This window comes from Eschrichtius robustus, chromosome 12 (assembly GCF_028021215.1).
Source record: "Eschrichtius robustus isolate mEscRob2 chromosome 12, mEscRob2.pri, whole genome shotgun sequence".
Taxonomy (NCBI): domain Eukaryota; kingdom Metazoa; phylum Chordata; class Mammalia; order Artiodactyla; family Eschrichtiidae; genus Eschrichtius; species Eschrichtius robustus.
Window position 1 is genome coordinate 18907621 of NC_090835.1, and position 72089 is coordinate 18979709.

A 72089-nucleotide genomic window follows, 5' to 3' on the forward strand; every position below is an offset into this window, starting at 1 on the left:
GCCTGGAATTGGGCCTTTGTGACTTAAAGCAAGCTGAATGCCCCTGGTGTATAAATTCCTCATTTTGGCAGCAGTCTTCCCTAGCACGTGGCTTAAGCCAACACAGAGTATCTCACTGTCTGTGCTAAAGTGTTGAAACGTCCCATAATCCTGTCCATAACAAAGAGCTGTCATGAGAAAAAACTAAAATCTGTGCCCTCTAGGGTCAGATGCTTTTGGGCTGAAGGGGAACGTAAGAATCTGGGAAATCTTCTCTCACAGGGATAATCTGGCTTCAAAGGCTGTTTTTCCCTTCAAAATCTGATTTTTCATACTAGAGACCAGCATTACTGCAGTGCTTCTCTGTCTGTTCTAAGCGGACTAGCACAGAGGTCTCAGGGCTGCATTCCAGGGGATTAAATAAGGCCTCCATGTTCTCTGGGTCAGAGCCTGTTACAAGGCCAGCACAGATTCAAAAGGTGGGGAAGTCAATTTGATAGGAAGAGCTTCAGAGACTTTTTGGACATGTTTCAGCTACCACAAGGTAAGTGCTGTGAAGACAAGGAGCAGGGTTTTATGCAAGTGTCAGAGGAATCAGCAGAATCTCATTTGACTGAAGGCTGAGCTCTACCTGCCCACCCACCCCCAAACTGATGTCTGAGGTGAGATCTCAAGAGTGAAGAGGCATTAACTAGGAGGAGGATAGAGTGTAGACAGCAGGACCATTGTGTATAAAGACCTGTGGCAGGTGATACATTCCATCAATGTGAAGAATGCAAAAAAACCTTCATTTGCAAGGGGATGAGTCTGGAAATCTCATGGAATTGTGAAAGGATAATTCTTTGTCAAAAAGTGTGGTGAAAAGAGCCCTGAACTCAACCTTCAGGCAACCAGGAGTCCCTTCCAAATCAGGAACTCAGTGGCTGCATCCTCTAATGGGAAAATGGTAGACTAAAAGGGCAGCAGAATCATCTAGTGCTACGTTTCCAAAAAGTTTTCTGAACACTGTCAATGAAGTGATCCTTTGGTCTAAAATGTTTGGGAAACACACAATTAAATGAGTTGATTGCTGGACTTCTTGGAGACTTTAGTAAGCTCATAGGTATTAGGACCAGCGTGTGCTGATACATGTTTGACAACAAGCTCTCTGAGAAAAAAATACAGCCCTGATTTTGAGCATTTGCCAATTTCTGGAGTATAAATACTCCTGCTCTGACTGATGTGATGCTACCACCATGACGTCACTGAATGCATAGCTGGCTCACAGAATTCCTGAAAATTTAACCATCAGCTAGCCCAAGCCAGCTCCAGTACACCTCTGCTGGGACTCTCAGAGGCAGAGAGGATGGAGGTTTGCCCAAGACTTCATGGCTACAACACCCTTTTCATGGGATATCTAAAAGGATGAATACTTTGTAGACACATGTTAGGAAATTCTGGTTTGGTTATTTTCTAAGGAGGGAAACTGAGAAGCTAAGTGTCTTGCCCAAGAACTCAGATCCAAACACAAATTAAGCTCTTCTGAGCCTCAGTTCTGTAGCAAAAGTTTAATGTTCCTCCTTCTTTAAAAGCTGTTCTAGGTTCAAAACTGCCGTTTTCTCACCATGTACCGTGGCAGGTACTCTGTTAAGCAATTAACAAGCGTCATCACATCTGACGCTTCCAACACCCTGTGAGATGTGTAATTTTATTATCCCCATTTTACAGATGAAACAACTGGGGTGCAGAGATGTTAGATAACTCTACCAAATGAAGCAAAGACATGGTTTGCTGCGAGATACCTTGCTCCCATTTAGAGACCTTGGTGCCATACTGCTCTATACCATGGTCAGGTACAATAGAGCAAGAATAAGGCTTGTGATCTTCCTTTTCAACAAGAACAGTGTCAGTCAGCCCTTCCTTGTTCTGATCCTTAAGCCAAAACATCTCCATGGGCCAGCTTTAGGTAGCGTGCAAGCCAGCAGCCCAATCACCCCACCGCCATTTACTGATGGGTGATGTTATAAACTCAATGTACGTGTTCCCACAAAATTAATACGCTGAAGCCCTAACCCCCAATGTGATGGTATCGGGGGATAAGACTTTGGGAAGTAATTAGGTATAGATGATGTCATGAGGGTGGGGCTATCATGATGGGATTAGTGCCCTTCTCAGAAAAGACACCAGAAAGCTCACTCACTCTGTGCACGCATGAAGAGGAGGTCACGTAAGCACATGGCAAGATGATGGCTGAGTACAAGTCAAGAGAAGAAGCCTCGGAATGAAACGTCCCTTGCCAGGACCTTGACGTTGGACGTCACAGCCTCCAGAAGTATAAGAAATAAATTTCCATTGCTTAAGCCACCCAATCTATGGTATTCTGTTATAGCAGCCTGGGCAGACAAATGCAGGTCAGATGTTGAGTCTGAGGGCTGGAGGAGGGAGAAAATTAGTTCAGTGGTCATAGAATTCATGACCCCACTTCTCAGGACTCCACTTGGTAGGGGTAGTAATAATAGCTTTCTACTTAAAATCTTTCACATCCATAATGCCATCTGATCCTTAAAGGACTCTGTTAATGTTTCCTGTTTCAGAGAGGTTTGACTTTGTCCAAGGTCAGTTAGCACTGAATCATCTTCTGTCCCTGTGTCCTTCCCAGTATATCAAGCTGCTTTTTGCTAAACTATAGGGTACAGATTAGGTATGGTTCTCCCTGAAAGCAAATGGGAATGACGTTTGAGAGGCCTGTTCAGGATTTCAGGAAATGTGGCGTGCGTACCTTCAAATGCAAGTTTGAGTAAAGGAATAACATTCAGTCATATGGCACACTTGCAGGAGCTGAGAATTAAGGCCAACCTGGCAATTCATACAGTTCACCGTTGTAGAGCGCTTCCTAGATGTTGGTCACTATTGCAGAGTTTTACATGTATTAACTCGCTTAATCCGCACAATAATAACCCTAAGACGTGGCTACTATTTTTTGGTTTTTGGTCTTTTGGTTTTTGAATTAATTAATTAATTAATTGTATTTTTGGCTGCATTGGGTCTTCGTTGCTGTGTGCAGGCTTTCTGTAGTTGCGGCGAGCGGGGGCTACTGTTCGTTGTGGTGCGCAGGCTTCTCACTGTTGTGGCTTCTCTTGTTGTGGAGCACGGGCTCTAGGCCCACGGGCTTCAGTAGCTGTGGCACTCAGTCTCAGTAGTTGTGGCTCGCGGGCTCTAGAGCGCAGGCTCAGTAGTTGTGGCGCACGGGCTTAGTTGCTCCGCGGCATGTGGGATCTTCCCGGACCAGGGCTCGAACCCGTGTCCCCTGCATTGGCAGGCGGAGTCTTAACCACTGTGCCACCAGGGAAGTCCAGGACATAGCTACTATTGATATTATTGTTATCATGTCATTTTATACCTTAGGAGATAAAGGTATAGAGAAAGAAAATACAGCTCTGACTTCAGATGTCTCTAGATATTTGATGTGTGTGTTTATATAAAAGGTACAGGAGAGGAGTGAGGGATTCCAGATCACAACGTGTCATAGCCTCTTTCCCAGTTTCCCTTAGGATCAGGACCACAATACTCCTTTGCTGTACATTTACACCAGCCGCCTGCTTTCTACTTGAAACCCCCTCCATTCATCACTCTTTCAACTCAAGGTGTTGAAACATTTTTTTAAAATGCAAATCTTACCCGGAAGGGAGAAACACATTAAACCACTCTTTTCGATTTCAACTTTTTTCTGAATTCATCTCATCTTCTTGATTGGTTTTTGAGTCTTTGAAAAAGCCCACCCAGGGTGCAGAACTAAAGGATTTCTGTTGCTGTTGCTGTTGTTTGGGGGGATTGGAAAGCGCCAGGCATGAGGCTGTGTCCTGAGGAAGCATGACCGTAGCTAATAGCATTCACTGAGTGTGAACCCCAGGTCAGGCGCTGTACTGTGGTCGCTAAAGTTCACAAGAGCCATACTCTTCAAGCCGTACTCTGTCATTATCTCCCATTTTACAGATGGGAAAACTGAGGCTTGGGGAGGTTAACTGGAGGCTTACACTCATAAATGCCGAGGAGAGCCCAGACACAGCATGACAGCTCTGAGCACTCTGGCAAGCTGGAAAACACCAGGAAAGCCCTGACCATTTAGTGTGTGTGTGAGTGTGAGGCAGGAAAGGCGGAAGGGAGTTACTGTGAGACGAGGACGTTCAAAGACGCGTAAGCAGACTAGAAATGGAATATTTCCTGCCACATCAGTAAACAAAGCATGTCACGGTCATCGGCAGTTGCAGCCACCACCAGTGGTGAGCTGGTGAGCCCTGAGGGAACTCAGGAAGGAAAGAATACCTGCCATCTAGCAGCCATCAGACTGCAGCCAGTCCCTCCGGTGAGCTCTGAAGAAACTCAGGATGTGAAAACACAGGATACAGGCCCCAGATAGCTGAGGTGCATGGCAAAGGAGTGATTTCGGTGAGCCCAGACTCTTGCATCTTCCCATACATAGAAAAGCCCTAAATTCCTTAACTTGAGATTTCTAGTTTTCTTTAATTAACATAGTCTTTTGGCGTTCAGATGACCTGCCCTTTGTTGCCAAACTCGTATATATATCCCAGCTTCCCCCTCGCCTCCTCGGAGCAGTTCTCTCAGGGTTTCTTGAGATGCTGCCTCCCAGGCTTGAAGTCCTAAAAACTCCCGCCAAATAAAACATAACTCTCAACTTTTAGGTTGTGAGTATTTTTTTAGTCGACTCGGAGATCGACAGGAAGGGGAGGAGCTCTGGCCGCCCTTTCCCTCTGGCTCTGAGTCCGCACTCTGTTCCGCGAGGGGCCTGGCAGAGCTGACAGGCATCCACCCGTCTCCCAGTTGTCTGTGCAGCTGCCCTAGAGACGCCCCGGCCTCCGTGGCGTCCCCGCAGTTCACTGGGATCGGTGTCTCCCAGGAGGCCACAGCTGGTCTCTGACCCCGCTTCCCACAGTGCTACTGGTCTAGGCCTGTGTCTCTTTCAGTGTCATTATGTCACCTTCCTCCTGAGCATGCAGACAGGTGGAAGGCTGGCAGCAGGCCGGGTGGGGAGGAAGCAACCTCTCTAAGCCCTGGCAGGCTTGCATCCTGGCTCCTCGCCATCTGAGGGGGGCTTTCTCTCTAGCCTCCCCTGGGGTGGCCCCTGGACAAGACAAGACCCCTCTCTTGATCACCTTCCTTCTCAAAGCCAAGGAAGGATTGAGGTTCTGCCTCTGACGGCTCAGTGATGCTGAGCAAATTGCTCAGAGCCCTTGTGCGAAATGGGGATGATGAGTATACTTGCCTGGGCAGGTGGCTGTGAGGATTAAGTGAGTTAATCCACAGAAGGTGCTGAGCCCAGGGCCTGGCATATAGTAAATGTCCATCGATGTTCTCTGCTCTTGCCGGGGGTGTTATTATCCACAAAGGAGGAGTAATACCAGTCACAGTAATCTCGGGCTACACGTAGTATTTTAACCACTTTGCTTTTCTTCACACACACACACACACACACACACACACACACACACACACACTTCAGGGCAATGGGTGCACAGGCAGAGCCAACAGGTAGGAGCTCTGTTCAGCTCTGGGCTGTGCTCAGCTCTCTGGGGCAGCCCTGGGCAAGTTCCTCCTCCTCTCTGGGCGCTGGGGAGGACTTGGAATTTATGTGGAAATCGCTACTGTGAACTGTCAGGGGTCACCACCTGGAGGCCAAATCCAGGTAGCAGACAAGTTCTTGGGGCAGCACTGTGCTTTGAAAAGCAGGTGGTGTCATGTCAAAGTCAGGAGAGCTGGCTTGTCCCAGCCGTTGGGGTGAGTACGCCGCTGATCTCTGGAAGCCAGGAAGGGCTTTGGAAGGTGTGTACTACCGCCCGGCCCGGGAGGCTTTTGACCTTGCAAACCTCTGAGCCCATGAGTTCTCAAGTCTCTTCCAGCTCTAAAATGCAGCAGCTGAAACCTCAGGTTTGTCTTGCAGGGCTAGAAGGATTGTCTCCCTGCCGCAGGGGGTTAAGTGGCTGCTTTTGAAAGGACAGAGCAAGAGATGATGCGATAAGATAAGGGGCTCTGTTTTCAGAGACACTCCTCAGAAAGAACAGGCTTTCATTGTGATCCAGAGGATAAGAGTCTGAGCCTCACATCCATCAGTCCCTCCCTCCTCCCCTCGTCCACGCGCTCAGGCCACCGTGGGATGTGTCTGCCGCTGCTGCCATCTGCTGGAGCACCAAGGCTCTGCAGCCTGCCCACCTGAGGATGGCATTGAGGGCGTTTGCAAAGACTCCAAGCCCTGAATTACAGCTCTTGTCCCAGTGGACACAGTGGGTTTCACCCCTGCAATGACTAGTATTTATTGAGCACCTGCTAAGAGCCTAAACTATGCTTAGTACTTCCATGAGTTGTCTCCCTGAATCCATTCACTAGAAGAAGCCCATGTGAGCAGGAATTTTTGTCTCTTTTCTTCATGGTAGTATCTCCAGTGCCTAGGACAGTGCCTGGAACAGAGTAGGGACTTGGTAAATAGGGGTTGCTTGAGAACATCTGTAAAGATGGATTCTATCATCACCCCAGTGTTAGGAATAAGGAAGCTGTCGCTCAGAGAGACAAAGACTCAAAAGTATTGCGGGTAAACCTGTGAGGGAAGCTGGAAAGATTCTTGACACAGGCAGTTTGTGTATTACCCCCAGTGGTTCCGAAGGCGGCAAAGTCAGACAACACATAGGAATGAACGCATCCGGCCGCTAGGGTCCCTTGGAGCTCAGGAAATTCAGGGCTACAAACCATTAGGGAAATAAACGAAGTCAGCAAAATGTTGCAGGGGGGCCCTGGGAGTTCAAGGAGAGTGCGGGGCTCTGGTCACGGTAAGAGGTCCCTGACACATGATTTGTACGTTTTAAAAAATTGTTATTATTATTACTAAACTTAGTTTTTTGAGCAGTTTTAGGTTTACAGAACAATTGAGCAGAAAGTACAGAGAGTTCCCACATACTCTCTCACACCCATACCCCCTCCTCCATTTTCCCCTATTATTAATATCTTGCATTAGTGTGGTACAGTTGTTACAATGGATGGGCCGATATTGACAGGTTATTACTAACCTATCCATAGTTTATTGATAAACCTATCAAAACCTGTCAAAAGTCCATAGTTTCCGTTAGAGTTCTCTCTCGGTGTCATGTGTTCTAAGACACGTATCCAACATTATAGAATCATACAGAATAGTTTTACTGCCCTAAAAAATCCCTGATGCTCTATCTACTCATCCCTCCCCCACCTCCCCTGACTCCCTGAACCCCTGGTAATCACTCATCTTTTTTCTGTCTCCATAGTTTTGTCTTTTCCAGAATGTTCTATAGTTGGAATCATAGAGTATGTAGCCTTTTCAGGTTGGCTTCTTTCCTTAGCAGTAAGCATTTAAGGCTCCCCTATGTCTTCTCAACGCTTGAGAGCTCATTTCTTTTGTCACTGAATAATGTTCTGTTGAATGGATATACCACAATTTGTTTATCCATTCACCTATTGAAGGGCATTTTGGTTGCTTCAGAGTTTTGGCAATTGTGAATAAAGCTGGTGTAAACATTTGTGTGCATGCTTTTGTGTGGACATAACTTATCAACTTCTTGGGTAAATACCAAGGAATGCAACTGCTAGATCGTGTGGCAAGTTTTGTAAGAAACTACCAAACTTTGCCTTCCAAAGTGGCCATTCCTGTTTTGTACTTTTGAGCATCACTTTCAGTAACAGCCTTGCTGGCCTGGACCCATTCTTTAGGTTGCCGGCTGAGAGAGAACAGGCCTGCGATTCCTCCCTTCCTGTCTGTGTCTGGCTCCCTTGCTGAGGGAATGAAAACAGAGGATCTTCCACTTCCCCTGCTGAAAGAATGAAAACAGAGGATCTTTTCTTCCCACCGAAGCTGTGATGGTGGGGCAACTCTGGTCATTTGAAATCCCCAAGTCACCTCCTTGGGTAGGGGGAATGGGCCCACCACCCTGGAAGGTCAACCTGTACCTTGTGGTTCAAAATTCTTGGCTTGGGCTCGGGCACATGGGCTGGAGAAAGCAGCCACTGTTTTGATGTGTGGAGCTGTCGGGTCCTACGTCCTTGAAGCCCTCGTGAAAGTGATGCCACTGGGATTCGAACACCCAGCTCCTCTTCACGTCCCACTCTTGTCAAATGTTGACAAGTGAGATAGCACCTTAGTTTGCATCATTCCCAAACGGAGGACACGTCACATGTTCTGGAGATACTGGCACCACATATAAGCAAGTGAGGAGTTTATTTCACTTATGTTCTTTTTGTTCTTTTCTCTTTTTAAAAACGTCATGAAAAATGAGATACGGCCCTTCACAATGACTTTTCAAAACAAACTTTTTAAAGTTAAGCTAACATCAAACTCCAACTGGAGGAAAAAGAGAGGGACCTTTTTAGTTGTGTTTTTGACATTATTTCCCAGAATCCAAAACGCCCCATTTGGTTGCGTTTATGCATTTATTTGCATCTCCTCTCCCTGCCAAAAACAAGCAAACAAACAAAAATCTTCACGTTCCACCAAAAACTTTTGCAGCAAGTCGTTTCATGGCGGGTTCATTTCTTAAAGCTCTTGCTCTTTGGTGACTGTGTAGGAAAACTCAAGAGAATCTCACGCGAATGGCTTCAATCTAGGAAGAGGGAAAAAGGCTTTAGTTCTGATGGTAGGAGGAGGGTTTATTTATGTGTCTCAATTTACAAGCCTAAGCACTGCAAATGTAAACTCTCGGAAGGAAAATTTTGTCCTAATTACTTAACTGAATCCAGAAACATCTGTTTTGAGTTACTGGAGCAAGTCCAGTTTGCTCTTCATATGACATTTTAAAGCAGGCAGAGGTAACTTCGCGACTCGTACCTTTTCTGGTCCAGCCAAGTATTTCTCAGAGTGGGGACGAGGCAAGGTCCAGAATAAACAATGTTGACAAATCCTCCAGATGATTCTTATAGAGACTTAACTTTGAGAATCACTGCTCAAGCCAAAACTTACTTTTCTTTTTTAGCTGTTTTTTGTTTTTTTCCTCCTTGTCATCTTTACCTACAAAACAGCACATCTGAATAACTGGCTTCTTCCTATTATGTTTGGTTGGCTCATTGAAAACATTTTAACTCGTTTTTAGAATTTCTTAAAATTTTACTTTTTAAATGAACACACAGTAAAACTGACCTTTTGCATATGTGTACATTTCAATGAACTTTGACCCTTGTATAGATTCATGTAAACCACAACTACCATCAGAATACACCCTCTCCTACAACCCTAATCTCCGGCAACCACAGATCTATTTTCTACCCCCAAGGTTTGGTCTTTCCTGGAAGGTCCCATAAATGGATTCAAACAGTGTATCACCTTTCGTGACTGGCTTCTTTCACTCAGCCTAATACCTTTGAGATTCGTCCAAGTTGTTGCCTGTATCCACAGTCCATTTCTTATTGCTGAGCATAATTCCATTGTATGGATGGAACGCAGTTTGTTTGTTTGTTCACCTGTTGAAGAACATTTGGTTGTTTCCAATTTGGGGCATTAAATCCAGTTTTCTGATGATATTGTTTAGTCTTTTATATTCTTTTTTTCTGTCTACTAGTCTATCAATTACTGAGAGAAGAGTGTTGAATTCTCAAGCTATAATTTTGGATTTATCTGTTTTTAGTTCTCTCAGTTTTTGCTTTGTGTGTTTTTAAAACTCTATGTTAGATGTATACGCATTTATCATTGTTATTTCTTCTTGTTGTATTAATCTTTTTACCGTATGTAATATTCCTTTTTATCCTTGGTAATTTCCTTTGCTTCGATGTGTACTTTATCTGGCATTACTGTAGCCACTCAAGGTTACTTTTCTTTAGTTTTTACATGGTGTATCTTTTTCATCTTTCTTACTTTAACCTACTTGTTTCACTATATTTAAGATGAGTTTCATATAAGCAGCATACAGTTGGGTCATGTTTTTTAATCCGTTCTGATAATCTCTGTCTTTGAAAATTGGTGTGTTTGAATCATGTACATTTTAATGCAGTTTTTGATATGCTTGAATTTAGTCAACCATTTTATTTGCTTTCTGTTTGTTTCCTCTATTTTCATTCCTGTTTCCCCTTTCCTACCGTTTTGGGGGGTTATTTGAACATATTTTTTAATATTCCCATTTTTATTTACCTATTCTGTTCTTCTGAGATTTTTCAGCTACTTCTCTGTTATTGATTTCTAATTTAACTCCATTGTGGTCTGAGAGCATACTTTGTATGTATGTATTCTGTTTTTGTGTCTAGATCTCTTTATATAGTATTTTTAGCAATTGCTGTAGGGATTACAATTTACATAATTTTTCACTTTTCACTTTTAAATATTTTAGCATTTCAGGTTGAATATTGAAACCTTACCAGTAGATGTACCAGGTGTTTTTGTACATCGACAGGGAAAACTCCAGGCAGTGTTACAATTTTTGCTTTCAACCATCAATCATATTTTAAGAAACTCAGTAGGAGAAGAGTAGCCTATTATATTTACTTAGAAATTTGCCACTTTGGTTTCTCTTTCCTCATACTTGACATTCTGAGTTTCCTTCTGGTATATTTTCCCTCTGCCCGGAGAACATCTTTGGAAATTCTTTTAGAGCAGGTCTGCTGGTAATTCTCTTAATTTTCCTTCACCTGAGAATGTCCTTACTTCAACTCATCCCTGAAGGATATTTTCATTAGACTAGAATTCTGGCTTGACACTGTTTTCTTCCTACACTTTAAGTATATGGTTATACTTCATACCAGATCTGTGGTTTCTCATGAGAAATCTGCAGTCACTTCAGTTGTCGTCCTCCTGTAAATAATGTGTCGATTGTTCCTAGGTGCTTTCAAGTTTTTTTTTCTTTTCCTTTAGTGTTCAGCAGTTTTATTATTATGTTATTGGACATGGACTTGTTTAGGTTTTTATTATCTGGGGCTTGCTAAGCTTCTTGACTCCTCAGGTTTACGCCTTTTGCCAAATTTGGGAGGTTCTCAAATTGTTATCTCTTCAAATATGTTTTCTGTGCTTTTCTCTACCCCTTCTCAAACTCCAAGATAAGAATGTTAAACCTTCTGGTATTGTCTCCCAGATCTTGAAGGATCTTTTAATCTTTCTTTTCTGTGTTGCTCAGGTTGTGTTCTTCCTATTAATCTATCTTCAAGTTCACTGACTCTTTCCTCTTTCATCTCCGTTCTGCTGATGAGCCCATCCAGTGAGTTTTTCCATTTCGGTTATTGTATTTTTCTGTTCTGAAATGTTTATTTGATTCTTTATATCTTCTTTTCCTTTGCTGAGACTTTCTATTTTTCCATTTATGTCAAGAGTCTTCCAGATTTCTTATTGGAGTATTTCTTTAATAGCTGCTTTAAAGCCTTTGTCAGGTAATTGCAATATCTGTGTTATCTCAGCGTTGGCATCTTTTACTATGTGAGCTGAGATTTCCCTGGTTCTTCACGTGCTGGATAATTTTGATTTATATCCTGGACGTTTTAAATATTACATTATGAGACTCTGAGTCTTACTGAAATCCCATGGAGAACATTGATATTTTTGTTTTAGTGGTTAATTAGCCCAAGGGGGGTTCAGTGCTCAATTTCTAACCAGCTTTCTGTGGTCTGTGGTTTCAGGGTCAGTTCAGTTTTCAAATCCTGTGTGGTGCTGTTTAGATCTGTTCCAGATCTTCACCACCCAGGGCCCTGCCAGGAAGTTGGGCATAGTCTATTCGGTACTCAGTTCTAAGGGCTGTGTATGTTGTTTAGAGCCAGCTCCAGGAATGAGTAACTCACAGGTGAGCCCCTGTGGAGAGAAGAGAAGAGAAGAAAGCCAGAGAAACTGGCTTTCCCAAAAGATGGAATGTTTAACTCCTTGAGTAACTGAAAGTTTCAGTGTCTTTGTTTTGGCTTGTCTGTACTTTCTCCTTTTTGAAATAACAGTTCTGTTTTAATGTTGTCGTGGGCATCTGTTGGGCTTCTCTGGGTAATATCCCTTGTCCTTCTAACCCTGAAGTTCCTTCAGGGAACCACTGCTGACGCACTTCCAGGCTGTACAGTGTGCATATTCTGTATGCCCTGACTGTAGTTGTCACTTCAGGAACGAAAGCCAAGCCCAAGATTTTGCATGGAAATCTTGGGAAAGAGCATCTCTCTTTCTGCTGTTGTTACTAAGTGAGGGGAATGTAAATCTGAAGGTGCATCTTCCCATTGCTTTCAAAGAGCTTACTGAATAGTAACAACAGTCAAGAGAAAAGCATAGCTGAACAACGGAGGTAAACAGATTTTTGATAATATTGATATGGGTCCACCACTGCCTGGAGACCTTCCACTTCTTGTAGGACTTCAGTTACACAAACCAGTCAATTTCTATTTTTCTCAAGCCACTCTATGTTAGTTTTCTGTCCCTTGCAGCCAAAAGTGTCCTCACTAATGCATAAATGAACCCTTTGTCTATTATACTTTATCGTGGCCTGAATCTTGAGTTGATTATCTTTAATCAACAGCCATGGCAATTTGTATTGGAGTCATTTGTCAAAACCCATTGGAAGGAATTGTAACTCGCGGGGTGAGTTTTATCCATCTGTACCCTCTTCTTGTTACTGTTTTTGTCAGTAATATCTGTTCTGTGTTTTTAGGGTACCGCTCATTTTGAGTTTTTCTCAGAAGCGGACCCTGGGTAGAGAATTTGAGTACTAATGGCTTATTTCAAAGGTGATCCCATGAGTATTAGCAAGAGATTGGGGGAATAAAAGTGGGAAAAGAAGGGTGAGTTATTGAGAAGTTTTCCATATAGAGCCCCTTGGGCTCATTCCTGCTGGGGTATTCTGGTGGACAAGTGTAGAAAGAGCCCCAGAATTACCCAGCCAAGAAGTGAGGAAGTGGGGGACATTCATCATCCAACTCACATCCATCATTGCTAAGGGCTGTTTCCATGGTTTTAGTTCCCCGGCACTTCTGGCCTGTGCTGCTTGGGAGCTGAGAGCAAGCCTTTAGGGGAAGTTGTAGGTACCTGTAACAGGACATAGTAGGCATGTGCTTGGGAGACCCCAGGAATTCACAGGGACATGGGAGGGGCACAGCCAGCATCTGCCACCAGACCTGTGAATATTCTTGTGTTCAATTCCTAGAGTTTCAGCTTAGCCTCTTCACACAGAGTAAGAAGGTGTATTGATTGCATGTGTATCGATTCATAAGTAATGACTCTTCACAAACACAGTAGCTTTAAAACTTATGAAGCTTTCTCTGTGTTTGGGAAGATGAGATTGAGGTCAAAAATGTGATGCTTTCTAGGTGATTTCAATCATTCTTTCATTCGTTCATTTATTCATTCACACAGCAAATGCTTTGGGGGAATGGAAATCAATAAGCAAAAGTCCCTGTCCTTGGAAAGCCCACAAGCTGATGGCAGGCAGGCAGAAGTGTAATCACTGGTGGATTAAAATGATACTTGCTTTAATAGAGGTGGATATAAATTGTTATTAGTGCACAGGGCTAGAGTCACAAAGAAGACAGTACTTGTGTCTTAGAAGATGAGAAGGAAGGAAGAAAGGGAGGAAGGGTGTTTATTCTCCTTGCTATTACTGTGTAGCAAATTTCCACAAACTTACAGCATAAAATAGCAACCATTTTATTACGCTTATGATTTTGTGGGTCAGGAATTTGAAAGGGAGCACAGAGGGGTCAGCTTGTCTCTACACCATAATGTCTGGAACCCAGCTAGGAAGACTCGAAGGCTGGAGGTGACTCTGTGGGTGGGGTGTGGCATCATCTGAAGGCTCACTCACTTGCTTATCTGGCAGTCAGTGCTGACATTTGCAGAGACTTCAGGGAAATTGCCGACTAGTACATCTACACTTGGCCTCTTCATGTGGCTGCTTGGGCTTCCTCACAGCATGGTGGCTGGGTTCCAGGAACAAGTGCTCCAAGGCAACCAGGTAGAAGCTGTATTGCCTTTTATGGCCAAGCCTTGGAAGTCACCTTCACGGTGATCACAAGCCTGCCCAAACTCAACAGGAGGAGATTTGAACCCATCTATCAGTGAGGGGAGTGTCAGAGTCATACCACGAGTAGAAAGGGAGAGATTGTTACAAGCAGTCTTAGAAAATAGCATTGACCACAGCATTGAAGTGATAAAATCATTTTGTCCCTCTGGTATTTAGTAATATCTTTCCTGGCCTGCATTATTTTCTGGTAGATAGCCCTTTAAATTACTTGACTGTCAGTTTGACTCATAAAGGTATGGTAAGAGAGATATATTATTTGATGCATTTGTCACACCTCTTCTGTCCATACAGTCTTTCTCTCTGGCCCACACTTTGAGAATCAATGCCATAGAGCCTGGGCAGAATGGGGGAAGAGGGTGTCAGAATTAGCAGAGCAGATTCTCTTTGGAGGTCAGACAAAGGCAAAGACTGTGAATATTCTTATCTTCATATTAAAGTTGATTATAAATATACATATATATGCTAATTTATTTTCTCAGTGGATCTAATTCTTGGGTGTATTAAAAAAAAAACCTTGGATTCACGTGGTGTGTGGCATTATTACCCTCCAAAAGAACATGCTATTTATGCTACTTTTAGAGTAACTATCATAAGACTCAGGGCTGGTTGAGAAAGTCTCTTTTGTCCATTACTTGGGTTTTGTCTTTAAAGCTGAAACTTAATACAGATGGTCCCTGACTTACAATGGTTTGACTTAGGATTTTTCAACGTGACGATGGTGTGAAAGTGACGTGCATTTGGTTGAAACCATACTTCGAGTTTTGAATTCTGAATTTTGATCTTTCCCTGGACTAGAGATCTGTGGTACAGTACTCTCTGGTGATGCTGGGCAGAGGCGGGGGCCGCAGCTCCCAGTCAGCCACGTGACCAGCAGGGCAAACAACCCAAGTACTTACAACCATGCTGTACCCAGACAGTCATTATGTTTTTCACTTTCAGTACCGTCTTCGATAAACTACATGAGATATTCAACCCTGTATTGTAGAACAGATTTTGTGTTAGAAGGTTTTGCCCACCTGCAGGCTCGTGTGACCCTTCTGAGCACGTGTAAGGTGGACAAGGCTAAGCTATGGTGTTTGGTAAATTAAGTGTATTAAATGCATCTTCGACTTAAGATATTTTCAACTTAGGATGGGTTTAGCGAGATGTAATGCCATCATAAGTCAAGGAAGATCTGTTGTTTGCATTTTTAAAGCCATATTTTAAAAATCTTCACAATGGGTATCTCATAATCAGGCTGTGTAGCACATGGAGACATTTTGGCCCTTAGCTGCATGCAGGAGCTAGGAGGTAGTGTTGCACTGTAGTCTGACAGTTGAGGGATTGAATCCCAAATGTGCCACTTACTGTTCTGTGATATGGGGGCAACTTACTCAGCTTCTCGGAGTCTTGGTTTCTTGATCTGTAGATTAGGGATAATGATACCTAGGTTTTAGTATTGCACCGCAGATAAAATAAGACAATTAAAGTGCCTGATACCTGTGAGATAATAAATTGAATATTGGGGAATTCTAAGAGAAATTGAATGGCTTGCTCACTAAGTTGTCTCTGGAGTGAGATGGCAGGTCAGTAGCCACATAATCAGTCTTTAGATTTTTATGTCCTTTTCCTGCCTGTAAGGGCTGGAAAAAGGCATAGAACAGCTGAAGCCTTCTTATTATATGTATGTGTGCATGTGTGCATGTGTGTGCGTGTGTTGGAATCTTGGCTGTAAAGAGTATTTCCTTTATCAACCTCTTCCTCCCCCGTCACCTCCATTCCCCTCTCTGTTTCCATTTCGTGAGACTGGAAGCTTCACAAACGTTTCCCGATTATTTCTCGGTGACATATATTAATTGAGGAGAAAGCAAAGCCTCGTAGCGGAAAGGCAGCTCAAGGCCAAAGCCCCTACTTGGTGCAGCCTTCCAGCTCCTGAGTAGCCTCACTGCCCTTTCCTTGCAATCTGATTTGGAGCCAGGTCTGTGGTGTCACTCCAGGGCCGGCGATGGAGTTGTCACGAAGGACAGAGCCGTCATCTGCCCTGCCTTGTAATTAAAGACCTCCAGCACCTGGAGGAGGTCCTCCACCATCCCCCCTGACCATGTTGCCATCAGGCACCAGGTTTACTGGGTGCCCCTGGAAATGGCAAGAGAATCACAGTATGACCTGATATTCTTCTTGCTTTCTTTCTTTTTTTTTTGTTTTAAAGTTAGAAAGCCACAGAGCCACAGTGAAATCACTGAAAATGTCAACCCAGAACTGCCCGTTTTGTTTGGCCGTTGTGTAGATGTGCGGTGTTTTTTATCTTAATTATTACATTGATGCCACTCCACCTTTCTAATTAAATCCCTTTCCTCATTATCCTGGTTTGCCATGATTGTTGTCTGAGCTGAAATGGATTTCAGGACAGCTCTGAAAAAACAGAGTTGGCTAAATTTAGCTTTAATTAGGCAGCGTCGTAACCCCGTGATTATTTCCTCATTTCGTTTGGATTCCACTCACGGGAATGCTAAGCGAGGGTCTGGCACAGTGTTCGTGCCCTTCTCACAGAATTCTCTGCCATGTTTCTTGCGATCAGGGTGACTGTTTTGTGCCACAGTTGGTTGCTGCAGAGAGAACTTTAATCCTCTTGTATAACTCAGGGTTTGCTGGGGTTAGTCAGGCTATGCTCCACAGCTGGCACATACTGGGAGGAAAACCCCAAACACAATGTGAGGGCATCTCCACCTATTACCGAAGGGTGAGGGGTCAAATGGGATGGTGGGGCTGCCCAGTGGTTAGAACAGCACGCAATCTCTATGACACTTAAGGAGAAAAGGGGGGAGGGCAGTGCTGCTGGAGTCCAGGGCCATCTGGTGTGAGCTAGAGACATGGTGGGTCTGAGCAGGAGCTAGGACCGTAAAAGGAGGGGCCCCAGAGAGACGCCGCCACTGTCCTTGACACCCCCTGAAGCAGAGTGAGAGAAGGATAAATACCTTGGCCTCTTTTACTTCCTGTCCTTTAATCTTCTGTCAGTGCCTCCAATTGGCAGAATCTACCTGGGAACCAGCAGGCGATAGCATTCTCTGTGATGCAGAGCAGAAATCTGAGAGCCAATAGGCAAAGGACGGGTCCAGGAACCATCTCTCCCATAGGATTTGGATGGGGCTGACCTTGACCTTTGGCTCCAGGGGTGGGCATATGACCTAGTCGTGGCCAATGAGTGTTTTCTACCCTATGGACTATACTGATTAGTTCTACAATAAGAACGTGACCCAAGTTAATCCAATGAGAGTGAACCCTGGAAATTTTAGGAAACAGGAGACTTCTTTCTGGTAGAGTTGCCAGGCTTACAGAATATAAACGTGGAGTTGCTAACGATTGACTTGTTACCATAGAGAAAATAATGGCTTGGAATGAAGCCAGGGTAAAGGAAAGCAGAACAATGAGAATGGAAAAAGATTACCAACAACCATGTTTGAAGACCTGGATCCAGCCATCACTGTGCCTAGATTTCTCAGTTATGTGAGCCAGTAATGTCCTCCCCTTGTGTGTGTGTGTGTGTGTGTGTGTGTGTGTGTGTGTGTGTGTGTATTTCTGTCACTTGCAACCAAATGACTTCTAACACACAGCAAGCCTCAGAGAGAACTGGGCTACTAAGACACAACAATAAGAACTTGTGACCAGTGACTGAGAGGGAAGTCCGTCAGAGGGAGGCCAGTCATGAGGTGGACACCTTTATATGAGTCAGAATCTCAGAGATCAATAGAAAGACCCCCCATCCGGGTTGGGCTAGTGGTATCGGTGATCCCTCTGGTCCCTGCTTACCCAAAATGAATTCTGGACACTCTACTTCTTATGCGGATCTAGCTCTAATAAATTTCTTACCAATTCCTCAGCTTCATTTTTGCTCTCCTTGAGCTCCAGGCTGTCACACTTGCCATTCCTTCAATGTTGAGAAATATTTCTTACTCCCATCGTTAAAAATTATTCTCCTTACGAAGCCTTCTTATGTGTCAGTTACTCTGCTAGTGAACTTTATATATATCCTACTTAATCTTTACCTCTGAGGACAGTTACTTACGAGGTAAGAATTATTATTACTATTCCCATTTTTAAAATGTGGAAACTGAGGCTGAGATGGGTTAATCGACTTGCCTAGGATTTGAACCCTAGGCCATCAGATCCTAGATCCCACCATTCTAACCATTGTGACATGGAGCCGCCCTCTTCCCTGAGGGTCTTTATTCATCCTTCGGGTCTCAGCTCAGATCTACCCCCAAATTAGGTTCAGTCCCCCTGCTGTGCACTTCCCAAGCTGTGTGTAGTCTCTCCTCATAGTCGTCAACACACTGCGCTGCAGTCACTGGTTTAACTATCTGTGTTGCCCACCAGACTGTGGGCCCCCAAAATGTGTAGGTTGTATCTGCCTTGGGGTCCGTGCTCTCCTCAATGTCCAGCCCCTTTTTTAACTAAAAAAAAGAATGAATTTTGAACCATCGGTGGTTGGTTTTAAGGGATCCTGCCTTTCATTCAGGATTAACCTGAAAATAGAGTGAGAAGTGACTGTTTTCACTTAAGAATCAAGGAGCTGGGCTTTAAGGAGCCAAGGACTGCTTCAGATACAGCTTGATCCAGCCCCAGAGTCTGAGAGATTCCAAGCCCCATAGTCAGATAAGGAGGGACTGTTAGGCAAGGGGAGTCTTGCCACACCTCCAAGTCGTATCATAAACGTCCACCCTGCTTACCCCACAACCAAGATTCCCCCTTGATTTCTCCAGCAGGCTGTGAGCTTTCAGAAGCAAGAATTCTGTATCTCAGCTCTCTTTCCTGGCCCTCAACCTGGTGCCTCGTACTCTGTGGGCCTTTCCTGGATGCTGCTTGGCTAGTCATTGGTGGAATGCTTCCTCCCAAGACTACCTTCATTGCTCTCCTGGGCTGAAGTGTGATGGAGTAGGTCCACGCTAAGTCTTGAGTGGTTGTCTGCTCCCTGCAGCCTTACTATATACTACCTCCAAAATAAAGATGAAGTGGAAGGTGGCAGTGACCTTGAGATTTCAGACAAGTGCCGTAGAAGATCAGGGGGACTACTTTCAGCCATGGGACTGCTGACCACTTCTGGAAAGTGGAAGCCATGTGGGTCTCCATGTAGATCTCTCTAATACCCTACCCTGGGTGAAAACTGGATTCATTGCAACCTAAGGTGCTCATGAACCCCAGCATGAAATCATGAAGTATTTGGAATTAACTTTCCATTTGTATAAGATGGTCCATGTGTGGCAGTCACAGCCTTTGGGGCTTTGCCACTTTGCCTTGCCTGACACCAAGCATCTGTGTGGCTGTGTGTTCCATATGGAATGGAGTTCTAAGAGCTGGCAGAGGCAGAGGTTAAACTTTTTTTTTTTTAAGTTAAAAACTGTCAGTTTGGGACTTCCCTGGTGATGCAGTAGTTAGGAATCCGCCTGCCAATGCAGGGGACACGGGTTCGAGCCCTGGTCCGGGAAGATCCCACGTGCTGCAGAGCAACTAAGCCCATGCGCCACAACTACTGAGCCTGCACTCTAGAGCCCGCGAGCCACAGCTACTGAGCCCGCATGCCACACCTACTGAATCCCATGTGCCTAGAGCCCTTGCTCCGCAACAAGAGAAGCCACTGCTATGAGAAGCCCGCACACCGCGACGAAGAGTAGCTCCCACTCGCCGCAACTAGAGAAAGCCCACACGCAGCAACCGAAGACCAAACGCAGCCAAAAATAAGTAAATAAATAATAAATTTATTTTAAAAAAGAAACAACTGTCACTTTTAAGATTTCAAAATGTTTGCTCTCTAGGGTAGAGATTATCTTGGGACCAAAGTCAGCCTTTGTTCTAGGAGATCCCCTCTGGTGGGCAGTGCTAGAGACTTGTGAGTCAATATCTAAATCTGGGAAGTCACCCAAAGGCAGACATTGCAGCCGGTCTGTGTTTTGTTTAGTCCTATAAAGTGAGAGTGTGTCAGAACGGGGTGAGAAAATTTCTTTCTCTGAAAGCTAGACAGAAGCTATCCTACATCTGAAAAATTTATCAGAGCTATTTACATGTTTCTTATAGAGATTGTGTGGGTTGGCCAAGGCGGATTTCCTTCACATCAGGTTAGAGGAAAGACTAGATCGGGCGTGGTAGAGAGCTCCCCACTGACTGATGGCTTCACACACAGTGAGCAGCCCCAGCTGGGGAACTGGGACTGGTTCGCTGTGATGGTCGGGTCCTGGCCGTTTGGGTGGGTGTATGTTGGGTGAGGTAGTGAGGTGCTGGGCTTCCCTTTAAGCAAATGGACGTTACCACTGTTGGTCACCCTTGGGACCTCACAGGTACCCCGGGAACTATACTCAGCTAGGGAAAACTTTTCTCCCCCTTCAGGGAGACGTTGATTCCTTGGTGGGGGGCTTCAGTTGATCCCTGACTTATAGACGGTCTCCTGGGAAGCATTTAAGATAAGTTCTTAACCACTTAAGTCATCCTCAGAATGAGTTCAGGACTACAGACACTGGAAGTAACTACTCTTGGAGCAGATGTGAGTTCTCCTCTGTGGAGTATTTCTATAATTCCCAACATTTCAGTGAATTCTTATTAAAAGAGAAAAAAATTAGAATTTACAAGGGTAAATGTTGGCCTCATCCAGGTTTATATCCTTTCATTTCCGAGCTGTGTACTTGTCAGCTTACTTAACCTCTCTAAGCCTGTGATTCCTTATTTGTAAAATGGCTAAAAATTGTACCTAACCCATAGTATTATTGCGTACTGGCTGAAAATGTATAGAAGTAAATTAGAATCTTACTGCTGTTTTGGTGTCTCCATGACTAATTTCCCATAGGCAGGCTGGCTATAAACTAAAGAGAATTATCATTATCAAAGCAACATATTTATACTTTGTTTTAAAATGCCTTTCCCCAGAGAAGTTCTAATTAGATGTTGATGGGATAGAGTATTTTCATTTTTTTTTTTCCTTTTTCTTTCTTTAGCAAGGATGTAGAAAAAAAGCATTAGTGCCTGTTAATGAGATGATCATGACAAAGGTGCTGTGAAGGAATGGGGTGAAAACGAATCTTTAACGATAACATCACTTTGGTTAAACTTGCTTCTTATTAAGCATATTTAAAAAGAAAAATGGGTAGTAATTGAATTCAATTTATAACACTTTAATGGAATCATTTTAATTAAATGGTAAAGAGTGCATATTTTGACACATGCTGTTCATATTTGTCTGGGAGGGGAAATTGCATTGCGTCGGGAGCGAGAGAAAGATGAACAGAATTCCCCCTCAACCAACAAGGCATTTTCCTGGAAATCTGGTCTTCCTTATCCCATAGGTTCAGTCGTTCAGCTACTCTGCTAATTATTTCAACTAGCAGTTTTCAAAGAAATTAACATGAAGAATTCTGCAAAGTGAAATTGAGCATTCGATTATAAAATCTGGTGTGAAGTCATTATGGTACACTATTGGGAGGATATCAGCACAGCTTCTAACTTCATGAGCCGTTAACAAAGTGTAGATTCTAAATACACAGACATATTTCTTGACTAAGCGTAATGTTACAGGTGATTTTCTGGCTGCTTTCGATTAAGTGCCTATACTTTTAATTATATTTAAATCGCCAAGAATTTTTAAGCCATTTGGAGCTTGGATTCTGGACTCAAACTGCTAAGGTTGAAATTCCAGCACTACCACTCACTAACTCTGTGACCAGCTTACCTAGGCTCATTGAAGCCTTAGCTCCTTTTTAAGTCTTTAAAATGGGAGTAAGAATACTTATCTCAAGGCTTGAAGTGAGGATTTAGTGAAGTAATATGTAAAGTGCCTAGCACAATTCTCAAAAATCTTTGGTATTATTTTTTTGTTGTTAATATTGCACTTGCAAATGATAGAAACCTAGCTCAAATAAGTTTTCAAAAATAATAATGATAGCATATATTGGGACTTCTTGTGTGCCACTCACTAGGATAACCACTTCATGTTCATTGTTTTATTTCATTAAAGGGACTTCTAAAAATTATGTAAGTGAAAAAACCTAGGTTTGGTCTGGTTCCAGGTAAGGCTGGACCCAGGAGCCCAAATGAGGCCCTCAGATGTCTGTCCCTTTCTACCTTTCAATTCTCTCCTCCATGATGGCATCAGTCTCAGCCAGATTCTCTCCATGAGAGAGCCAGTAGCTTCTAGCAATTCCAGGCTTTTATTCGTTCAGCTCCTCTAGCTCAATCATTCCAGCATAAGTCCCAGATGGCTTTTGATTAGATAGAGTTGAGTTAGTGTCCTTTCCTGACCAAAACCCATGATCAGGAAGATGAACCTTCCGATTAACCTGAGCTGGATCACTTGCCCAACCCTTGTTTGGATTGAGGATTGAGTATAGGGATTGAAGGCAGCCCAGTTTGTAATCTTTCTGCTTCATTTTCTGAAAAGCAAGGAGAGCATCAGGGATAAGAAAAATCAAAACTCATTTACAACGTCTTCAGCAATACTAAGAGGCAGAGAAAACCCCAAACCCAGAGGTAGCAGAACTGGTGTGAAATCAACACTGGTGCAACAGGAAGGAAGGGAGATTCTGAAACGTGTTATAAGCTGCAAATCCGCCAGATGGTCGAACACAGAAGAGGGTTGCATCTTGAGTGAGAAGTGCTGTGAGCAGATTTGAGGACAAAGAACAAAAGTAGGGGTCGGAGAAAGGGAAGAGGACGTGTACGCTCAAATCACATCTCTGTAAATGGAATGGTGCAAGCATTGTCACCTCAGGATAGATTGTCACCCAGATTGTGCACATCAGTACATCGCCAGGACTTCTAAGAGATGTGGCTGGTTCTAGGTCTGGGGCAGGGAAGATGCAGGATGAACTTGAGATAGCTTATTCTGACAGAAGGAAAGGAAGCTTTCTCAGGTTAATAGACTTGTATCAAAATGACATAAAAGGTGGTCTGAAAGGGCTCCCAATGGCCCAAACTGGGACAATTGGGGCATCAAAAAGAATAATGATTATAGATATAGATAAAATGTGCTTAATATATAAAATTCATGACTTCATAAAGGCATTCGAAAAAGAGAAAGCCAGAAAAGCGTAGTGTGAGATGGCCATTAAACAGCTCCTTACTTTTTAATTGATAATTAAAGGGAAAAACCAAATCTTTATCCTGCCTTTCCAGGAGAAATTGTATGGCAGAATAGCCAATTGGCCCAATTGATGAAGAGAAGCTGTACTTTACAAAAGAATGCCAGTTAATAACTGCAGAAGGAATGATAGAAGTTGAAAACATAATTTTACGAAGCCTAATGAAATTATGGATTTAGGCAAGATTTATATATTAGGTGAGTGGCTAAACAAATTTAAAAATCTAGTGGCTAAAAATAATAATCATTTGTTATTCTTCATTACTCTGTGAGTCAGCTTGTTGGTTCTTATGTCTGGAGCAGCTTTACTGGTCTCTGTGTTCAGCTGATGGCTCACCTGGGGCCGATGGGTCTCAGGTGGCCTCACTCATGTGTCAGGCGGTTGACAGGGATGGCTGGATGGCTGAGGTCTCCCTCTGTACTGTCTCTCAAGATGGCCTAGGATGGCTTTATTCACATCTCTGGGACCTCAGCTGGAATAGCTCTGGTCACTGTCCGTGGGGTAAACTTATCCTGCAGTAGAAGAGTCCAAGCTTCTTTTTTTTTTAAAAGATAAACTTATTTATTTATTTATTTATTTATTCATTTATTTGGCTGTGTTGGGTCTTCGTCTCTGTGCGCGGGCTTTCTCTAGTTGCGGCGAGCGGGGGCCACTCCTCATCGCGGTGCGCGGGCCTCTCGCTGTCGCGGCCTCTCTCGTTGCGGAGCACAGGCTCCAGACGCGCAGGCTCGGTCGTTGTGGCTCACGGGCCCAGTTGCTCCGCGGCATGTGGGATCTTCCCAGACCAGGGCTCGAACCCGTGTCCCCTGCATTGGCAGGCGGACTCTCAACCACTGCGCCACCAGGGAAGCCCCCCAAGCTTCTTTACATGGCAGTCTCAAGGGTTCAGCAGCCAAAGGGGGCAACCGCTGGTACGCAGACAATCTCCAAGCCTCTGTTTGCATCACGTTTACTAGTATCTGATTGACCCAAGCCCAGGCTCAAGCAGTGAAGAAATAGACTCAATCTCTAGCTAGCAAGTCTGGTAGAACTTCCTGCAGTGAGGGAAGTTTTCCATATCTGCACTGTCCAAAGGGCAGTGCAACTGAGGAACTTAATTTTCAGTTTTAATTCATTGAAGCTAAAACGTAAATGACTACATATATGGCTGGAAGCTACCACATTGGACAGTGCAGTTCTAGATACAGAATCCCCTATGGTGTTTTCTAGCCAAAATATGAATCCAACCGTCCTTTAGATCTAACTTGCAGTCTGTAGGAGATAGAGGGGTATAGGAATCAGCTACATGGTACAAGGGAGCAATGAGACAAATCTAGAAGGGGAGACATTCCACAGGAAAACTGGCCCAATGTCTTCAAAAAGCCAGTGTCGTGAAAAGGGGATCCTGACAGACAGAAGAGAAATAAGGGCTATAACAGCCAGAGAGCTTTCTTCATAGGATTCCTGGATAGGATTAAACAGTTTTAAGAATTGTTTTAGCTTAAGTGGGGAAATTTGAATATGGTTTGGCTCTTCAGTGACATAGAAAATGTACTGAAGTGGAAAGGTCAAAATTCATTGACCAAAATAGGACTAAACAGTTGTAAGAATTGTTTTAGCTTAAGTGAGGAAATTTGAATATGGTTTGGATCTTCAGTGACATAGAAAATGTACTGAAGCGGAAAGGGCAAGATTCATTGACCAAAAAAGGTTAAGTGTTAGAACAGTATGTAGAATATAATCTCCTTCTGGGAAAGAAAAATGCGCATAAATGTGTGTGTATATATAGATACAAATATACATGCAAACACATAAAGATCCAGAAGCATATGCACTAAAAGGTAAGACATGGTGATTCTGGGTGACAGGAAGGTGAAGTTTTGTTTGCTTGATTGTCTGTGTTTTGTAATTTTTTATAAATGTAAATGTGCTGCCTCTGAAATAATAAAGGGGTTATTAAAAATACAAGAGAAAGTCGCTACTAAGTGGGAGGTGCCAAAGATAAGCAGCCATTATACTGTGTGTGTGTGCGTGTGCGTGTGTGTGTTTTCAGGAAACGCTTCATCACGATAAAGTATTGCAAATACTTCCTGCAGGCCAGGGAAGGTGACAGGGCTCTGCAGCTGCAGAAAGGACTTAGCTAATCTGAAGGATCGGGTAAATGGATCCCTTCCTTCTGACACCACAGCAGCTTCAGCCGTCAAGTTGGATTAGACGATCAGCCTTTCCCATTGAGTGGCATGTTCTAGAGTGTTCTAGTATGAATCATTTATGTAGGCTTCTCGTTATATTGCTCGGTTTCCCTCAGAAATAATGGCCCCAGGGACTGAATGTCGTGTAACAGAGAAAGTGAATAAATTGGTGCCGGCCCTGCCAGGTGTCAAACAAACAGGAATATATTGCAGGAAAAGTGCTCCATCTATAATTAATGACAACATTTTAAAGTTTTACCAGAAATTGATAATACAGTGCTTGCTTTTATTGAGGCTTTCCCTTTAGGGATGTGTACATATTTTAAAGTAGGTCTGCTATGAAATATACATTAAACTCTTCTTAGAAACATAATCGCCGAGTAGAAAAATATCTTTATAAATGTCTCATTGTCACCCCTTTTTGCAGTGATTCACTCTCAGTGTTCAATGTAGAAGTTCCAAGAACATAGTGTTTGTATCAGAAAGCGTATTCGAGAATACCAAGTAAAAAGCGAATTTGCCAAATTTTTTACAGCTTTTTATATAATTGCCAAATTGCCATTGTCATAATAAAAATCTAGATTGACACTAGTTTGTCTTGGAATTACATGAGTATCTTTTTAAATAAACACGTATTAACATTTCTGAGTTACAAGCCCGTTTGGGTAGATAAATCTTTCTAGCAGTCAACTGAATAATTAAATAGCAAGGCCAGAGCTTTTATTATCCCCCAAATCTGCAGTTGAACATTTATGATAGAACAAATGGGTACATTTCTCTTTGGGCCCCATTAGGGAGAAAGGAGAATTTTTAAGCTCCTATAGTTTAGCAACAGCGCTTGTTCAAGTGGTAAGTTCTATCAAATAAAATTAAGTGAAATCAAATTCTCTTCCCATCTGTATACTTTATGGCTTTGCTGAAATTACTTATTCTGAGACACAATAGGCTGTCACACCTCTCGCCTAAATTTCCAAAGCATTAAGTCACTGTCTGACTTCTGTTAGCGCTGCATGCATTTCCCCTTAAATTTGCGAGTAACCACAAGCTTTAACAAGTTCACAGATGGGACTTCCCTGGTGGCGCAGTGGTTAGGAATCCACCTGCCAATGCAGGGGACACGGGTTCGAGCCCAGGCCCGGGAAGATCCCACATGCCGCGGAGCAACTAAACCCCTACACCACAACTACTGAGCCTGCGCTCTAGAGCCCGTGAGCCATAACTACTGAAGCCTGCACGCCTAGAGCCCATGCTCCACAACAAGAGAAGCCACCACAATGAGCAGCCCGCACACTGCAATGAAGACCCAAAGCAGCCAAAAATAAATAAAAATAAATAAATAAATGTAAAAAAAGAAAAAGAAAAGATCTAGCAGTAATTTAAGAAAAAAACCAAGTTCACAGAATCATCTTATTTTCTGTAGTCTCCTACTGCCAGCATTGTTATCAAATCTCTGAGAATCTTACTGTTTCATTACATAGAATTTGCAAATGACACACAATATGATGTTTTGATTACAGATAAAGAATGATAATGATTTTGTAGCATTTTGTTCTTTATATTTACACAGAGCCCTCTCATAATTGCTTGTCCCGGGATCCATCCACAATGTTTGTTGAGCACAGTTGTTTACAAAGTATTTCATCTAAATGAAGAGGATGGAAGCCATCACGGGAGGAGAAATCAAAGCCTTCAGGGCTGGAAAGTGTAAGTTGTGTATATTCATTCTTTTATATGTATTGAGCGCTGGTAGTATGCTAAGCGTCATGCTAGGTGTCAGGGATACACAGGTGAGTAGTATAGTCACTCATGTAACATACAGCCTGCTGGGAGAAGCAGAAATTTAAAATGGAATTAATCAGTTAATGCAATTAATCAATAAATGACCTGAGATCATGAGAAGTGGTATGAAGGAGAAAAACAGGCTAGAAGAATATGTAACAGGGCACCTGACCTGTCAGGGCACAGGGAATGGAGGCTGGGTAAGGGGGAATCAGTTAGAAAGGGCTGAACTAAATGCCATTCCAACTGAGGGAGGAAGAGGAGTTAGTAAGTGAAGAACAGAGAGAAATATTACAGACAAAGGGGGGGAAACAGCACGTGCAAAAGCCCTGAGGTGGAAGGGACTTGACAAATTCAAGAACTCATAGAAGGCAAATATGGCTGACTTGGAGAGAACCCAGGGAGAATGGCATGGTATGGCCAGAAAGGGCCAGGGGCCAGCGAGATGGTACAGATACCACAGAAGGCATCAAGTAGGTTTACGTATCTGGGGTTAAGTTTGGGTAAAAAAGAAAGATTGGGCCAAATCTTTTGGCTTTAATATAATATACAGCAGTGCACCAGTTGAGCAAAAGAGAGAAATAACCTTCTGTCAGTGGTGTTTGAATGGTAGTACACAGCCAAGATGGCGCCAGGGTGGGACTGAGACAGGGCTCCCAGCACGGAGGATTCACGGAGCTCTGCCCATTGGACTCATGATTGTGGATGTGGGGGGAGAAAAGGACGTGTGTAGATGAGACACGGTAGAGGGGTAAGAACTCATCGGCTTTGGTGAGAGAATGGATGAGAAGACTGAAGGAGAAAGAAGAACTGAAAATAAGGCTCATGCTGATGGCATTGATTAACTGATACCTGGTGGGAGATTGTGGATAAATACTCCAGCTTTTGTGGGTGTGCTCTACACTGCCCCCCCAAGAGGTCCCCAGAGGGGATGAGCCACAGTTGCCCGCGTTGCTCACCTGCTTGATGACATACCTTTTATCAGCTTCCTTCCCTCCTCCATCTCACTTCCTGGTTCCCCCACTTCCTGAAACCATCTCCTGGATGAACTACTTGACCTCACATTTTTGTCTCAGGGAACAAAAACTAAGACAGTGTGAGTGCAGGGCAGAAGGTGAAACACACACACACAAGCACACACACACAGACACACACTTTGTTTCAAAGCTTCAACGAGGTCAAAATTTGGCATATAATTTTGGGTACAGTTTCCATGCGCCTGATAACTTAATTCCACAAGAGGCTGAGTTTCTTATTTATTTATTTATTTATTTATTTATTTATTTATTTTTATTTATCTATTTTTGGCTGTGTTGGGTCTTCGTTTCTGTGCAAGGGCTTTCTCTAGTTGCGGCAAGCGGGGGCCACTCTTCATCGCGGTGCGTGGGCCTCTCACTATCGCGGCCTCTCTTGTTGCGGAGCACAGGCTCCAGACGCGCAGGCTCAGTAGTTGTGGCTCACGGGCCCAGTTGCTCCGCGGCATGTGGGATCCTCCCAGACCAGGGCTCGAACCCGTGTCCCCTGCATTGGCAGGCGGATTCTCAACCACTGCACCACCAGGGAAGCCCGAGGCTGAGTTTCTTACAGAGAACATGGAGGCTCAGACACTGTCGGGGCTACGGGAAGACAAGCTTAATGTGGTGGGAAGGGTGTTGTTATGAGTAAGAGTGACAAAGTTTGCCTTGGTAGTCTTTAACATAGAAAGTTTTCAGTGTAGCCGCTCTGAAATTTGGAAGAGAGTTTACACATTTGAGAGAACTGTGCACAAGCAGCCCAAGCGGTATATGAAAAGCTTCTGGGTTTGTGTAATGTTTTGGTCATTAATTTATATAGTAATATGTTACTTCAGTAAGAGGTCACATAATTAATTTATTTAATGTAATAGGTTAAAAAAAACCCACCTCTAATTAGTATATATTTTATAAGATTCTCTTGAGGATACTTCTAGATGAATTTATTTCCAAAGTTTATTTTTTATAGGGATTAACTAAGCCAATAAGAAAAATGCTACATATAATATTGCCTTATACTTGCCTAGCCCATTGTTCTTCCAAATATTTCACAACTATTTTCATCACTTTAATCACTTACCAAATATTAGTTAGGAAATGCATTATTAGTCTTATTGTCTAGACTTGGAATTGACACAGAGAAGAAATGTGACTCATCTCGTTACTAGTTACTAGTTACTTCTACAATTAATGATGAATCCGAGATTACAACCCAGAGCACTTGACTTCCTGTGTTTCTCTAGTTTGAATTTAATTAGACATTAATGTAACTTAATAGTTTCGTTTCATGGTTGGATATTTGATGACAGTTTATGAAGGAAATGCTCCTGAAGCAATCATTTGGAAATAAGAGGGTGTGGTTTGTTCTTTTTCCCGAAAGCTGTTTATATAATATAGTTCAGTGGGTTTATGATATAGATTTGTCTTTCTTGTGGTTCACCTGGCCCAGCAATAGGGAAAGGTCTCATTAGATGAAAGACTTAACCCCCAAAAACAACAGGATCAGGGGCTCAGTGGGGGACACCATTCTGAAGAAACTTGGTCAAATGGAGTTCATTCTTCTTATTTTTAAAGGTCTTTTAGATCTAAGTGAGTAAATCTAAAAACAGAATATTTTCCAGTTTTTTTCTTTTTCTTCTTAAGCGGTTACTTTTCTCTTCTACTTAAAGATGCTCATTAAGATTGACCTTCAGAGAGTATATTTCTTTGCTAGGGCTGCTGTTGAACCCAAGTTCGTGTGCCTGATACACAGTAAACCCAAACGAAACAAAGCATCAGAGTTTGGAGCAGGGAAAGGTTTATTGCAAGGGCCGAGCAAGGAGAATGGGCAGCTCATGCTCAAAAGACCAGAACCCTCCAATAGCTTTCAGGGAAGGGTTTTTAAAGGCAACATTGGGGTAAGGGCTGAAGGATGCAGGACTTTCTTCTGAATGGTTGGTGGTAAGGTAACAGGGTGATGTTTCAGGATCTCAATCATCAACCTTCCGGTTTCAACCAGTCTGGGGTCTAAGTGCTTGTGCTCAACACGCAGTCACCATCCTCTACCTGGGTGGGGGTCTTAGTTCCTACAGAACAACTCGAAGTTATGCAACAGATTGTTAGGTATATCCCTTGAGGAGGAATTAGGACTCTGCTTTTTCATTGCACTATTGTTTCTTGACTACTTTTCCTTTGTTTCTGCATTTCCTCTCTTCCCTAATTATCAGTAGTAACTGCTTGAATCTGCCCTTTGAACTCAAGGCAGGCCTGGGAGATTAAAGCCTTTTTCTACACACAAGGAATGGGGGACACAGAGGGGCTTTTGTACCCGAGAGGACCCCACAGGGTCCTGCTCGTTTGCACTGCCATAACAAAATATCACAGGCTAAGTGGCTTCAACAAGAGAAATTTATTTCTCACAGTTCTGGAAGCAGGAAGTTCAGGATCAAGGTGCGAGCAGGGTTGCTTTCATTCTGAGGCCTCTCTCTTTGGCTTGTAGATGGCCACCTTCTCGCCATGTCCTCACATGATCTTTTCTTCATGCATGTGCATCCCTGGTGTCTATTTGCAAGTCCAAATTTCCTCTTCTTATAAGGACATCAGTCAGATTGCGTTAGGGTCCACCCTAAGGGCCTCATTTTAACTTAATCACCTCTTTGAAGGTTCTGTCTCCAAAAACAGTCGTGTGGATGAGGACCCATTCATAATGACCTCATTTAATTTTAATTACTTCTTTAAAGGCCCAATCTCCAAATACACTCATATTCTGAGGTACTGGTCATTGACAATGACTCCTTAACCAAACTTTAGTCAGGCTGCTCTAAGCTCTCAAAGCCCTGACCCTGGGTTTTGTCCTTGGCCTACTTAGTATAATTTTAGCAAGAATCCTGCTGGGTCAATTTAACAAAAGTCTCTCACCCTGGATAGCTGATCCGTTTCCTCATTGCCAACCCTGGCTGCCTTAGCACCGGTCCTGTCTTCGGCAAGATTCCTGTTGAGTGGGTCTACCAAAAATCCCCATAGCCTTTTAGTAATCTTCTATCTGCTGACACCCCTCCACACACCCCCGCCCTCACCTCCCTACCCCCTACCCCCCTCCTTGTCTATAAATCTCCACGTGTCCTTGTTATATTTATTTTGGGGCTGATCTCTTTCCCCCACTGCAAACCCCTCGTTGCATAAAGTTGCCCTCACCACCTTGAACAAGTATCATGAATCATTTTTTTTCTTTAAGAGGATTAGGGTTTCAACATATGAATTGAGGTTGGCGGGGGACCCAGTTCAGCCCATACTAGGGAGGATGAGCGAATGTACGTCTGCAGATCTTTCAGAAATGAGAAGAGAATTTCCTTCTTTCTCAAAGGTAGAATTGACCTCTTTGGTCCTTGAATATTTTCTGGTCAGAACCTTTCTGGAGCATGGAGAGGCAAGAACTAACCCTCACTCGGTCATATAGCAGTCAAGAAGACATCCCTTAGCCAAGCCGATGGCTGTGTCGCATCCCTCCAACCCTAATTATTTTGGCACATGCAATTGGAGAGAAGCAGTGTTTGGATGTGTGCTCTTGAACCATCAGACATGGATTTGAATTCCGCCTCTATCAGCTGTAAGATCTTGGACAAGGAACTTTCACTCTCTCAACCTCAGTTTCCCCATCTGTAAAATGAGGGAAACACAATGGTTTGGGATAAGAATTTAAAAAGACAATGCACGCAAGGTACTCGGCATTTAGTTGGCACTCAATAAATGTTAACTGTTACCATCATTAAAGATCATCTGAGCCGGTGCCTGAAAATGTTAGATGAGGAATCCAAAGATTGATGTTTGCCTCTGCTCTGCTGACATTCTTTCCAAAACCCTTCCTCATTTCAAGCGGCTTTTCATTTGTCTGAAATCTAAGGGCCAACAGTGGTCTACAGATTCACCTTGAAGCCATGGCCTGTATTTGAGGGGCTCCTACGTGCACAGTCCATCTGACTTTATCTAAAAGAAAACGTAGAGCAATAAAACTAAAAGGAAAAGTATTCCTGTTTCTCCTTACTTTACCAAAGATGGTAGTTACAGTTGATGAGTAGCACCCGCAGAGGTACTCAGCATGGGTTACAGCTCATTTAAAAATGAATAAGGGGCTTCCCTGGTGGCGCAGTGGTTGAGAATCTGCCTGCCAATGCAGGGGACACGGGTTCAAGCCCTGGTCTGGGAGGATCCCACATGCCACGGAGTAACTAAGCCCATGAGCCACAGTTACTGAGCCTGCGCGACTGGAGCCTGTGCTCCGCAACAAGAGAGGCCACGATAGTGAGAGGCCCACGCACCGCGATGAAGAGTGGCCCCCACTTGCCGCGACTAGAGAAAGCCCTCGCACAGAAACGAAGACCCAACACAGCCAAAAATTAATAAATAAAAATTAAAAAAAAAACAAACTGCTAAAATTCCCACTGTCCTAAAGCAATAAAAACCCATATATATATATGTGTGTGTGTGTGTGTATATATATATATATATATATATATATATATATATATATATATATACACACATATATATATACACATATATATATATATTTGTGGAATCAGATGGTAAATTTCCTTAGGATATATTTCTAAAACAAAACAAAACAAAACAAAAATGAATAAGAACTCAAATTCAAACATTAATGGGGTGATTTTTTTTTCCTTTTTTTCTCATTGCTATTTTTTTTAACATCTTTATTGGAGTATAATTGCTTTACAATGTTGTGTTAGTTTCTGCTGTATAACAAAGTGAATCAGCTACACGTATACATATATCCCCATATCCCCTCCCTCTTGCGTCTCCCTCCCACCCTCCCAATCCCAGCCCTCTAGGTGGTCACAAAGCACTGAGCTGATCTCCCTGTGCTATGCGGCTGCTTCCCACTAGCTATCTATTTTACATTTGGTAGTGTATATATGTCAATGCTACTCTCTCACTTCGTCCCAGCTTATCCTTCCCCCTCCCCGTGTCCTCAAGTCCATTCTCTATGTCTGCGTCTTTATTCCTGTCCTGCCCCTAAGTTTGTCAGAACCGTTTGTTTTTTTTTTTAGTTTCCATTTTTATGCATTAGCATACGGTACTTGTTTTTCTCTTTCTGACTTACTTCACTCTGTATGACAGACCCTAGGTCCATCCACCTCACTACAAATAACTCAATTTCGTTGCTTCTGACGGCTGAGTAATATTCCATTGTATATATGTGCCACATCTTCTTTATCCATTCATCTGTCAGTGGACACTTAGGTTGCTTCCATGTCCTGGCTAGTGTAAATAGAGCTGCAGTGAACATTGTGGTACATGACTCCTTTTGAATCATGGTTTTCTCAGGGTATATGCCCAGTAGTGGGATTGCTGGGTCGTATGGTAGTTCTATTTTTAGTTTTTTAAGGAACTCCATACTGTTCTCCATAGTGGCTGTATCAATTTACATTCCCACCAACAGTGCAAGAAGGTTTCCTTTTCTCCACATAATGGGGTGATTTTTGACTTGGTGTTCTTTCCAACATGTAACCACTTTTCTCTTTTTAAGTTCAAGGCTGGTTGCTTTATTCCCTTAGGCCTTCATTTAGAAATGAGTTGCTCATTAATTATCTTCTTGACTGCAGAAGAGATGATGCTTCATTTCATTTTCACATTGGATGGGGTCTCGTTGCTAAAAACCATGGATCACAATTTCTTCTTTGTTTCGCCTCTCTTGGGAGTGGCTCACATCCACCCCCTCCGAAGAATCGTACCAGTTCTCCCCGTTGCATTGAACTTGTTTGTTAATTCTCATAAATTTGGTACAGTGAGATGTTTGGATACAATTTCATCAGAAATATCATCTCCATTCTTTGCCGTAACATATGCATAATGCCAGGGTAATTATGCATTGGACACCCATCAAATTACATAGTGTATGAAAAGTATTGACTCCATTCTTTTTTCCATGCAGATATTTACAACTGGAAACAACTTTCCAAATAAAAATGACTATGAAATCTGCCCTTATTCTTAGGTATCACAAGAAAGCAATTGGGGACTTCCCTGGTGGCACAGTGGTTAAGAATCCGCCTGCCAATGCAGGGGACACGGGTTCGATCCCTGGTCCGGGAAGATCCCACATGCCACGGAGCAACTAAGCCCGTGCGCCACAACTACTGAGCCTGTGCTCTAGAGCCCACGAGCCACAACTACTGAGCCCATGTGCCACAACTACTGAAACCCGCGGGCCTAGAGCCTGTGCTCCGTGACAAGAGAAGCCACTGCAATGAGAAGCGTGTGCACCACAATGAAGAGTAGCCCCAGCTCTCCGCAACTAGAGAAAGCCCATGTGCAGGAATGAAGACCCAACGCAGCCAAAAATAAAAATTAATTAATTAATTAATTGAAAGACTTTTAAAAAAACATTAATTTAAAAAAAAAGAAGAAAGCAATTGGTAAATATTTTCTGGAATAAAAAGTTTCAGGCACAGTTACTTGATGTGCAAATTACACATAACTGAACTTTTTCTGTTTTTCCTTAGTTTTTGGAGTTTTAAAAGCTGATTCATAGGATTATTTTAAAAAGTATAGCTAATTAATAGGATGACCTCTATAAATGCTGCAAAACACAGGGCAAAAAGCCCAACCTCTGTTCTTTTTCTTAAGACCAAAACCTATTTTCTTGACTTCCAGTACCTTCTTTTAAATGAGGAAATGACGCATTCTCTATGTTGGAGGTATGATTGTTTACCATTTATTTCATCTCTCCCTAAAATGCTTTTGTTCTCTTTTGTATAATCGCTATGGGTTTTTAAAGGTGTTATCTGAACAGAATTGGCGTAGTTTTTCTCCTCACTTCAACAAAAGCTGTATCTTCAGCTTTCTTTTGCTCTTTTTCCCTCCTTTCAATAGAACCAGTTCACATTAGCAGCAAAAGGAGAGTAATTTATTTATAGGGTACACACCTTTGAATGAATTACCCCCCAGTCCCACACAGTTATAAAACAGAAGCTCTTAAATGAGTTCAGTATAATAAAACAGAGTGAACCAATCAAAGAAGAATAACCAAACAGTGGGACTAGATTAACTGTTTAAAGTATGGATGAGAAAACCCATTTCTAAATGGCTTTTGAATATGGGATTAGACAGGATCAAATGGTCAGTCCAAGGAAGCATTTCATTACAGCAAGGGGCAGTTTTTCAATGGATGGTATATTTGAGAATATTTTTGCATTTGTAGGGAAGCACCCCTCAAACAAACAAACACAAAATCCTCCAAAGGATGAACAGAGAACTCTGGAGAAAATAAACTCTGACTGGGTGTGGCGTGGAAGCCCTCAAAAAATGAGGACTGATGGAAAGAACAAACAAAGAAGCGGAGTGGAGAAAGCAGGATGCACCTGACTCCTAGTAATTCTTCCCCTGAGTTTTCACTCTCCCCTTGGAGGTCTCACTTTCACCTCGTGGCCTTCTGCAAATGATGCGCAGAATTTGGGCACGTGCAGATCGCTCTACAGGGCCTCAGAGAAGAAGGAGGTAGCATAGAGGACCATAGGGCTAGAATTCCTCTCAGGATTTAAAGACCAGTCCTACCTTCATAGCCACACCACCCACCAAGGCCAAGCCGATAGCCTCTGGGTCTTTGTTTTCTCACTTGTGAGATGGAAATATCAGTACCCACCTCCTAGAGTTGTTTTATTTTTTTTTAATTGATGTATAGTTGATTTACAATGTTTCCGGTGTATAGCAAAGTGATTCAGTTTTGTGTATATGTATGTGTGTGTGTGTGTGTATGTGTGTACGTGTATATATATTCTTTTTCAGAGTCTTTTCCATTATAAGTTATTACAAGATATTGAATATAGTTCCCTGTACTATACAATAGGTTCTTGTTGTTTATCTATATATAGTAGTGTGTATCTTTGTTGTTTTTTTTTTTTACATCTTTACTGGAGTATAATTGCTTTACAGTGTTGTGAGTAGTATGTATCTGTTAATCCCACATTTCTAATTTATCCGTCCCGTCTTTCCCCTTTGGTAACCACAAATTTGTTTTCCATGTCTGTGAATCTATTTCTGTTTTGTAAATGAGTTCATTTGTATCATTTTTTTAAATTCCACATATAAATATCATATGATATTTGTCTCTGTCTTTCTCTGTCCGACTGACTTCACTTAGCATGATAATCTCTAGGTCCATCCATGTTGCTGCAAATAGCATTATTTCATTCTTTTTTTATGGCTGAGTAATATTCCATTGTATATATACCACATCTTCTTTATCCTTTCATCTGTCAATAGACATTTAGGTTTTTTCTATATCTTGGCTATTGTAAATAGTGCTGCTGTGAACACTGGGGTACATGTATCTTTTTGAATTAGTTTTTGTCTTTTCTGGATATATGCCCAGGAGTAGGATTGCTGGATCATGTGGTAACTCTATTTTTAGTTTTTTAAGGAACCTCCGTACTGTTCTCCATAGTGGCTTCACCAATTTACATTCCCACCAGCCGTGTAGGAGGGTTCCCATAGAGTTTTGTATGTAAAGCATTTTACACACCCAGCGGTCAAAATAATACTTCTGATCAAGTCATCATAGCCACTCGACCAGCAGAAAGCCTGTGGGGGACTGGCTTCACAGGATGAGGCAAAAGGAAGTTTGCTAATGCACAAAAACAAGAAATGCCCTTTGGCAATCATCTGAAGATGGCAGGAATGTGACACATGGGATAACGTGAATGAGATAGAATTAATTAGCTTTGCTATATTGTGATAGTTACATAAAGGTTTTACAGTTTCAAAAACTGAAAAAAGTAGATCAGTATGAATTTTTCTTACCCCTCTTTCCTCCCCCAAGCAACCAACTGGGCCAAGTTTTTCTCATTTTTAATATAAAAGACCTCAGACCAACCTTTGTTGAATGTTTGTATTGATACAGGAGGACATTCCTTACACTCTGGAAGTTCTATTTCATGTTGATTTCAGTCTTTGGGTTTTGCTATAGGACTAGTGTTCGATTGCCCCACAGCTGCCAGAATGATCATGTTGTCACCTAAAAGTGTTCCCTCCAGCAAGGGTGTCCAGGTTTTGCACATAAAACGCAAGATACCCGATTAACTTTGAATTTTAGATTAACAGTGAATAATTTTTTAGCATAATTTTATCCCAGATGTTTTGTGGGACATACTTATACTAAAAAAAATTAGTTGGTGTTGCTCTAAAATTCAAATGTAACTGGGTGACCTGCATTTAATCTGGCAGTCCTATCTCAGGAGCTGGGCCTGGCCTGGAGAGCACTTCTGCAACCTCAGGAAGAAGCTCCAAGTTTTATTCCAAGCCAAGAAACTGAGGGGAAAAGGAGAGGCCCCAGATCTTCTTGGGAGGGGGAGGGAACTTGACGGTCTCCAGGCAAAGGTTGGGGGTTGGTCACGTGGGACTCTGCATCCTGCGCCCTCCGCAAGACACCGTCCAAGCAGGACTGCATTCTCGTCTGAGGACTTACTCTGATTTAGTCCGAATCACAGATCTGGCTAGAAGAAGCCAACTGTCTATATGTTAATGTTTCATATGATTATACATTTAAAATTGATGAGCAGCAAATAGTAGTCAAACACAACCTCTCCTTCCGTGGGGTCCATTTGTGATCATCTGAGAAGAAAAATTTTCCTTTCGGGTTATGTAACTTTAGATGGGTTGATTTATTCCATAGCTCTTTGAAATCAAATAAAGCTGATGTTTGAATGGGATAAATGTGCTCTGTTTTTCTTTCATATTTTTCCGGTTTTTTTTCTGTCTGTACTAATCTCTGATTTTAATTCTGTGTTGTTTTTAGGATAAGAAGTAATAAGCTCCATATAGTTCATGAGTGTGTTGTTCTGTTCATTTTTCAGTTAAGTCCTATCTAAATTCTTGTCGTCAAAATAATGGTTGTTATTTTCATCACGATTTGTATCCGATATATTTTGATTTGGCCTCCATATAATTTGAAGAGTCTGTTGAAAATTGAGGCTATAATGTTATAAACAATGCCATTTCAAAGATGGATTATTAAATGTTATATGGAAAAAATGTTTTGAGCGAATTATCAGTTTATTCCATTTGCCAAATATCAATTTAGGATCATAAACATGATGATGCAGAGGAAAGAATTTTAAGAACTCCTCTCGTGATCCTGATTATCTGACAGATAACAAAGCTACCTCTAGAGCACACTTGCAAAGAAAACTACAAATATTATTGGTTGTTAAGCAGGAATAATACTATTCTTTTAATAAAATTTGGGTATGACAAAATAATGTTTTTTTATTGTCAGAGACACTGTGTGAAAGTTCTCCTGTAACATTATGCTAAAGTCATCGAATGGCTATGTGATCCCACTTCAAAGCTATCTCAAGTTCTATTTAGATGTTTTAAATTAAAATTAATAAATGTTTAATATTATAAGCATATTGGGTAGCGTTAAAAAAAACAAAATTCAGCCAAGTAAATTTGAAGATCTAATTGGTTTTATTAATGATTCATGAATCAGGTAACATCCCATCTAACAAATATAAGGATGCTCTGAGGGGTTGTACAAAATAGAAGGTTTTTATAGGCAGAAGGAGGGTGGGACAAGGAAGCTATTACAAAAGAGAAGGATTGTTTCAGGCCAGGTCACCTTTCAGGGGAAGGGTGAGGGTCCATAATACTGATTACCTCTTCTTCCTTTGGGGGATGGAGAGAGCCCACATGACAGATGAACTCATTGGTGCTGACCAGAAAATTCCAGACTGGACAATTAAAATTACATTGCTAGGTTTCATTTTTTTTTTAATGGCTGAGTAATATTCCATTACACACACACACACGTATATACCACATCTTCTTTATCTATATGTCTACTGACGGACTGTTAGGTTGCTTTTATACCTTGACTATTGTAAATAATGCTGCAATGGACATTGGAGTGCAAACATCTTTTCCAATTAGTGTTTTCGTTTTCTTCAGGTAAATATCCAGAAGTTAAAATTCTGGATCATATGGCAGTTCTACTCTTAATTTTTTTAGTAACCTTCATTTAAGATTATATCCCTTTATCCTCCTGTTCTCCATAGTGGCTGCACCAATTTACATTCCCACCAACTTTGCTAAAGGGTTCCCTTTTCTCCACATCCTCACCAACTTGTTATTTGTCCTCTTTTGATGATAGCCATTCTGATGGGTGTGAGGTGGTATCTCATTGTGGCTTTAATTTGCATTTCCCTGACTATTAGTGATGTTGAGCATCTTTTCATGTGTCTGTTGGCTATCTGTGTGTCCTCTTTGGAAGAATATCTATTCATGTCCTCTGCCCATTTTTTCATCAGGTTGGGTTTGTTTTTTTGTTTTTTTGTTTGTTTGTTTTGATATTGAGCTGTATGAGTTCTTTGTATACTTTGGGTGTAAACCCCTTGTCAGATATATCATTTGCAAATATCTTCTCCCATTCAGTAGGTGACCTTTTCATTTTGTTGATAGTTTCCTTCGACGACGTGCAAAAGATCTTTCGTTTGATGTTTGCGACAATGTGGATAGTTTAAAGGGCACTATGCTAAGTGAAATGAGTCAGACAGAGAAAGACAAATACCATATGATCTCACTTATATGTGGAATCTAAAAACCAAGCAAGCAGGCAAACAAACAAACGAAACAAAACATACTCATACATACAGAGAACAGATGGGTGGTTGCCAGATTTGAAGATGGTGAGAAGATGGGTGAAATAAGTGAGGGGATGAAGACGTACAAACCTCCAGTTATAAAATAAGTAAGCCACAGGGATGTAATATACAGCATAAGGAATATGGTCAATAATATTGTAATAACTTTTTTTTTCACACACACACACTGTATTTTATTTTTACAAGAGATAAATAAACTGACACCAAACATTGTAAATGGATGACCACAACAAAAGCAACAATGATTGCAATTACCAAACACGAAACACACCCATACTATGTCATAATATTGACATTCAGTCCAGTAATCCTCCACTGTAACAGCTCCTTTACTTTGCAGTGAAAATTGATTTGTATATTTTTTGCCTCTGAGTCCTTATGGGATTTATTTTTTTTAATTCAAACAGAAAGTCACAAAAATTATACTCATCCTCATCAGTTCACTCAGTCCCATGTAATTAATTTTTTTTATCTTGATCTTTTGTTAGCACTTTTATGAGTTCATCAGTTTTTCATTAGAGTTCTGAAAATGCGTATTTATTCAGTTCAGCAGTACAGTCAGTTACCAGAAACCTGTACTTGTCAGAGTCTTTTCCATGAATTTCTTGAAGATGAAACCCTTTTATAGGAACATATTTGCAAAAGCATCAGAGTACACCCAGAACTGTCTGTAAATGACAAAAGACTTAAAAATGACCACGGTTAAAGATTTGATGAAAGTTCATAATAATGCAGTTGACAAGAAAATTAGTTATTTCTGAGATATGCATTTTAAAGTAATAACTAGGATTATGACTTATATAACATTATACCAGAACATATAAGATTTTTAGAAATTTCATGTAATGTCTGAAACATTTATATTAACATATTTCCATACAAATAACCCAATGAAAGTTTAATATTAGTTGTTTTGTTTGTTTGGTTTTTTATACTGCAGGTTCTTATTAGTCATCAGTTTTATACACATCAGTGTATACATGTCAATCCCAATCGCCCAATTCAGCACACCACCATCCCCACCCCATCGCAGTCTTCCCCCCTTGGTGTCCATACGTTTGTTCTCTACATGTGTGTCTCAACTTCTGCCCTGCAAACTGGTTCATCTGTACTATTTTTCTAGGTTCCACATACATGTGTTAATATACGATATTTGTTTTTCTCTTTCTGACTTACTTCACTCTGTATGACACTCTCTAGGTCCATCCACGTCTCAACAAATGACTCAGTTTCGTTCCTTTTTATGACTGAGTAATATTCCATTGTATATATGTACCACAACTTCTTTATCCATTCGTCTGTCGTTGGGCATTTAGGTTGCTTTCATGACCTGGCTATTGTAAATAGTGCTGCAGTGAACATTGGGGTGCATGTGTCTTTTTGAATTATGGTTTTCTCTGGGTATATGCCCAGTAGTGGGATTGCTGGATCATATGGTAGTTCTATTTTTAGTTTTTTAAGGAACCTCCATACTGTTCTCCATAGTGGCTGTATCAATTTACATTCCCACCAACAGTGCAAGAGGGCTCCCTTTTCTCCACACCCTCGCCAGCATTTGTTGTTTGTAGATTTTCTGATGATGCCCATTCTAACTGGTTTGAGGTGATACCTCATTGTAGTTTTGATTTGCGTTTCTCTAATAATTAGTGAGGTTGAGCAGCTTTTCATGTGCTTCTTGGCCATCTGTATGTCTTCTTTGGAGAAATGTCTGTTTAGGTCTTCTGCCCATTTTTGGATTGGGTTGTTTGTTTCTTTAATATTGAGCTGCATGAGCTGTTTATATATTTTGGAGGTTAATCCTTTGTCCGTTGATTCGTTTGCAAATATTTTCTCCCATTCTGAGGGTTGTCTTTTCATCTTGTTTATGGTTTCCTTTGCTGTGCAAAAGCTTTGAAGTTTCATTAGGTCCCATTTGTTTATTTTTGTTTTTATTTCCATTACTCTAGGAGGTGGATCAAAAAAAATCTTGCTGTGACTTATGTCAAAGAGTGTTCTTCCTATGTTTTTCTCTAAGGCTTTTATAGTATCCGGCCTTACATTTAGGTCTCAAATCCATTTTGAGTTTATTTTTGTGTATGGTGTTAGGGAGTGTTCTAATTTCATTCTTTTACATGTAACTGTCCAGTTTTCCCAGCACCACTTATTGAAGAGACTGTCTTCTCTCCATTGTATATCTTTGCCTCCTTTGTCATAGGTTAGTTGACCGTAGGTGCGTGGGTTTATCTCTGGGCTTTCTATCTTGTTCCATTGATCTATGTTTCTGTTTTTGTGCCAGTACCATATTGTCTTGATTACTGTAGCTTTGTAGTAGAGTCTGAAGTCAGGGAGTCTGATTCCTCCAGCTCCGTTTTTTTCCCTCAAGACTGCTTTGGCTCTTCGGGGTCTTTTGTGTCTCCATACAAATTTTAAAATGATTTGTTCTAGCTCCGTAAAAAATGTCATTGGTAATTGGATAGGGATTGCACTGAATCTGTAGAGTGCTTTGGGTAGTATAGTTATTTTCACAATACTGATTCTTCCAATCCAAGAACGTGGTATATCCTGTTGGTATCACCTTTAATTTCTTTCATCAGTGACTTATAGTTTTTTGCATACAGGTCTTTTGTCTCCCTAGGTAGGTTTATTCCTAGGTATTTTATTTTTTTGTTGCAATGGTGAATGGGAGTGTTTCCATAATTTCTCTTTCAGATTTTTCATCATTAGTGTATAGGAATGCAAGAGATTTCTGTGCATTAATTTTGTATCCTGCAACTTTACCAGATTCATTGATTAGCTCTAGTAGTTTTCTGGTGGCATTTTTAGGATTCTCTATGTATAGTATCATGTCATCTGCAAACAGTGACAGTTTTACTTCTTCTTTTCCAATTTGTATTCCTTTTATTTCTTTTTCTTCTCTGATTGCCGTGGCTAGGACTTCCAAACCTATGTTGAGTAATAGTGGTGAGAGTGGACATCCTTGTCTCGTTCCTGATCTTAGAGGAAATGCTTTCAGTTTTTAACCATTGAGAATGATGTTTGCTGGGGGTTTGTCATATATGGCCTTTATTATGTTGAGGTAGGTTCCCTCTAGGCTCACTTTCTGGATAGTTTTTATCATAAATGGGTGTTGAATGTTGTCAGAAGCTTTTTCTGCATCTATTGAGATGATCATATGGTTTTTATTCTTCAAGTTGTTAATATGGTGTATCACATTGATTGATTTGCGTATATTGAAGAATCCTTGCATCCCTGGGATAAATCCCACTTGATCATGGTGTATGATACTTTTAATGTGTTGCTGGATTCTGTTTGCTAGTATTTTGTTGAGGATTTTTGCATCTATATTTATCAGTGATATTGGTCTGTAATTTTCTTTTTTTTTTGTAGTATCTTTGTCTGGTTTTGGTATCAGGGTGATGGTGGCCTCATAGAATGAGTTTGGGAGTGTTCCTTCCTCTGCAATTTTTTGGAAGAGTTTGAGAAGGATGGGTGTTAGCTCTTCTCTAAATGTTTGATAGAATTCACCTGTGAAGCCATCTGGTCCTGGACTTTTGTTTGTTGGAGGATTTTTAATCACAGTTTCAATTTCATTACATGTGATTGGTCTGTTCATATTTTCTGTTTCTTCCTGGTTCAGTCTTGGAAGGTTATACCTTTCTAAGAATTTGTCCATTTCTTCCAGGTTGTCCATTTTATTGGCATAGAGTTGCTTGTAGTCGTCTCTTAGGATGCTTTGTATTTCTGCGGTGTCTGTTGTAACTTCTCCTTTTTCATTTCTAATTTTATTGATTTGAGTCCTCTCCCTCTTTTCCTTGATGAGTCTGGCTAAAGGTTTATCAATTTTGTTTATCTTCTCAAAGAACCAGCTTTTAGTTTTATTGATCTTTGCTATTGTTTCCTTTGTTTCTATTTCATTTATTTCTGCTCTGATCTTTATGATTTCTTTCCTTGTGCTAACTTTGGGTTTTGTTTTTTCTTCTTTCTCTAGTTTCTTTAGGTATAAGGTTAGATTGTTTACTTGAGATTTTTCTTGTTTCTTGAGGTAGGCTTGTATAGCTATAAACTTCCCTCTTCGAACTGCTTTTGCTGCATCCCATAGGTTTTGGATCGTCGTGTTTTCATTGTCATTTGTCTCTAGGTATTTTTTGATTTCCTCTTTGATTTCTTCAGTGATCTCTTGGTTATTTAGTAACGTATTGTTTAGCCTCCATGTGTTTGTGTTTTTTACGTTTTTTCCCTGTAATTGATTTCTAATCTAGTAGCGTTGTGGTCAGAAAAGATGCTTGATATGATTTCAGTTTTCTTAAATTTACTGAGGCTTGATTTGTGACCCAAGATGTGATCAATCCTGGAGAATGTACCATGCACACTTGAGAAGAAAGTGTAGTCTGCTGTTTTTGGATGGAATGTCCTATAAATATCAATTAAATCTATCTGGTCTGTTGTGTCATTTCAAGCTTGTGTTTCCTTATTTATTTTCTGTTTGGATGATATGTCCATTGGTGTAAGTGAGGTGTTAAAGTCTCCCACTATTATTGTGTTACTGTCGATTTCCTCTTTTATAGCTGTTAGCAGTTGCCTTATGTATTGAGGTGCTCCTGTGTTGGGTGCATATATATTTATAATTGTTATATCTTCTTCTTGGATTGATCCCTTGATCATTATGTAGTGTCCTTCTTTGTCTCTTGTAACATTCTTTATTTTAAAGTCTATTTTATCTGGTATGAGTATAGCTACTCCAGCTTTCTTTTGATTTCCATTTGCATGGAATATCTTTTTCCATCCCCTCACTTTCAGTCTGTATGTGTCCCTAGGTCTGAAGTGGGTCTCCTGTAGACAGCATATATATGGGTATTGTTTTTGTATCCATTCAGTAAGCCTGTGTCTTTTGGTTGGAGCATTTAATCCATTCACGTTTAAGGTAATTATCGATATGTATGTTCCTATGACCATTTTCTTAATTGTTTTGGGTTTGTTTTTGTAGGTCCTTTACTTCTCTTGTGTTTCCCACTTAGAGAAGTTCCTTTAGCATTTGTTGTAGAGCTGGTTTGGTGGTGCTGAATTCTCTTTGCTTTTGCTTGTCTGTAAAGCTTTTGATTTCTCCATCGAATCTGAATGAGATCCTTGCAACCAAGAGTAATCTTGGTTGTAGGTTCTTCCCTTTCATCACTTTAAGTATATCATGCCACTCCCTTCTAGCTTGTAGAGTTTCTGCTGAGAAATCAGCTGTTAACCTTATGGGAGTTCCCTTGTATGTTATTTGTCATTTTTCCCTTGCTGCTTTCAATAATTTTTCTTTGTCTTTAACTTTTGCCAGTTTGATTACTATGTGTCTCAGCGTGTTTCTCCTTGGGTTTATCCTGTATGGGACTCGTTGTGCTTCCTGGACTTGGGTGGCTATTTCCTTTCCCATGTTAGGGAAGTTTTCGACTGTAATCTCTTCAAATATTTTCTCGGGTCCTTTCTCTCTCTCTTCTCCTTCTGGGACCCCTATAATGCGAATGTTGTTGCGTTTAGTGTTGTCCCAGCGGTCTCTTAGGCTGTCTTCATTTCTTTTCATTCTTTTTTCTTTAGTCTGTTCTGCAGCAGTGAATTCCACCATTCTGTCTTCCAGGTCACTTATCCGTTCTTCTGCCTCAGTTATTCTGCTATTGATTCCTTCTAGTGTAGTTTTCATTTCAGTTATTGTATTCGTCATCTCTGTTTGTTTGTTCTTTAATTCTTCTAGGTCTTTGTTAAACATTTCTTGCATCTTCTCGATCTTTACCTCCATTCTTTTTCCGAGGTCCTGTATCATCTTCACTATCATTATTCTGAATTCTTTTTCTGGAAGGTTGCCTACCTCCACTTCATTTAGTTGTTTTTCTGGGGTTTTATCTGTTCCTTCATCTGGTATATAGCCCTCTGCCTTTTCATCTTGTGTATCTTTCTGTGAATGTGGTTTTTGTTCCACAGGCTGCAGGATTGTAGTTCTTCTTGCTTCTGCTGTCTGCCCTGTGGTGGATAAGGCTATCTAAGAGGCTTGGGACTGGTGGTGGGTAGAGCTGACTGTTGCTCTGGTGGGCAGAGTTCAGTAAAACTTTAATCCACTTGACTGTTGATGGGTGGGGCTGGGTTCCCTCCCTGTTGGTTGTTTTGCCTGAGGCAACCCAACACTGGAGCCTACCTGGGCTCTTTGGTGAGGCTAATGGCAGACTCTGGGAGGGCTCATGCCAAGGAGTACTTCCCAGAACTTATGCTGCCAGTGTCTTTGTCCCCACGGTGAAACAGAGCCACCCCCGCCTCTGCGGGAGACCTTTCAACACTAGCAGGTAGGTCTGGTTCAGTCTCCCCCAAGGTCACTGCTCCTTCCCCTGGGTCCCGATGCACACACTACTTTGTGTGTGCCCTCCAAGAGTGGAGCCTCTGTTTCCCCCAGTCTTGTCGAAGTCCCGCAATCAATTCCCACTAGGCTTCAAAATCTGATTCTGTAGGAATTCCCCCTCCCATTGCCGGACCCCCAGGTTGGGAAGACTGACGTGGGGCTCAGAACCTTCACTCCAGTGGGTGGACTCCTGTGGTATAAGTGTTCTCCAGTCTGTGAGTCACCCACCCAGCAGTTATGGGATTTGATTTCGCTGTGATTGCGCCCCTCCTACCATCTCATTGCGGCTTCTCCTTTGTCTTTGGATGTGGGGTATCTTTTTTGGTGAGTTCCAGCATCTTCTGTCGATGACTGTCCAGCAGCTAGTTGTGATTCTGGTGTTCTCGCAAGAGGGAGTGAGAGCACGTCCTTCTACTCCGCCATCTTGGTTCTTCCTCGCAGCTAAATAATCTGTAATAACTTTTATGGGGACAGATGGTTGCTAGACTTGCCATGGTGATCATTTCATAACATATGCAAATGTCAAATCATTATGTAGTACATCTGAAACTAACATAATACTATACATCAACTATATTTCAATAAAATGTAATTATAAAATAAAAAATTAAAATTAAAAAAATTTAAATAAAAAATTATATTCCTGGGGAAGGTCAAAACTGCAGTTAGGTCAGGTATTAAATCTAGGTTTGGTATCATGGGCTTTAGCACAAGTGATGCCATTTTGGGGCCTGTGGTTTAATCTGTAACAGTAGGAACACATGGTATAAGCAAAGTTCATTGGTACTTTACATATATTCTTTCTAATTCTCCTGGCAACGTTGCAAGATAGGTATTACTGTTTCATTTTACACATGAAGATAGGTATTACTGTTTCATTTTACACATGAAGAGGCTCAAAGATGTTAAGTAAGTTGTTCAAGGGCATGGTACTAGTAAGGGGCAGAGCTAAGGTTTGAACCCTGATCTGGTTGGCGCAAAACCCATGTACTTTCCCTACACGAAATTGTTGTTGGTGGGAAGAACACTGGGCCAAGATGATTTGATAATAGAAGATTTATAAAACTTCTTCCTTTCAAAAAAGGAATAAAGGCAATATAACATGATATAAAAACAAGACAGTTAAAAAAGAAAACAGAACAAAAGATAGTTTAGCATATGTTACATTGGAGTGACAAATTACTTTATGTGAGTCTTGAATTTAGCTGTGAGTGTCCTAGCAGCCAGGTAAAAGGAGTTGAATTACATAATGCTTTCTGTCTTAACAAAGGCAGTGAATGAGCTCGTTTGCAAAGACAAATTTTTCCCTTCCATGATTTTTTAAAATTTATTTTATTGACGTATAGTTGATTTACAATGTTAATTTCTGCTGTACAGGAAAGCGATTCAGTTATACATATATATACATTCTTTCTCATATTTTTTTTCCATTATGGTTTATCACAGGATATTTAATTTAATTCCCTGTGTGATATAGTAGGACCTTGTTGTTTATCCATTCCATATATAATAGTTTGTATCTACTAATCCCAAACTCCCTGTCCTTCCCTCTCCACCCCCCAACCCCCTTGGCAACCACAAGTCTGTTCTCTGTGTCTGTGAGTCTGCTTCTGTTTTCCCTTTCATGATTTTATGGAGGAATTTTTGACCTGAGTTCTTTACTAAGAGATGCTCAGTAACCTAATGGTTACTGCGTTCCTTAATCTTTGGTTTTATAGAAATCCAATTAGTTTCATGGAAACTTTGAGGTTGAACTGCATTTGAAGTTGGAAAATATATCATCATTTTAAAAGGTGTTTTATATAGAGAGGATCTGATGGGCATGACTGTTCATTATATAATTCATCTTTATATGCAGCGGGATTAGCATTAAATTGCAGTGTATATGTATAGCTGATTCACTTTGTTATAAAGCAGAAACTAACACACCATTGTAAAGCAATTATACTCCAATGAAGATGTTAAAAAAAACAAACACATAAATAAATTGCAATTCATTAAGGACATTTAGGCAAAAGGCTGACATAGTATGATGGAGACAGTGCTATTTGGTGATCTAATACAGAGGTTGGCAAACTTTTCCTCTCAAGGACCAGGTAGTAAGTATTTGAAGCTTTGTGAGCTATATGGTGACTATTGCAGCTACTCTGTTGTTGTAGAATGAAAGCATCCATAGACGGTACATAAATAAGTGTGGGTGTACTCCAATAAAAGTTTATTTACAAAACCTGGCTGCTGTGGTTTATGGACTTTTGTTTGTTGATCGCTGCTATAACATAATAAAAGATAGAGCTTTAAGATTTAATTTAGTTTAAGATTATATCCCTTTATCCTTGTGTCTCAAATACTAGAATGTCCAAATAAGCTTTGTGTCACAAATAATTCAAGGAGGAATTTTACAGCATGAATGCATATTCTCTATTATTGCTTCATTAAAGTTTAATTCTGTGGCCAGACAGCAAGAAGCAGAGTTTATGTTGTGAAGACGTGGGGCTATAGCACACAGCTGGCCAGGCTGTACCCCCGCAGCGGCTTTCAGCGATGGGAGCTCGGGGCTGTGGAAATCCAGCTAATGCTTCTCTGCATCCACCCAGAGGAGGATCCTTTTTCTAATGTGTCTTTTTCCAATTTGTTATCCACCCAGAGGAGGGATGTCTTTTTGTAATTCCTGTAAGGGCATGGTATGTGCTAACAGAGACCTTGTGAAAACCTACAATCTGACTCACATCCTTCCCGTTTCTGTGGGCTGCCACTTAAAAAGCAGTCTTGGCATGGCTCTTTATTGTATTTTAAACATCTTTATTGGAGTATAATTGCTTTACAATGGTGTGTTAGTTTTGCTGTATAACAAAGTGAGTCAGCTATACGTATACATATATCCCCATATCCCCTCCTTCTTGGGGCTCCCTCCCACCCTCCCTATCCCACCCCTCTAGGTGGTCACAAAGCACGGAGCTGATCTCCCTGTGCTCTGCGGCTGCTTCTCACTAGCTATCTGTTTTCCATTTGGTAGTGTATATATGTCCATGCCACTCTCTCACTTCGTCCTAGCTTACCGTTCCCCCTCCCCACGTCTCCAAGTCCATTCTCTATGTCTGCATCTTTATTCCTGTCCTTCCCCTAGGTTCTTCAGAACCTTTTTTTTGTTTGTTTTTTTTTTAGATTCCATATATATGTGTTAGCATATGGTATTTGTTTTTCTCTTTCTGACTTACTTCACTCTGTATGACAGTCTCTCGGTCCATCCACCTCACTACAAGTCATGGCTCTTTTATAAGAATTAATTTGAAGCCATAGGGTTTGGCGCCGTATCCCAGGAAGAAGATGCTTTAGGCCTGAAAAAGATTAAGGGAAGCTGTTAACAATTGACTGTTCCAACCGGAACATCTTAAGATGGTGTTTACCCTCTCTGATTTTGGTTTTAGTAAGCCGTCATGAACTTTTTAAAGTTCCTCACCCCCTGGAACGTCTAGGGAAATTACATAATTTATATAATGGGCCATCACTCTCGCAGGGATCCAATGCTGACTTTGGATGACAGATGGTGTGAAGAGTCTTGGATTGTTTAGACTTGTTTTCTGATGAGATTTACCGTTAAACTGGGATCGGTTGTGTAATAATTGTGTTTAAAACTTACTTGTTCTTCATATGACATCAGTGAATCCTGTGTTGCAATTCGTGAAGAATGCCAGCAGAGACTTGTTTTGTTTATTTAGGGGGGTTAATTTAATTATTTTTATTATAAAAATAACCTCGGAGAAATTAAAACAATACTGAAATATGTAGAGGAAAACACCAAGGTCCCTTGTGCTTTCTGGCCTTTATGCAATGCTGAGAAAGAAGTATCCTAAATCAGTGTTGTAAAAAAATGTGTCCTTGTATATTTCCTTCTAATAGTGTTTTGTTCTATTTTTGTATTTACATCTTTAATCTGAGCGGAAGATAGTTTTGAGTGTGCTGCGAGGTAGGGATTTGACTTTTCCAACGAAGGAGTAACCAGTTTTCAATCAAATATTGACTATTCCATTATAAGCAGACGTGCTTTAGGGGCATATCTCATTGTGTCATACAGATGATTAAAAAGTTTAACCTCAAGGGTGGAGATTGAATCAAATCTGTAATTTTTACTGCTTCATCAAGGACATTCATAAGCCCAACTGACATGTTTGTAACTGAAAGTGCATGAGGGTGGTGAATACAATGACTTCTCCTGCAGTTCACCATCCCCGCCTGGATTTGTATCAGGATATCAGAAGTTACACTCACCATTGTCTGTATCATTGGTGTAAATGTCAGAACAATAAATATGGGGAAAAGATGAGTAGTGTTTTAGTATTATTATGAAGATAATTTTGAGTTTGCAGACCTTCCCGAAACGGTCTCAGGGACCACTGCAATAGCTTATACGTTCCATGAGAATAACAATTCTGTCCATCTTGCTTGTCATTGCATCCCCTGGACCTAGCACGTGGTAACACCTTGATGAATATTTATTAAGTGAGTACTTGTTAACCACCTGTATCAATTAGCTTTTTTTGCAATAATTCTGTGTGGTGGATGAGCACAAAATCTCAGTGACGTTATAACAGTAAGCATATTCTACTCATACATCTGTGGTTTGGCTAGGGTTCTTCTGATCTCAGCTGGGCTCATCTGGGCAAAGCTGCTTCTCACTGCAGGTCTGTGTGTCAGCTGGCGTGGCCGTGTTCCACCTGTCTCTGACCCTCCTTGGGCTAGTGGGCTAGTCAGGGCCGAGTGCAGAGCATTTGTGTGGCAGAGATGCAAGAGAGGAACCAAAAATACCCAAGACCCCTCAAACCTATTATTTAGACTCATATATTTTTGCCAAAACAAGTCACTTGGCCAAGCCCCAAGTCAAGGGACAAGGAGGTGTTATCGTCCACAGTGAGGTCGTGGCAAAAATGTGGATGCTGAGGGATAAGGATAAAGAACTGAGGCCAGACTCCTCTTGGGGGCACCCGTTCATCCCAGTTTGCTGGGATTTTCCCAGTTTTAGCACCGGAAGTCCCACATCGCAGGAACCCTTCAGTCCCTGGCACACTGGAACACAGCTGTCACCCTAACTATTCCCTGGTACACTTTGAGCTGTAATCAGGTTGAGAATTGTATGGTATGGGAGTTGTTCCCATTAAAAAAATTTTTCTCCTTTCTCAAGCACTATAATTTTAGGTGTAAATAAGTATTCAATAGAAAGCTTTTGGTTATAATTGGGGGGGTTCGTGGTAGCAAAAATAAATCTTTCACAATTATTTTAACCCTCCTGGAAAGAAGATATACTCCACGTGTATGTAATCATCAGGTCACACATTAACGATTTTTCCAGAACACATTTTTAATCTACCTACTAAGAAAATTCAGTTTTAAATATATACGTACTTTATCATTTATATGTGATAAACGATGGTAGCAATCTCTTATATTTTGCAAATATCTTTTAACATTTTCTTCAATTCAGTTCATTTTTATATCCTTAATCATAAAACTATAAAAACAAGATGATATTGTTACTGGCACCATGTAATTATGTAACAACTCATTGGGCAAGAAAGAGCACATTTAAAGGAGTGATGTGAGCAAAGGATATATGGGGGGTATTAACGACCTTGGGTATGGAAACTGAGAGGCTGAAACAAATTTATGGGGTTACATTGCATCTTTAGCAGTTAAAAGGCAAGAGGGAAATAATAAATCAGCTGAATTGTTGCAAGAAAATTGAATATTGTGTAGAGAGGTTAACAGAACTACACAGAAATTGAGAGACGTATATGCCTGTTGCTAGAAATGGTAATGAGAATATCGGAAATGAATAGTCCTGCATCGTCCTTGAAATATCATTACGTGTTGTTCAAAAAGCCCTTTCCCATTTGTATTTTTCCTTAATGAAATACATTTGTTTGCATCCTTGTTCGGGGAAATTGTCTGAAATATGTCAGAAATGTTCTCTAATTCCAGTTGAAAATAACAAGTTTCCAGGAGCTCAAAGAGAGACTTTTAAAAATCACTGGTGCTTAAAAATATGCCCTGTTTAAAATGTAGTATTGGAAACCAGTGAATCCACTCTTGCTCTCAAAGGAAGATGAATATTTATTAAAAAGATTAACTATCACTACAAAAGGCATCAACGGACATGTATCAAGAATGAAATAACAGTTAAATATACATTGTATTTTGAGAGTGTTTTCATTCAGTTTCATTCTTAGCACAAGCGATTAAATATTTAATGCAGGAGAATAAAGACTTATAACTCCAGCGCCACCAAGATCTCTGTGTAATGAAGTGAAGTCAGCTGGCAATGTCCCGTTTTGAGGGGCAACTTGAAGACATCCACTGAAAATATGTGGATCGTTATAGTATTTACCATCCTCATAGCCCTAGAAAGTTGACATAACTATCCTCATTTTACAGATAAAGAAATGGGTTCAGGGTGGTTAGCGATTAGTTAATCACACAGCTGGTAAGTGTCAACATGGGCATTGTTACCATAATCTCCTGGTTCCAAACCCAGTGTTTTTGCATCTGTATCTCAGTGGGCTCTAAAGGGGGCCAAAAATGTACGTCTCTTATAGGCTTCTTCTAGTGCCCTTCTGTTATATATTGATATAGCTCTTGTTTCTGTCTGCTCAGTATTCTTCTGATGAGAAACTCCTCTCTTTTCCGTGTCATTGTGGTAAGGCTGGCAACTGTAGTGCCACACCCACAGACAGACACGCTCCCATTACTCTGTTCTCCCTCAAGAAGGATTATACTGTCACTGTGTCGGGCCACTCGTAATGCTTGTTATTATTCCAGGTGGCATCATTTCCATGAATTTTCCAAATTGGGATAAGACAGGTTTCTTTCTCTCTCTCTCTCTCTCTCAACAATTCAGCTGTCATTTTCCAACCAGCCCCCACTCCCAACTTCCCAACACTGCCCCTTAAAGAGAGCCTCTTTGCATACAAAGAATCAGTCTAACACACAAAGAGAAACAAAGATGAGAGGAGAATGGAAAAAGAGAAACTCCAGAAGGTTCTGTACAAGCCCCGGATCCAGCCATGCTGTACCTTCAGTTGACATGTGTCAAGAAATCTCTTTGATTAAATTTGTTTGAGTTGGGTTTCTACCGTTTTCAACTGAAAGTTTCTTGAATACTGTAACTCCCCCTTCTGTGGTCCCATGGCCCTCAGACTTTGTCTTTATTGTATGATGTGTGTTCATACGTGCGTTGTTCTTCCCCATGAAACTGAGAAGTCTTCCGGGATGGAGACTGTGCCTCATTTGTTTTGTATTCCCAGCCCCTAGCCTCGTGCCTGAACGAAGTGTTTATTCATGATTAGATTCCAGTCAACCAAATCCACAGGAAGCAGATAAACACCCCAATCTGAATATAGCCAATGACATCTTCAGGCACAGAGGAGTCCTGAAAAAAATGTTCAACCCCACTAGTGTCCAAGAAATGCAACTTAAAACCACAGAAATGTCACAGCCATTAAGATGGGTAAAATGTGTAATTCAGACAATGACAGGTATTGGTGAAGATGTGGGGAAATACAATCATAGGCTCTTTGTGTTGAGTGAAATCTGGTGTAACCATTTGGAGAACAATTGGGCAAAACCTAGTAAAATTCAAAGTATGCCTATGGTTCGATTCTATATTCCACTCTCAAGGAACCCTCATGCATGCAAGGAAATGTGTACAAGGGTCCTCACTGCGGCCTTGTCGGAAAAATGGGAAGTCACGTAATATTCCACCATCAGAGGGATGAGAAGTAAGTTGTAGCTGTTCCTAGAATGGGATTTTCCAGAGCTGTTAAAATGCATGAAATAGATCTCCATCTATCAACCTGGATCCACCTCAGTAACATGATGAGGCATGGAAAACCAAACTGCAAGAGGATTTATGGAAAATGATACCATTTACTCAGATGTTAAAAAACCCCAGAGTTCCTACCATTCCCTCTAATTTTCTTTATGTTTAAAATGTTCCGTAATAAAGTTTTAGAAGATAATTTATATTGCTTACTGTCACACAGGATGTAGTAAAAGATTTTAAAAAACCCAAAAAACAAATCAGAGTATCTGCTTCATTGTACCTCTGAGGAAGGAGGGAGAAGAGTGTAAAAGAAACTTCTATTGAATCTGTAATTTTTATTTCTTTGGGAAAAAATTCATCTGAAGCAAATACAGCAAAACATTAAGAGTTATTACATGGAGGAGGTAGGTAGATATTTTCCTGTATGTTAGAAAAAAATGTTTTTAAAGAATGAAGATTAGAAAAATCAAACATTAAAATGCAAAAAAATGATTTTAATTAGTAATCAGTGTTCAATCAATTCAGTGGTTATTGAGGGATTCTTCACCCCAGCGCCCTTTAGCTGCCCCTGGGGAGGAAATGTCTTTCTGTCTGCAAGCATAATGGTCATGGGAGAGAGAGAGGAAGACATAAAACTCGTCTGACGATTTATGATGAACTGAAACCTTAGTTGTAGTGTAGCAATTGAATACAACAGAAAAGGGCATCTGAATTTCTGCTCTGCAGGTTGTGCGAACGCCACAAGAGCTTAATTTTTATTTATTTTTTTAACCTTCACCAGTACACCTACAAAATCCCATTCACTAGAGCCAGGATTCCAAATATACCAGCTGCCTCCTGGGAGACTGGTCATCAGCTGACCTGTTTGGCCTGAGAATCTGAAAGCAGCAGGTTAGTGGGGTTTTACAAAGAAAGGCCTTTCTGAGGGCAGGATACTACTTACATATTCCGTGTTAGGGAAGGGAATTCGGTATCTATAAGTACCGACCTTGATGGTCAAAACGCTTCCCGCTTTGCGAGCAATGGATTCAGTGACAATCAGGTCTATAACCTGGTGGTCTCCACCTGGGCCAGGCACAGCCAATGTCCCTGACAACGTGCATTTGCTGCCGGAGCCTGGGATCAGGCCCCGCCCCGGAGGAGGGAACAGTCTCCCATCTGTGGAAGGTCAGGATGTCAGGAGCCTCAGCACACAGTCCAGAGTCAGAGCAAGGCAAGCAGAGGGGATGCTCTTGGAATAATTGGGGGCTGATCATGCCCCTCCCCCGTCAGGCAGGGATAGTGAGGGCTACCACCTTTGGGGTGCTTGTCTGTGCCTCTCATCCACCCATATAGCAGGGCAGGGTATGGAGAAGCCCATGATAGCTCAATAGAAAGACTGTGACCCTTTCAGCCGACAGAGGTTGCTCAGAAGAGTGTTACTAAGTGCTTTGGGGTAGCTTCCTTTCCTTTTCTGCCAAGGGAAAAGAAGAGAAAGGGAATCTTATGTCCACACAGGGAGAAGCAGCCAATCAGTGGAATGGCGTGGCCACAGCGGGCTGGGTGAATTGGCAGCAGAAAATCACCGTGTTGGCTCCTGGGTTGACGATGACAATAGTCCAGCAAGTGGGGCCTTGAGATCCTTGGAGTAACACGATCTGAGGCCTGGCTTTGGAAAATCAGCAAGAGAAGCAAAGAGCCCAGCGCAGAGAGTGTGAGGGTGAGGGCCAGAGGGGTGGCAATGCCAACCAGAGTTCATGGAAGGAGATACTCTGAATCCAGCCGGAGTGTGAATGCAGGAGACGACTTGACCCTCCGTCTACACTAATTAACTGGCCACTTTTACTTGAGGCTACTGCCATTGGTCACCAAGAACCCCAACTTCCTTTGTCTGGTTCATCATTAAATTAACAGAAGCAAGGGAGGAGTGGACCTTGATTTGTAATTACCTGGACATCTTGCTGCTTTAATTTTTGTTTCACATAAGAAAAAAAGGAATCCCAGGGTTCCTGCTCCATCTTGGATAACCAGGATGAGGTCTTTCAGGTCCAATTCTCCAGAGCAAAGCCTCCTCCAAGCAAACAAACTTGTAACTCACTAACAATGACTGCCTCCTGAGGTTTAGTATCACCTTCTTGTGTCTTTACCCTGTCCCATCAAAGACCACTTTCCAAGAAAAGATGTTGGGGAGAAGAAAAGGAGAAGAGGGAAGAAAGCTCATCCAGTCACATCTTTACAGCACGCAGACAGAGGCAGCTATACTAGACAGCAAAGTGGTGACTGCCCATGGCTCTCATGAGCAAAGTGTCACTAGAATAGGGACTTTCAAATGTCTGTGATAGCGACCACAGTGAGAAAAACATTCAACACTGAGATCAGTACACATGCACGTGTGCACGTACACACACCTGTATTTATGAAATGATAATTACAATTATTACTATAAATCTGATGTTTTCCATTCTATTCTATTTAATTTTAAAAATGCCAATCTTGATCTCTAACTTTACTTCATAACCCAGTGGATCACAGACCACAGTTTAAAAACCTTTGGTCTAGACCCAAGTCCTTGAACTAGAATGTCATGTGCACTTTTGCAGCCGCTCAGATAAGAGTGAAATAGTCACTGTCTGTCGACACTTTCCTGCTTCATAAATACAAGTGTGGTTTGAGGAACGAATATGATATAAATATGAATGTATTTCTAAGACCTTTTATTTCCAGGAGAGAGATGTTACACTGCACATTATGAGATATTTTCATAGAATAATTAAAAATAATTATGCTACCAGGTAAAACGTTAAATGTATGGCATATCCCTTCAACATATGAGCAGTTTCCAAAGCCTGCACTCTTGTAAACATGTTACTGGATGCCTTTCACTCCATAGTAAGTGAATTTACTGAATGCATGATTCCTCTCTCTCTGTCTCATACACACACACACACACACACACGCACACCCACATGCACACATCTTGCCTACCCCAGCTCTCAGAACTCAGGCACTACATTGCAATAGTACTTGCTATGATACTTTGTAAATTAAATGCCAACCCCTGTAACAGTGAATTACCTACTGAAAAAGTGGTGATACCTACTGACAAAAATGCTCTAGAGTTGGGGAGCTTTTGACAAGTTTACAAATTTCATATCAGATCGTGCAGACAAAACCCGGTGCCTTTGAAAGGCTGCAGCCTGGCTTGAGGGGGGCTTTCTCTCAAGGGTCCTCCTGATTCTAGAACCACCACATCATTTGCATATGCTGGCTCAGCCCATCCTTATATGGACGTCTGAAGGAAGGAGGACAGACGTGATTCTCAACGTGCAATTGTGGAAACTGGGCTGCAAAGGAGTTAGTCAATCTGGGTGAAACATCCTGTTTTCCATTTCCAGTTGCAGGAAGGAATCTAGCCTCAGTGCTGTGTGTGCAGTGGCACTGATTGCATCATGGTTTGGACTGGAAATAAGGTGGGGTCAATCTGGAGGGAAATGGTTGAACAAATATTCGTGCCTATACTATCTATACTATAAAATATTATGTAACTATTTTAAATCTGAATGGTGGCTTAGGTGTAAAGTTACTCACAAAAAAACGTTGAAGAAAAATTTGTTTAATATAATCCCATTTTTTAATTTAAAAAGAAAGGAGTACAGTGTATTGGGGTAAAATTACTTGCAGGTGTTCACAGGAGGCTGGTGAAAAATAAAGACAGATATATACGAAATGGTGAATATTAGTTATTTGAAGAGGGATGGGCTGTAGGGATGGTCAAGGAGATGTAGGGGTGAATAATTGTTTTGTTGTATAATTTCATTTCTTTCAAAGAGCACTACTTTTAGAATTTGAAAAATCTGACAAAGAATATTTAAAACAATGAAAGAAAATTATCTTTCATCTAGTTCTATTTTAGGTAAAGTGACCTTCCCAAGGTCACCTAGGTTGAAAGGGGCAGCCTGAGGACTAGAGCGCATGTTTTTTAATCCAGTGCTGTACCCTCAATGCTCCAGCTGTCTCTCGGAAATCAAGTGTGTGTAAAAGTTTAATCAAGTGTGTATAAAACTTTATCCCCTTAAAACTAGTGTTGGGGGACTTCCCTGGTGGCGCAGTGGTTAAGAATCCGCCTGCCAATGCAGGGGGACATGGGTTCGAGCCCTGGTCCGTGAGGATCCCACACGCCGCGGAGCAGCTAAGCCATGCGCCACAGCAACTGAGCCCATATGCCACAACTACTGAATCCCGTGGGCCTAGAGCCCATGCTCCACAACAAGAGAAGCCACCACGATGAGAAGCCCGTGCACTGCAGCGAAGAGTAGCTCCCGCTCGCCGCAACTAGAGAAAGCCTGCATGCAGCTATGAAGACCCAACGCAGCCAATAAATAAATAAATTAAATAAATAAATTAAACAAACAAACAAACAAACAAAAACTAGTGTTGGGTGAATACACAGAATAAAGCACAGAATAATGCCCTATAAGAAAACACGGCCCAAATTGTTGTTGTTACCACACAGTGTTTAATGCAATGCAAGCATGCGAGTCAGGTATCACAGTAGCTCTTGAAGAAATGTAATGCTGACAGTATTTGGCAATAAAATAATAATCACTGTGTGTATCTCTGATGAAATGAGATTTAATCCATTTGAGCTCCTAATTGTCTGCCACACTACATTAAAGATGGATACAAACATTGTCTCCACTGCTCAGAAATATGAAATTCAAAGCAATATGCGCAATGTCTTGGAATCAGCTAGCTTAATGAAGCAGCAAATTAGACCTTTCTATCTCTTTATTTAACATCCAGTTCCATGAATTTATCAGAGTTCATTACAGAGGTGCAAAATTTAAAGAAATGCCGCGAAATTCATTTATGATTAGAACTAATGACTTTGAAAAAGGCTTCTCATATTTTTAGAGAGCCATTATTTATTATTGAATTTATATGGCTTTGGGTAATAAATGTTCAGTCTTCTCACTTCTGTTATTTATAGTTTGGATTTTATAATACAGCCACACACACAAAAATCTCATATAAAGAAATCAACTTTTTCCCCCAAAGACAGCAGTGACATTCAGAAGAGCAATGGCAAAGCCTTCTTGTTGACCTATAGGTGGTTTTCATTTCTGCGGGGAGGGATTGCCCCTAGGGTACATTTGGCAATGTCTGGAGACATTTTTGGTTGTCACAACTCGGGGAAGGTGCTACTTGCATCTAGTGGATAGAGACCAGGGAGGCTGCTAAACATCCCATAATGTACAGACAGCCCCACAGCAAAGACTTACCCAGACCCAAATGTCAGTAGTGCCAAGACTGAGAAATCCTAACCTATATCAGTGTGCTTCATTAAATAATGCCCCATTTAATCCAATGTTTTCTTTCTTTCTTTCTTTCTTTCTTTCTTTCTTTCTTTCTTTCTTTCTTTCTTTCTTTCTTTCTTTCTTTCTTTCTTTCTTTTTGGCTGCGTTGGGTCTTCGTTGCTGCGCGCAGGCTTTCTCTGGTTGCGGCGAGCGGGGGTTACTCTTTGTTGTGGTGCGTGGGCTTCTCATTGCAGTGGCTTCTCTTGTTGCAGAGCATGGGCTCTAGGCGTGTGGGCTTCAGTAGTTGTGGCTCACAGGCTCAGTAGTTGCAGCACGCAGGCTCTAGAGCACAGACTCAGTAGTTGTGGCGCACGGGCTTAGTTGCTCCACAGCATGTGGGATCTTCCCGGACCAGGGCTTAAACCCGTGTCCCCTGCATTGGCAGGCGGATTCTTAACCACTGCGCCACCAGGGAAGTCCCTAATCCAATGTTTTCTTAAAAGAGATCACTTTCCATCTTGTCCCATAGATTGAGAGCAAGACCAATGGAAAGCATGAATCTGGCTCACATGATTTGTTCCCTGATAGTTATATTAATAATGACTTTAGCATCTGTAATAAAGATGATAGAGTTGAAGGCTAAAATGGGACCCTTGCAGATAGATTAAGGAAATTAATTTGCACAAGCATTTATATTATTTTCAAGCAGATATCTTTTCCATTTTAAACCAAAAGCATCTGATTATCTAATAGGTTTTCAAGAGGTTAGCAGTTTGGTTCAAAGTGTTTAAAAGAAATCTGCTTGGGATTCTGATTTAGATAAGAAGAGTCTATTTCCAGAGTAAAAAACGATGGCAAACAGCAGGAAGATCTAAGGGTCTGATTCACTGTAATATGCATTTGCCTAGGACATTATTTATGGTCAGGTTCAAGGTAGAAATTCCACACTTTTGATAGAGATAGTTTTGATTTCAATACTGCTGAATTTCTTTTTTAATATTAGACTTACCTCTTGTTTTAATCTGTCTCTTGTATGCATGCATGGGGAAATCTGGTTAATTGAATGTAACTTGGTACTTTTATAATCCCTATGATAACAATCATCAAAGTTTTTATGGGTCTTATTTATTTAAAGGAAAATCTAATCAATTATGAAGTGACCCAAAGAAGAAGAATGAAACTGAAATTCTTCTCATCCAAAGAAAATGACAATTAAATACCAAAAAACCCAAGAAGATTAGAATCTCAATTTGCTAAACTTCTTGAGAACTAGGGTGTTCTGAAGGAAACGTTTAATATCTAACATATTCACTCTACTTAATGAGATCGAAGAATAAGTGAACATATAATTGAAGCATTCATAATTTAAGGATTGTGTAATGCAGTATTTCTTATGGTGAGAGGACTGGTTTAGTGGTTATGTGTTTATTGTCATTTATTTTTAGGAAAACAAATGTTACTAGCATACCAAATGCATGATTTCACTAATATTACTGCTCTCAAAAATAATGAAGTAGTTCTAGGTGTTAGGCCCAACTAGATTTAAAGACAAATATTGAGACTTCCCTGATGGCACAGTGGTTAAGAATCCGCCCGCCAATGCAGGGGACACGGGTTCGAGCCCTGGTCCGGGAAGATCCCACATGCCACGGAACAGCGAAGCCCGCGAGCCACAACTACTGAAGTCCGGGCGCCTAGAGCGCGTGTTCCACAACAAGAGAAGACACGACAATGAGAAGCCTGCGCATCACAACGAAGAGTAGCCCCAGCTCGCCGCATCTAGAGAAAGCCCGCATGCAGCAACAAAGACCCAACGCAGCCAAAAAATAAATAAATTTATTTTTTTAAAAAAGACAAATATTAAGTAAATAACAGTATAGATGGTACTCAGATGTGGTAAAAATTGTGATGGGTAAGCACATGAATGTAATCCTGGGGCAGTATTTCAAAGTCATCATTCTGAACATTTATTTATTGTATCGCATTTTGGGTGAACAGAGAAATAAGGGTGGAGGCATAATGACCTCAGCATACGTCATTACATTGGCTTTTACAATTAACACTTAATGTTGATTGGGCCCTTGTGATCAAGCCCCGTAACATTTATATAGTGCTTACTACATGCCACGACGTTACTTACTTGTTTGTTTGTTTTTTTTTAATTCATTTAATCCACGTAACAATTCCATCAATTCAGTTACAGCTAGTACATGGTAGAACTGAGATTTGCACCCGAGTGCCTGCCTCTAAAATGTGTACTCTTAACATATATGCAATACTGCGTCTCTCGTGACCAAAACAAGTGCCACACGCTGTGTCAAGGGCTTTCATGTATTATCTCATTTAATCCTCACTGTTTTCTTCTGCCGAGCCCCATTATCTTATTGGATACATGAGGCTGGTGGGGAGAGCCGACTCTTTTCTTACTAAGTTGTGCAGATGGATAAATTTCCAATTACCTGAGATTCTTAAGTCAGTGAAAACCAAAGTGGGGAGGATACAAGACAAGCCACTGAGATGTGAGAAGGAAAAAAAAAGGTAGAATTTAGTTAACATTTATTTCTTATATCACTCGTTTAAAGTTCATTCTTTGTGATGGTTATAGTGTCTTTATCCATCAATGCAGTAGCGTGCAGCGTAATTTATAAATAGGTATACATATATTAGGAATGCTTGAGCAAAAATTTTATACTGATGAGTAAATATTTTTCAGTAATTCCAGATTTTCTCCCTACCTGGGCCATTCCCTTGGCATACACAAGTCCACTTGGAAACTTACACGGTCTCCTTAAAGCCTATATGTATGTATGAGTTCACTTACTCTGCACATTTAAATTCATTTACTCAGCACATTGTCACTAATTGCTGGGGATTATCTCAGGCATGAAAGAATATGTCATTTTAAGCTTTCATCCACAAGACAAAACCAAGCAAAATAGCTAATCAATTCAGAGAAAATATCCCATTGCCTAAAGGAATCCAAGAGGGTAGATGAATGAGCCATTTGGGTATCTGTTGAACAAATATTCATATAGACTTGTGCTAGATGTGGTGGGTGCCACACCCATGTGGCTCTGTTCTCATGTGGCTGATAGTCTAGCCCAGCCATTAAGAGCTCAAATTCCTGGCTCTTTGACCTTGGGCAGGTTACACAGCCTCTCTCTGTTCAGGCATTCTCATTTGTACAATGGATATAATAACAGTACCCACCTCAGGACTGTGGTGAAGGAGTAACTAAATTAATATACTTCAAATACTTACCAAAGTGGCATCCACAAGGCACCATATTCTCATTACTGTGTGTGGTGGCTCATTTTATGTGTCAACTTGGCTAAGCCCTGGTGCCCAGATTATTTGGTCCAACATTATTCCAGATGTGAAGGTATTTTTGATGAGATTAACATTTAAATCAATAGACCTTGAGTAAAGCAGATTATTCACAATGTGGATGAGTCTCACCCAATCATTTAAAAGCCTCAGTAGAGAAAGACTGACCTCCCCCAGGGAGGAGGAATTCTGCCAGCAGATTGCCTTTGGTCTCTAACTGCAGCTCTTCCCTGGATCTGCAGCCTGCTGTTCTACCCTACCGATTTTGGATTTGCCCGCTTCCGCCATCATGTAAGCCAATTCCTTAAAATCAATCGCACAATCAACATACATACACGATATATACATACATATACATACAACATATACATACATTCCGTTGGCTCTGTTTCTCTGGAGACCCTGGCTAATACACCATGGGATAATGGTAGCTACCATTTATTAAGCCCTTCCTACATATTATTCAGCACTTCAAATATGATCTCACTTAATTCTTCATAAAAGCCGTATGACCCCCATTTTACAAACGAGAAAACAGCCTAAGAGAGGGAAGTGTCTTGCCCAAGGTCATCCCAGTGAATCTGTGACAGAGGCAGAATTCATTGCCCTTCCCAACTCCTCTCCTCAAGTAAATGCCATCAGAGTTTAATTTAGGATTAAAAGGTTAGGACAGCTGGTTCTGGGTGCAGTGATTTGTCTTCAGCCTGCCCACAAGGCTGGGTGACAGGAATAATTACATGGCTGTTTTACAATACTTTTCAAGCTATTGAGAGATACTAAATGCCCAATAATAAATGCAAAATGATTTTTGCCCGTCACTAATTGTAATTCTTGCCAGAATTGAACTGCGGAACTACTTTAGCGAAGGCATTCACGATACCATAGAAGCCAACTAGACCTCAGAGAACATGGAGACCATCAAATCCCCGTATTACGAGGGCTGCCTAGCAGAGGGGAGGAATGTTAGCATCTTAAGTGAAATTACACAAGGTTTTAAGAAGACCAACTGTGGTTTTCGAGGGGAAGAAATACCTTTTTTGAGTTAGACGAGGGGATTGGGTATTTGATAATGAACTTTCAACACCTCCCCTCCACATCAGTGGAGCACATTATGGATTTAGCAAATCCAATCAGGCCTCTCCAGTAAGTAAGTGTGATTATTGAATGAAGCTTATCAGAGGGTTCACCAAGGGCATTTAAACCAGTGCTAGCACCATCAGGCAAAACCAAATTAGCTAGCATTCACAAACAATTTCCTCTTATGTGCAAAGCTGTTTCTAAAAAGAAACTTCAGAGTTCAAAAGAGCTGTGAGGGAATATTTTTACAATCTGTTCCACTGGGTAACAGATTGAATTTAGCCTCAGCTGGTGATTTTGGTCTCCTTAATTATTGGCAATAACAACACTTTAAATTGATATGGTGCTTTTAGCTTTGCAAAAGATGGTCAGGTTCATTTATCAACTGATCTACTTTGTTGTCCTGTGCTATAATTTTCAACTGATAGTCCAAGACTGCAGGCTAACACATTATAAAAAAGGCCATGCTAAGAAGTGTTGTTAGTGTCTCTTTTTTTCTAAGCATAATTTAGGTGATGATGACATGATCTAAAGAAAATGTTGGAGGACTTCTCTGGTGATTCAGCATTTAAGACTCCATGCTCCCAATGTAGGGGACCTGGGTTCAATCCCTGGTCAGGGAACTAGATCCCACATGTCACAACTAAAAGATCCCACATGCCACAACTGAGACACAGCATAGCCAAATAAATAAATAAATAGATATTAAAAAAAAAAAAGAAAATGTTGGTATCTGGTACAACTTATCTAGTCCCCAGTGACATAAAATATGAAAGTAAATGAATATAGTATACTTGATAATGTAATAAAAATTTTTTAAAAATTTCACAGCACTTTCTAAGTATAAAAATGAAAACCAAAGCCAACTAGGAATGACTGAGGTACTTTCTTTGCTGTACATTTCTCTCTGAGTCTAAAGAATTGAGAATTTACTGTACTCTACCGCTTCCCTAAAATACTAGAACAGGATTAAGAGCAAGGGGCTTAAAATTGGCTTTTGAAAGGTTCAGGCTGTGCCTGGGTATAGAAGCATCTTTGGTTTATAAAAAATATTCATATACTCACCATAATAAGAAAGTGATAGTTAGGTCTGCAAACCCTTCAACTATAAAACTTGCTAAACGGTGTTTAAAACCGCAGGAGAGCCTTGGTCTATATATCTTGTATTACTGGTTTGTTTTTTTTTTTAATTTTTTTTTATTATTATTATTTTTTAATTTTTTACTTTATTTTATTTATTTATTTATGGCTGTGTTGGGTCTTCATTTCTGTGCGAGGGCTTTGTCTAATTGCGGCAAGCGGGGGCCACTCTTCATCGCGGTGCGCGGGCCTCTCACTATCGCGGCCTCTCTTGTTGCAGGAGCACAGGCTCCAGACACGCAGGCTCAGTAATTGTGGCTCACGGGCCCAGTTGCTCCGCGGCATGTGGGATCTTCCCAGACCAGGGCTCGAACCCGTGTCCCCTGCATTGGCAGGCAGGTTCTCAACCACTGCGCCACCAGGGAAGCCCTTGTATTACTGTTTTGAATTGTATGAGATAAGATTATATGGTATAGTTCTAAATTATGTGACAAAAGAAGGCAAAATTTCTTAAAATATATGAGGCTCTGAACTTATATTTAGATATTTCACTATATAAAAAGACAAGTTTGCAAAATGAAATTAGTAGAGATATGCTTATGCAATTTTTAAAGGTAAATCAAGGAACTAAGGCTATGTGATGTGGATTTCCTATCAGGAATAAGACATGAAGATAAATTAGTCCTTGAAAGGTACCTGTATACATAAAATATGTACTGGATTATATCCTTCCATGTTTGAAAAGAAAAAGGCATTATCAAATAACTATAAATGACATATGGCTACGTCAGAATCAATTTTTATAGTACAAAATTGTATACCAAAATTGCAAAAACTTCTGTCTATAATTACTGGTTTTGTGTAGTCCACTTAGCAAGAGAAAGAATCTCTGAGAAAGGGGTATAGATCAAGCAGAAGGTTGGCTACTGAGTTATCTGTGGTCACGTAGATAATATTGGATTTGTCAGGAGAGTTTACATTTTCTAAGAACATTTCCATTATGTAGGAGTCATTGACCCTAAGATACTTACTCTTTCATAATAGTAAACATGTCTTCATGAGTAGATTTTATTATTTATTTTAACATATCAGCTTCCCCTCTGTGTGAGTGAATTACAGTTTCCTGCCCCATTGAAGCCAAGCGTGGTCCTGTGGCTTGCCTTAGCCAATAAAATGCTGGTGAAAATGATGGCTGTTACTTCTGAGCAGAATCTCTGAGTCATCGTGTACTTTCCCCATTGCTCTTTTCTTTCTGCCATCATAGAAGCTGCATTTTAGAAAGGTCTTCCTGTAGCTTAGGTTACAGAGTGACGAGCCAGAACCAGATGTGATCATCTCTGCCATCTGAAGGGACTGTTTATCCATTAATATTTAATGTAGTTATCCACATGATTTCATTTAGTTATAGCATCTTATTATTTTTTTTCTGTTTTCCCCTCTGCCTTCTGTTCCTCTTTTTCTCTTTCCTGCCTTCTTTCTGGTTATGTTGTGGAATCTCTTGATTCTCTCATATTCTTACAAAGAGTGTTGATGATTTTGTTTTAGCAGGCAGTGAACTTGGACAGACTCAGACTCTGAACTCTGTGTTGCCTGTGAAGGACAGAAGCTCAGATTTCAATTTTCTTCTCTTAGCCGTCCTCCAAGCTATTTTGAGTCTGCCCCATGCATACATTGTTCAGAGCTCAGAGACTTGGCCAAAGTTTATGCAGAGAATTTGAGGCTCCTTTGCTCTGGCTCTCTCTTTTCTGGGATTCCCTCCTCACTCTCCAGCGCCAGAACCTTTGGTTCTTCAGGCCAGAAAGACAGCAGATTTTCTAGTGAAGCTAAATTTAGGCCACCTGTGCTGTGACTGCAGCCTGTTGTCAGATGAAGCCATAAAAAGGGGAAACTCGTGCTCTGATGGTGCCTCTTCCAAATTTTGACTCCTTTCGAAATCTGCCTGCTTTGCTCACTCTCCACGTAGTTGCTTTTTTATGTATCTTGTTCAGGCTTCAGCCTTGTTATCTGTGGGAAGAGCAGTCAATTAGGAACCTACTCTGCCGTCCTGGAGATAGAATTCTCTAAAGCCTGTTCTGAGATAGGTATATGATGAGAATTAGAATTAAGCTTTTCTGATTGAAAGCTATTGAGATTTGAGGGTATATTTGTTTCTTCAACGTAAGTTACCCTAAACAGACTAATTAGCCAGCTAGGGCAATCTGGAATATTACCAGCCATTTCACACTTGTAAAATCTATTCAAGGACAAATGAATTTCCCCAAATCATTCTGACTTTATGAGTTCTGCTTTTTACTTATACTGTAAAGATATTTTAAGTGGAACTCTTTCCTTCTTAATTTCCTCTGTAGTCATGAAGAATAACGTCCATATTATTTGAAAGACATTCTGTATCCCACTTCTCTGCACTCCATCCTTATCACTGTAATCACAGGGTTTGGAAACCAGGATTCAGTATCTAACTTGAATGCATATCTACCATATCGAGTCACTCACTGGTAGAATTGGGCCTGGTAAAATTATGAAATATTTCATTTAAAATTATTGTATAATTAATTGATTTCTGCTAAAACATCTAACATAAAGAAAGCTGTAGAAAGCAGAGATACAAGCAAATTAGGCAAAGGAAAGTGCTTTTCTTGGGATTGCCATTTCAATGTTTATCTCCCCTAAAAATGATTCAGTAGAAAGTAGGTCTTTCTTCCTACAATGAAGCCAAACATGTCTTTGGCATAGATGTTGTATATTATATATGATAGTACCTTCAGTAAAAATGCAAGCTTCTGTTATACAAGCTTCAAAGTTAGACATACTTCTCTCTCTTACTTGATTAAAACCATGAAGAAAAAATATATGTACCCATACATACACACAAACACACACATATATTTATTTATTTTTTTCCCTAAGCTGATTACTTTGCAGTGTAGGATCTAATTGGTAATAAAATTTCTTCATAAAAGTCTATAGGAGAGCTGTAGATTAGAAAAGTCTTTTTGAAATGCATCACAGTCTCTGAGCATTGTCGATTTCCATTTAAATTACAAGTCTGGGAGGCTGACCACAGGAGATGTCTTATAGTCATCCTTACAACTTGCTTCGTATTTGAACCCTCATCTATAATTATTTCGTAACTAGTCTGAACTCATGTCCCTGCAGCTCAATGTACTATTTCTATTTTATTATTTTTCCTTTACATATTTTCATCAGATTCTTTCAACCCTTTATTCAACCAATATTTTTTGAATGGCAACTTTGTGCCAAGCTCTGAAAATGCAGGAATGAACAAGACAAAGTTTCAGCCTTCATGGTGCGTCCATCCTGGAGGGGAGACAGATGACAAATAAGCACACAAATTACATCATTTCAAGTTTGCAAAAGATCCTGTAAAGATACGTAAAGCAGAGTAAAACCCACTGGAACTCTCCTTTGCCCTATAATTTCTTTATCTTTGCATCATCACTAATCACAGTGACTTTCTGAATTGTAAGTAACCCCTGCACAAGAGATTGGTGGTTTACCCACAGGTTGCTTCTACACACCCCAAACCCAACCAGCTCCATGGACATGGCTCTCCACAGGGACACCGAAAACCTTGTTTTTAAATCCATTGAACACTTCATGCTCATTTTCTGAGTTGACTGCTCTGCAGCCTGTGACACTGTTCCCCCTTTCCTTAGAAAGCCCTCCTGCCCTGGGGGCATCTCTGATCATGCTTTCTCAGCTTTCTTGGGAGACTCCTGTTGTCTGGCCATCCAGTCATTATACACTGGCACCACATTTAGATTCTCCCATGGGGCAGGCACTGTGTTTTCCCCTATGAAAGTGCTTGTCACGCAGCATGGTGATTGCTGTTTGTCTGTCTTTCCCACTAGACAGGAAGTTATTCACTCTTGTATCTCCAGCACCGGGCACATGGCTGACACAAAAGGGTCCAATAAATATTTGATGAATGATTGAGTAAATGACTACATGTTTTCAAAAGGGGATGATTTTATGAAACAGTGTACACCAGCAATAAAATTGTGCTAGTGTTCAAATATTTCCTAAGAAAGATTTAGTATATATATATATTTTTTTTAAAAACTGAAGCATGTTCCATTCTGGTTTTTTTCTCTTCATTGTGAACCTTCATAGCAGTAAATACTATATAGTTTAATGGTTAGGTTTTATGGCTAGGCATAATTTTGGCTCCAGAGCCAGACTGCCTGTGTTTAAATCCCAGCTCTCCCATTGACCTGTTTTGGAGTGTTGTGTGTGTGTGTAACTTTGACATGTACCTGGACATCGGTTTCCTCATCTGAAAAATGAGGTTAATAATACTCTCTACCTCATAAGATTGTTAAGAAGAGTAAATAAGTAGAATAATTCAAGGTATTGGTACAAGGTTTGACACACAGTGGTGAGTAATCGTTGCCACTGTTACCATTATTATTTGAAGAAGGCACTTTTAGGATCACCTCCTAAATAATTTTGTAGTCCATTAGGTAGGATGTTTCTGGCTTCAGGGTAGCAAGAAGTCCATCCTAAATGACTTAAACAATAAGGAAATATATTATCTGACATTAGAGGAAAGGGTGGAACCATCAGTAGTTCAAAGATACCGGGACGGATGGCATGTGATTGGCTCAAATGGCTCAGGATTCACTCTCAGAGCCTAGTCTTGGGTTACATTCCCCTAAGTCAGGGGACATGTAGGATGGTGAATACTTGACCGGAATGTGGCTTCTGTTAGGAAGTAACATAAGAGGGAATAGAGGCTAATTGGACAACCATCTATGTTTACCACATGTACTACTGCTGTCAGAAAATATGGAGATGCCCTATTAATCAAGAGGATTAATTCTAACATGTTGCATTGTGCTTAGAAATTAAGTTTCCAGATGTAAAAAACAACAACAACAAAAAAAACAAGTGAAAGTATATATATATTTGTAACTATTATTTACTGAGAGTTTATTTTGCGCCAGAGACTATGTTAAGTTCTTTACATTCACGGTTTCTTTCAACCTTCACCAACACCCTCACTCATTTAATCAGCAAATATTGAGCACTAGCTGTAACCGAGGCACTGTCTAGTCACTGGGAATATAGCAATGGTCAAAAAAAGACCAAGACCTGGCCTTCAAATGCCCCACAGTCTATAAACAGGAAAGTGCAACCAAAAAGGATTGAGTGAATTGCCCTGGATCACAGAGCGTGAATGTGGCAGAGCTGGGATTTGAATGTAGGGAGTCCAACGCCAAAGCCAAGAATGGCTTGTGGCAGGAAAATATTTACTTGGCCCTAAGGGGAAATAATATAAACGTGAGGTAAGAGGTTAACTGAAATTCGGACACAGTACTTAGCCAGTGCTGGGCTCCCTTCTTTAAGCCTGTGCTTCTGAGGGAGGGCTTTCTGTGGCTTCAAGGAGATTTGGTGGAGGAGGCAGGCACCATGACCTGAAGTAGCATCACCATGGACGAGGACCCAGAACGATGAAGGGCAGACAGCAGGCCAGGGGCGGGCCCACCCACACCAGGGCTTATGTACGTGAGCAGACCCCATGAGCCCTGAGGCCCTGAGAGCTCTGCACGGGAAATGAAGGCGCCCCGTAGGGGTTCATCCTTCTTCCCTGACCCCCAGCTCTCACGTGTAGAAACTTCAGTCAACCTTACCTGGAGCTTTGCTCTGTGATAACCGGTGCAGCCAGGCTGCTTACAAAAGAGAGAGTTTTGTGGCATCTTGTTAGGGTGAGACTTCCGGACTTCTGAGTGGGAACTTAAACTAATGGAAGAATGATACACATTTTAAAAACTTCGTCTTTCTCATAGTATATTGATCCATGCCCTCAAATTTAAGTAAGAATTGTGATAACCAACTTTGGTCATTATCTTCAATTTGTTTCACGCCACAGAATCAAACCTCCACAGAGATGAGATGCTAATTGTTACTGACTCATATGAACTTGACTGAATTCAAATGTGTCTTTTCTCTAGGACTGGTGGCTTGATCAAGTTTAATGCTGTATTTTTTTAAATTAATTAATTACTTTATTTATTTATTTATTTTTGGCTGTGTTGGGTTGTCGTTTCTGTGCGAGGGCTTTCTCTAGTTGCGGCAAGCGGGGGCCACTCTTCATCGCGGTGCGCGGGCCTCTCACTATCGTGGCCCCTCTCGTTGCGGAGCACAGGCTCCAGACACGCAGGCTCAGTAGTTGTGGCTCATGGGCCCAGTTGCTCCGCGGCATGTGGGATCTTCCCAGACCAGGGCTCGAACCCGCGTCCCCTGCATTGGCAGGCAGATTCTCAACCGCTGCACCACCAGGGAAGCCCAATGCTGTATTTTTTTAACCAGTCCTGCAGAGGTTGTCAAGTACCCACTATATGTCAGGCACTGTTCTAGGTGCCAGGTGAATAAAAGCAACATGGTTTGTTCCTCAGAAGCGGACTCTGAGACCAAAAGCCTTGTGGAAATGACTTCCTAAGGCAGTGTTCCCAGGAAAGAGGGGTGAGGAAGGGAGGGGTGTGTGGGGCTAGAGCAATGAAAGGAAGGAGGCAAGCCAGGTGGTGCCGTCAGGCAAAGCCCTGCTTCAGCCTGCCCCTGCAGGGTGCTCTGGAGTATAAAGGACACCTCTGAGTTTTTCCTGACTCAAGGTAAGGGAGCTGGGCTTTCATAGTCCTGCGTTAGCAGGTCATTGGCTCCAGGTCACCCCACGGGGAAGGAGACATTCCGGCACTCCTGGCTCCGTGCACAGGTAGAACTCCCTTCCAGGAGCCTGAGAGCAGCTCCGCCATTCACAGCAAAGGGAGGAGAGCACAGAAACGGTACAAGTGATGGCAGGGTGGGTGGGCAGAGCCTCAGCAAGGCGGCTACCTTCTCCTTACAAAATGTATCATCTAGTGGGGGGCTGAGACAGACTGAGAGCAGGAAACCAGATAAAAATTGTTGTCAAACATGATAAGTGCTGCATAGGAAATGAACAGAGTGCTGTATTAGAGACTAACGGATGAGTACCTAGTTGGGCTGGTTACCAGAGGCGGACATTCTCAACCTGTAGGCACTCTTTACCCTTGGCTCTCCCCGCCTCTCCCCGGGCTGTTGGTGGAGCAGCCATCCTGCCACCATGCGGGGACATGCATGAGGACCATGGTGCTAAGGATAACTGAGTGGAAGGGGGGAGGAAGCCCCCGTCTCTGATGGCATCATGGATCCAGCCCACCAGCCCTGGACAGCCATCTCCACACTTCTTTTAAGTGAGGAGAACAAGACCTCCATTGGTGAAGCCAGAGGAAGTTGGATTTTTCTGTTATATGCAGCTGAATTTAGTCCTAAGCAGCTTTCAAGCCTTGGCAGAGAGTTGACCTCAGAGAGGTGAAGTGCAATTTCACAGGAAGGAAGAAACAGAGAATAAGTACAAAAGGGGGTCAAAAGTCTTCTCAAACAGGTACAGGGTTCCTATGACACTTGGACATGGGGCCAACAAGATAAGTAAAAAAACAGGGTTTATTATCTTTGCGGAAGTCTTTA